The sequence below is a fragment of the Panthera pardus genome, unplaced genomic scaffold, assembly GCF_024362965.1.
Source record: "Panthera pardus isolate Hobbes unplaced genomic scaffold, ASM2436296v1 HiC_scaffold_6, whole genome shotgun sequence".
In the NCBI taxonomy this organism is placed as follows: domain Eukaryota; kingdom Metazoa; phylum Chordata; class Mammalia; order Carnivora; family Felidae; genus Panthera; species Panthera pardus.
This window is the reverse complement of record NW_026526991.1, coordinates 2,298-71,081: the sequence shown is the minus strand read 5'-3', so window position 1 is coordinate 71,081 and position 68,784 is coordinate 2,298. Positions and strand designations below refer to the sequence as shown.

The 68,784-nt window shown below is 54.8% G+C and overlaps 3 protein-coding genes and 1 long non-coding RNA gene across 6 annotated transcripts in view; 2 read left to right on the top strand and 2 right to left on the bottom strand.

The window, feature by feature from the left end:
• Window positions 1–5,133, bottom strand: part of GGA1 (golgi associated, gamma adaptin ear containing, ARF binding protein 1) — a 19,474-nt gene extending 14,341 nt beyond the window's left edge. The window contains exons 1-2 of one of the 3 annotated variants that reach the window (XM_053894870.1): window positions 4,981–5,133; window positions 890–974 (exon numbers count right to left, since the gene is read on the bottom strand). Coding sequence is in view for 1 of the 3 variants with exons in the window: in XM_053894869.1 (XP_053750844.1) it covers window positions 890–974; window positions 4,702–4,744 (128 nt within the window). In the remaining 2 variants the exon portion in view is untranslated. Of the gene's footprint in view, window positions 1–889; window positions 975–1,683; window positions 1,703–4,701; window positions 4,931–4,980 lie in introns of those variants that run through there. The other 2 variants (XM_053894869.1, XM_053894871.1) reach the window with 2 other exon arrangements.
• A 19,600-nt stretch (window positions 5,134–24,733) lies between these two features.
• Window positions 24,734–29,843, top strand: LGALS2 (galectin 2). The gene is made up of 4 exons (XM_019446832.2): window positions 24,734–24,862; window positions 28,095–28,177; window positions 29,338–29,494; window positions 29,668–29,843. Exons 1-4 carry the CDS (start codon window positions 24,857–24,859, stop codon window positions 29,812–29,814), a joined length of 393 nt encoding a protein of 130 aa, XP_019302377.1. The 5' UTR covers window positions 24,734–24,856; the 3' UTR covers window positions 29,815–29,843.
• Window positions 29,844–30,469: 626 nt separating this feature from the next.
• On the bottom strand, window positions 30,470–38,429 carry CDC42EP1 (CDC42 effector protein 1). The gene is made up of 3 exons (XM_053894996.1): window positions 38,303–38,429; window positions 33,036–33,764; window positions 30,470–31,724 (listed from the first exon to the last, which is right to left on the bottom strand). The coding sequence occupies exons 2-3, from the start codon at window positions 33,496–33,498 to the stop codon at window positions 31,084–31,086; spliced, it is 1,104 nt and encodes a 367-aa protein (XP_053750971.1). The 5' UTR covers window positions 33,499–33,764; window positions 38,303–38,429; the 3' UTR covers window positions 30,470–31,083.
• On the top strand, window positions 36,737–62,773 carry LOC109265230 (uncharacterized). The gene is made up of 3 exons (XR_008419499.1): window positions 36,737–36,907; window positions 52,475–52,603; window positions 62,614–62,773. It is a non-coding gene; the product is annotated as an uncharacterized LOC109265230 (long non-coding RNA).
• Window positions 62,774–68,784: the final 6,011 nt, after the last annotated feature.

Below are 68,784 nucleotides of genomic sequence, written 5' to 3'. Positions count from 1 at the left end.
GAAGGAAGGGCGGACACGGCTCCCTGGGAATTTGAGGGGGCACAGGACGTTCTGCCAGGAGAAATCAGAGCACCTTCGCGGTGAAGCTGGTGACATCGTCTGCTGGATCGTAAAAGGCCTGTCACCGGTGACGGCGACAACTAACACGGAGTGCTTATGACGTACGAGGTGCCTCACGTGCATTTTCGTGCCCGACCTTCATTCCGGCCCTCCAAAGCGGGCCGGACTATCGCCCCCACGTGACAGGAGAAGGCACGGAGGCTCGCCCAGCTGACCCAGCCAACGGAGGGGCGGGATTCGCACCCGGGCGGCTGCACTCTGGATCACACGTGTCGCACCGTATGCGTGGCCTCCCGGAGCGGAGCGCCCGCACTGGTGGCGGTGCGGTGGAGGGAAAGCCGCGCTCCTCAAACTTCACCACCTGGGGAGCCTGCCAGCAAACCTACCCCAAGCCCCCCGCCAGTCTAGTCCCCGTCTGCGCACAGCCCCCAAAGGGGCGTTCTTGACAAGTAATTCTAACGCAGGCGGTTCTCGTTCTTCCTGGAGCAAAGGGCCTACTGGCTTCCTCCCAGCTGGGGAGCACGTCCCAACAAAGCTTTGGCCGGGGCTCAGGGAGGTGTGGGCTTAAGCCCAGGACTACCGTTTTCTTTGTGGGGAACCCGAGTCCCCTGGGCCTCAGCTTCTTCACCTGTAAAATGGGTTCGGTTAGCGGGTGGCCCACAGGTGGTACAGAAGGGCCACTACCATCGTTAATTTGTGAGCACATCAGGAACGGAAGCGGAGTCTGGACCCACTGAGGTCTCTGCCCCGGGGGCCAGGGTCTGGCGTGGGCGCGGCAGGTGCGGGGTGGATTCTGTTGCGTAGGTGAGCAAAAGAGGAGGCCACCTACCCCTCAAAGTCCTCGTTGAGCTGTTCGCAGAAGCCGTTGATGCTGGCCCAATTCAGCTCCTTGTTCAGGGGGTTTGTGGCTCTGTCTGTAGGAGAGAGGACCGTCGTGGCCTGGGGGAGGCGTCCCTGCCTCTCCCACTTCCTCCTCTGGCAAGACAGTTGGTCAATAGGGAATAGAGGGGATGACCGAACAGGCAAAAAGAGTCCCCTTGACCTCCTGCTCCGATAGCTTCAAGACCTGAGTGATGATGTTTCAGCGGCGTCAACGGACAGATGAGCTCCCGTCCACGGGCTTTTCCTTGCAGCCTCTCCCTGAATAGCCCCACTTTTAGAGATGGTGCTCAGGGGCTGTTCCCCTACTCCCTAGTGCCCCCGCCTCTGCAGCTGCACTTCTGTCTGCCTACCTGACCGCACCTCCTCTAGTTCTGCTCCTGAAAAGTATTCCCACAATTCTCAGGGAATTTACACTCAGATCCAGAGGTTGGGGCGGAGGGGGGGGGGGGGGGCGGTGAAGCCACAGTTTCGCTCTCAAGGAGCCATGTGGCTGGGAAGTGAGCCAAGGGAAGCTAGGTTCGCAATACAGCGTGACAGAGGGAGGCAAAGGAGCCACTTGCAGGGGACTTGGTTGGGCTCGGGGCCAGGGAGGCTGCCCGGAAGAGGCAACACTCAAGCGGGAGCTAACCAGGCTGGGGGGATGGCATGCCTCGGAACAGCAAGGGGCCGTGTGTGAGGAGGAGAGATGCGGATCACTGAGCACAGGGCAGAGCACTGAGCACAGGGCAGAGCGTGAAGGACCTTGGAAGGAGTGCGGCTCAGGTATCACCTCCTCCAAGAAGTCTTCCCTAACCCTGGCTCCTGCCCAGGGCGGCCCTGCTGGATCAGCTCTCTCTTCTTTGTCCCCCAGCTCTGACCTTCATCGTGGGCCCAAGCCTGCTGTCGCACCGCATCCCAGCCTCTTGTGCACACGCCCATTTCCCCTTGGCAAACAAATGAAGGAAGGAGGGCTCAGCGGCCGCCGGCACAGGTTGTGGGGGAGTCTGAGTCCAGGGGTGGGTAGTGGCCGGGAAAGGGCAAACGGCTCGACAGGAGGGGGCGACACACAAGCCCAGTCGCCTCCCTGACACCCAATGCCGGTTAAAAAACAATCAAGTAGGTCACGTAACTTCCCTGAACCTCTGTTTCCCCATCTGTAAAGCTGGAGCGAAAGGTGGACCGATTTAGATGACAAAATACTTTACGCAAGGTGAGAGCTGGATCTTCACCACCTACCTCCCCGGAGTCGGTCTCTAAGCTTCACCCTATCTGGCCTGTTCTGCCTCAAGCCTGATACTGAGCAGGGGGTGTGGTGGAAACACAGCCTAGGAGGTGGGACGGAGAAGGATCTGTGGCCAGAAGGAGGCTGGGACCCAACATGTGGTGCCTGCCCGCTTGGGTCCTATGCTGTGGTGGGAGGTCGAGTTCTGGGATCCCGGCGCCTGGCAGTATTCATTCACTTTGTATTTATTCATAAATATTTTGAGTGCTGGGGCCACAGGAGTGAACAAGGCAAAATCCCTGCCCTCCTGGAGCTGGCAGCCCAGCAAGAGAAACACCAACTACTCACATAAACAAACACATAACACTGTATACTCTTGTGAAGTACCATAAAGAAACTCAAAGCAAGGAGAAGGTATAGAAAGTGTTTTTTTTTGGGGGGGGGGGGCGCTTCTCTCTCTGGGAGAGCTCTCAGAGGAGGTACAGCTGAGCAGAGATGTGAATGACGCATTTTCTCTCTGGATAGAAACCTCTGTTCCAGGAGCCTTGCAAAGCCCTCTAGTCCCTCGGAGAAAGAAAACCCCTGTTGACCACCCAGGAATAACCATCACCCCCCCACCAAGGGAAAGTGTGGCGGTCTACTCTGTCTCCCGGCCCCCCCAACATGGCCAGAGGCTGGGGAACACCAGTCTGGATTTAGAAAGATAGAATGGGGTTAGAGCTGGCCCTCTCAATGACATCTGCCTGGGGGACCCTAAAACAGGAAGTCTTTTAAAAATGGCAGACACATGAGTCTGAGTGAGGACAGAGAAGCTAGTTCTAGAAACTGTCCTGAGTCAGAAGCCAGTGAGGAAAAAGCGGTGGCATCATGAGACATCAGCTTTCTCCCTTGCATCTGGCTCCGAGTAAGAGCCGCTGGGTCCAAGGAGAGCTGACCAACCTCGCTGGCCTGAGCCCCAAATCCCCAGCAGGCAGTAAGGGAGAACACCCAGGGAGGGCAAGGGGGAAGTGTTTCACAACAGAGCATGACTGTCCCCTGTCTCTACACAGCGGTGACAATATCGTCGTTTACCTACCAGAAGCTACTCTTTACCTCCAACCACTGCAAGGGAAGAGCTTGCAATTTTGCTAGTGCAGAAAGGGGAAGAAAAAGAGAAAACAATCTTGGCCTCAGTCTATTAGAGTCCAGCCCTACGGCCAAACCCAGGGGTCCTGGCTCCTGTTTCTCAGATCGGACTCTTTCTGGACTCTCGGAAAATCCCGTTCTTTGCTAAACATGAGACAGTTCTGCATCACCCTCAAGTCCTGAGATATGTCAGATCTGTCAGCCAGGGCCCTGCCCGTCCTCCCAAGTTGCTGCTGACACCTGGGCATTCTGGAACAGTCTCCATGGCCTCCGAGTGCCTCCTCTCCACGCCCTCCCCCTCCACTGGCCAGACGGGACTCTGAAACACGCCTGGAAATGTTGTTGTTCTGGGGCCAACCTCAGAGTTCAATTCTGCTCGAGACTGGCTCAAAAAGGGCTGGCCATGACCCCAAACCACCCTGTGCAGCTCCCTGGTGTGCTGGGGGCCGAGGAGCTGAGCTGAAGGTAGACCGAGCTCTCCCTGAGGCCCTGGCAGAGACGTAGCCCAAGGAGAGGAAAGACTTGGGAGGGAGCGGTCACTAGCCTAGGGAGAGAGAGTCCAGTAGGAAAGCTGTGAGAGCCGAGGAGCTCCATCAGCAGTGTGGGATAGGGAGGTCAGATGCTTATGGAGATTCAGAAGCCTGAGTAATAGGAACCCGCGCCTGAGAAGCCACAGAGAAAGGGGTTCAGGGGCCTCTGGAGGAAGGTCAGCAAGAGCTGGGAAGAGTCTTGGGTGGAGGTACAGAATCTGAGGGGCTGGGCCGAGGCTAGTGATACAGAGCTTGATATTACTTCTGGAGTCTCAAACGGGACCCCGTCCAGCCTATAGGGTTTGAAGGTTTCTCATTGTACGGCCAGAGCTTGGAGGATCAGATGGGCCAGTGAGTCCTCCCCTCCTGGGCGAGGAAGCGAGCAAATCTGAGAGGAGCTGCAGACTCAAGGAACGGCTAGGAGGGAATCACGCCATGCAGAGCCAGAGTGGACGATCTGGGGCCCGCGGAGAGTAGGAGCCCTCCCGCCCGGGTCTGAGTTGCAGCCTTGGGGGCCGCTGGCTTGCTCCCTCCCGGGCCCAAGAGAATGGCTCGGAGGGCCCGCTCTTCAGGGGAGAAGTGTGGGCCTCGGGGCTTTGGGGACTACAGTCTCCGTCCTGGGGGTTCTACGGACAGAGCCGGGCGCAGCTCACTGCTCCCCGAGGGTCCCGGCCCGAGGATCGGATAGGTGGGCGGCGCCCGCTCCCAGCGACGGTCCACGCAGCTGCCGGGGGTCTTCCTTCGCCCCAGGGTCGGAGGGACCGGCTCGGGGCACCGCCTCTCCTGGGCCGGAGGCGGAGCGTGGGGAGGGGGCGCCGCGTACCCCGCCCCCGCCGGGAAGGGGCCCGCCTCGTGCCCCCGGTTCCGGTTCCGGTCCGGCCCGCGCCCCTCCCGGACACTCACTGATTCGCGCCTCCAGAGTCTCCGGCTCCATCGCGGGCTCCATCCGCCACAGGCCCCCAGCCTCGGCACCGCCCCCCGCCCCCCGCCGCTCTCGCGGGACCTCCTCGGCACCGCCCTCCGCCGATTAAAGGGGCAACGTCCGCCCGGACTCGCGGGAGCGGCGCACAGGAGCGCTCGGCACCATAGAGACTCGTACGAGCTCGCCTAGAGCGTCACCTGCTCTCCCACCCCCTCCCCCCCCCCGTGGTGTCTACGTCGCGGGCGGGACCCGACGCCCGCCTTCCCGTTCCCGGCGCTCAGGCGGGAGAGGAAGCGGAGAGAATGGGGGCTGAGAGCTGCACCATGGTAACCCCACGGGACGCTCTAACTCGTTCTGCGTCACGAAGATGCCCGTGACGGCTTCCGGAAGAATGCTCTGCGGCCATGTTTCTGAGGGGCTCTAAGGTCACTTCCGGAACCCTCACTGCGTACTTCCGCTTGTATGGAAAGTGGGAGGGTCCCTTAAAAGGGCAATGACGGACGTTGGCCGCTGGGAAAAGAAGTCAAAGTTTGTTGAGTGCTTACAATGTTCCAGGCATTTTCTAAGCACTTTTTATGCATTAGTGTATTTACCCCCCCCCCCAACAAACCCACGAGCCAGATAGTGTGAGGTCACACGAATGGCAGAGCCTAAACCCCGTGCTATCTCTGCTTTGATTCTGCGATCGTTTAATGAACACTACGTTTGCTTTGCTCTGTGACGGGCGCTGGAGGAGAAAGGCAAGGCCGGATATTCATTACAGTGTGATAGGGGAAGCCTATACGGTGGTGGCAACTCAGAAGGGGCTCCGACTCCAAACTGAAGTTGAGGGGTAGAGGGGATGAGGGAGGGGCTCTTGTCTGGGAAGATGTCCCAGAGGTGACATGTAGCTGAAAGACAGACGTAGTTCTCCGTAAACCTGGTGCGAACAGTATTTCAGGTGGAGTGAACCATAGGTTTCAGGGTTCAAAGGGTAGAGAGAATGTGATGAATTTAGAGAACTGAAAGTATTTCAATAGGGCTCCAGGGGACGTTGACCTGTAATTAGGCCGCGGCAAGATCATGCAGGTCTGTGTTTAGATTTTTTTTTCTGTAAGCTATGTTGATGTCCTTAACAGTGTGTCATGGGTGGCGACAGTCAGGCTTTTGTTTTAGAGCTGTCCAGGCGGCAACAGTGGGAATCCGAAATCAGGGAAGGCCGAATGGACCGACGTCCTAGCCTCGGTGTCTTTTCTCTTGCCGTTTCTCCCTTCATCAGAAATCTCCCTCATCTGACTTTCGCATCCGCGGCCCGGGATCGCCAGATGACGTCACTCCCAGTGGGAGTCGGTCCCCGGCTCACCTAGGTCGGTTGCAGTCTATCGCCCCCTGGCGGTCCTGTGGGGAACCAGTCTATAGCGCCCTCTGGAGCCACCAAGTGCCCCGTACTGTTAAAGCGACAAAGACAGGGGAATCTGGTGTAGCCGGTTCGGCTTGGTGATCGCCTTGGTGAACGACCTCGAGTCACCTTGCCCAACTGCAGTGACCTCATCTGGGGGGGATGAGGGGTTTGTGCTGAGTCAGTTTTTTCCCTAAACTCATCATTCAGCCGACTGAGATGCTTTTCTAAAATTCTCTCCCGCAGGCCATTAAAATTATACAGGAAAATGATATGTGTGTTTATTGCATTCCTCAATAAAAGCTGTAACGTAATGTGTACTTAGATCTCTTCTGTTTGTTTATTACTGAAAGAATTGTCCCAGAAATAAAAGGCAACTATTTACCGCACCGATTCAGAGGCATATACATTGTCAGGAATCACTTTTTAAAGATACCATGGGTTTGACCTAGATTCAAATTCTGACTTCACTGCTTTTCAAACTGCGTGACCTTGGACAAATCACCTAGCTTCTCTAGATCTCAGGCTTCTCCACTGAAACGTGCTTGTGAGAATTCAAAGAAATTGTGTCTGCCAAGTGAACCCCCCAACACATGCTCCCCACCCAACCACTTTCCTTGCTGAATGTTTCTATTATATTTTTTATTATATATTTTCTTTTTTTTTTTCAGTGTATGTGTGTGTGTGTGTGTGTGTGTCTTCCCCCACCAGAATGTAAGCTCCAGGAGAGCAAGGAATTTCATCTGTTTGGTTCACCGATGTATCTCCAAAGCTTAAAAGAATTGTGGCACATATCCACACAGATATGGATTGAAGAAATGAATGAGTAGGAACTATTATTCATAAGTTTCATGGATGGGGGGGGTGCAGGAATGTGTCCCACATTGCAAAGTACATGTGTGGGGGGCTGGGGCGAGTCAGGCTGTGCTCTTAAGGAAAGCTCTAGGCTGTACCGCAGTGGGTCCCAAAGAATAGGGCTTGGTGAGGGAGACCCAGGAGCTGTGGCCACTGCAGGTAGGATCTGGCTGAGCCTGGAGGTCATAGTAGGAGGTGCAGGAGGAAGAAAGCCTGAGGATGGTGAAAAGAAGGGGGGCCAGCACAGGAGACAGGGAATGCAGGAATTTGGCCTTTGAAAGCAGTTTCCATTTCCATGCCTTGCTCTGGGTGCCTTGGGAACCCTGGGCTCAGGGGTGGGGGAGAGGAGATGACAAGTAAAGCAGGGCTCTCCCTGAAGCACCTGTAATGAACCAACCCATGCTGACCTCCAAAGGCTTCATGCCTCATCTCCTTCCCAGGAAAACCCCTTCCAACCCTGGAAAGCCTGGTGAGGATGGGTGGGGCAGGGAAGAAAGAGGAAATGGGAGAGACCTTGGAGGGCAAGTAGGAGGGCACCCAATCGTTTCTTGGGGGAACTGTAGGAGGTCCAGGAACAAGCTGAGACATGGCCTTGTTTCTAGCCCTTGTGACTCCAGCCAGATCCGGGATCACATCCGTCTCCCTTCCTGGCTGACCTCTGGGGGCGGAGGCACAAAGAACCGCAGGTGTCATTGTGTCCTGTAATCCTCACACAGACCTCAGGCCTGGGGATTTTTATCCCTCTTTTACAGATGAGATTTCTGAGGCCCCGTGTATGGACGTGACTGGCCAACATGCCCACACAGCCTCCATCACAAGAGCCTACGTAAGACCAAGCCCTTGCCTTCAAAGGACAGAAAACACAAAAGCAAACAGAATATGGTGCATTAATTATAAAAGTACTGAAATGAGCTGATGTGAGGAGTGGAGACCGTGTATGGAGAGGCCAGGCTGACCTTTCTGATGAGTTCATGTTTTAGCTGAGAAGGACCTAGCTGTAGGAAGGGTGTCCAAGAGAACAGCAAGTGCAAAGGTCCTGAGGTCTTCCAGCTAAGCACAGCAGAGTCAGAATTTGAATGGAAGCTTGAGTCTCTGCGCCCAAAGTCTGTGCTTGGCTCCAGGAATCACGATTCCAGGTTCTACTGCTGACTGAGGAGAAAGCAGGAATCAGAAAGCTGATAGGGTACAGGCAACATATAGCATTCAACCTCTTATGTATGTGAAAATGACAAGGGATAGGGGCTCATATTTCCTGAATCAGTACTAGGCCATGTGGTATAAGGAAGATGATTGGACTGATGTATGAATTTACACCAGTGAAAAGCCTCATAAAGTATTAAAATTCAGCCCTGTTTCCCTGTACGTTTAGTGAATTATCTTTATGAAAAAGAATGACCTTTTAGCTGGAAGGAAAGATAAATTCGGTGCAAATATAAAGCCTATATTATGGAAAATGATCTAATTGGCTGTTTGCGATTAAAGCTTTCCCAGAAAATCTGGATTGCCTGAAACAGTAGGTCAGTAAACATAAGATGTGGTTCATGGGGGACTGGGTCATTTCTAGTGTGTAGAGGGAGAGGCCTGAGGCCACCAGGGCAAGGAACTTGTTCATTGAACTTTTCCATGTCCTGGTGGGGTTGGCCAGCGGATGAGCATCTCCCGTGTGACAGTTTGTTTCACTCTCTTTGCTTTGATTCCGTGACAAAGATAATTTGCTACTAGTCATCGACTCACCTCTTGTGTGCCCTGACTTTTACATGTCTATATATCTTTGAGGTGGGGATTAGTCTCCCCATTTTACAGAGGAGGAAACTGAGGTCCAGAGAGGTTAAAGAAAATCTTGACTGAGGCCGCAAGTTAATGGGGTGCTGCCACCAACTTCTGTTTGATTCCTTTTTTTTTATGTTTATTTATTTTTGAGAGAGAGAAAGAAAGAGAGCCAGCAGGGGAGGGGCAGAGCGAGAGATATAGACACAGAATCCAAAGCAGGCTCCAGGCTCTGAGCTGTCATCACAGAGCCCAACACCGGGCTCGAACTCACAAACCGCCAGATCATAACCTGAGCCGAAGGCGGATGCTTAACCCACTGAGCCACCCAGGCGCCTCTCTGCTGATTTTCTCTGAGGTGACTACTGTATCAAAATCCCCCAGGGAGCTGATTAAGAACACAGGCTTCTGGACAACCTCGTATTCAGCTTGGACTCGCTGGGGGTGGGGGGTGGCCCAGGAATTTGCAGCCCATACCCTGAGCTTTACTCTGTGTACAGTCCACCCCGTGCTCCCTGAGCCTTCCTGCACCTGCCCGATCTAGATCCCCAAGGATCCCCAGATCCGAGATGGTGTTACACACTCACCCCAAAGGTCTGACCCCACGATGTGGCCGATCTCTGCAGCATAGTAGGACCCTGGTTCCTGGCCTCCCTCTGCCCCAGCTCGTTGTAACATCAACCTTTCCCCGCTCTGGTTCTTAGATGTACCAAGTGAAGTCACCCTTTCCAGTGACGAGATTGTGTGCCAACCCCAGGGGTAGGGAGGAAGGAAAGGCTGGGGAATGAAGGGTCGTTCCCCCACCCCCACCCGCACCCTTTTCCAGTGGGTAGGAAGAGCTGGTTTACAGGAAGTGTGGCCACAGATGCCGACCCTCTGACCCTCACCCTACTGGCTGGGAGGAAACTAGAAACAACGGGATTCACCAATCGGAAGGCAATATGCAAATATAGCCCTTTGTTAATTGCTGATGGACGGATGCGTAGCGTTCATTCATGCCCCCTGGTGGAATTTACATTCTACTAAACTGATAAACCCAGAAAAGAACAATAGAATTTCAAGCGGGGTGAGGCCAAGAGGACAATGCACCAGGGAGCTGTGAGCCCGCACTATCAACATCCTCTGGGGGTATATTCTAAGTGCTGCAGGGGAGGGCGAGACCAATTATCCTGGTGGTGAACTGAGGGGTGAGAGAGAGGAGGTGCCCGTGAACAGGAAACCAAAGTAGGAGCAGGAATTTCCTCCCCAAGAGAAGACAGTTATGTGGGAAGTAGGACTTGGCTGGAGGGAAGGGTGTGCAGGGCAGAGAGAGCAGAGCCGGGCGACTTCGGGCAAGTCACTTCACCTCAAGTCCTGGCTGGCGGAGGATTAGAGATTACATGTACCACACCTAACGTACCGTAGGCACTCAATAAATGCTAAATTAAAGAAAGCTCTAAATGGTAACTATTGCTGTTATATGGGGAGAGGCTGTTATATCAGTTCTCTACGTTTACGGTTGGTCCTATCCGTTTGTCCTTTCCTTCCCCCCAAAGCTTGGACCTTCAAGGTATCTGTCTTCACCTCTCCCTCCGGAGCTCTGCACACCCGTGCTTTTGTCTCCCTGCCGGAAATGGACTCCAAGTACAGCAGGAAAGACTCGGATAAGCTCCAAGACAGGACTTCCTTGTCTTTCTGTTGGAGTCGCAGCTGTTGGGAGGAGGGGGGCAGGGCACATTTCCCACAGAGAGAATTCTGGAGCTGGAAGAAGTCTCTGAGGTCATTTATCTAATCCAGGCTTTTTCTTTTTCTTTTTTCTTTTCTTTTCTCTTCTCTTCTCTTTCTTTTCTTTTCTTTTCTTTTCTTTTCTTTTCTTTTCTTTTCTTTTCTTTTCTTCCTTTCTTTCTTTCTTTCTGGGACAGATACCCAAAGTAAGCAATGCATGTTACATCAGGACAGGGTGAACTCGAGTTTTATGGAGCCTGAAGTTTATAAAAATTTGGAGACCTCATTAAAATAAAAGAACATAAAATTAGGTATTCATTGAGACTGAAAAAACACATTCTTATAAATGACAAACTTTAAAAAGCTGACAAATACCATAATCGTAAAGCCAGAGCAATAAGCCATTTTTTCTTAACTGCCTGACATTCCATGTAATACTTTTTTTTCTTTTTCTTTTCTACAATTTGGGCTGCATCCTCTTCAGAGAGCAGTAACTTTATTATATTTTCTATAAGGAGAAAGTAAGGTCAGGCTTCCAGCATGTTTGATCGAAAAGAAGTTTTTCATTTTATTATGTTAGAAAAGTTTTTCTCAGGGCGCCTGGGTGGCTCAGTCGGTTAAGCGTCTGACTCCCGCTTGGGCCATGATCTCATGGTTTGTGGGTCAAGCCCCGCGTCAGGCTCTGTGCTGACAGCTCAGAGCCCGGAGCCTGCTTCGGATTCTGTGTCTCCCTCTCTCTCTGCCCCTCCCTGGCAGCTCGCACTCTGTCTCTCTGAAAAATAAATAAACGTTAAAGAAATTTAAAGAAAGATTTCCCAGCTTTATAATCTGTTACTGGTAATGTCACATAAATCTCAAAATTTTTTTAAATTAAAAAAATTTTTAATGTTAATTTTTGAGAGAGAGTGCAAGCAGGGGAGGGGCAGAGAGGGGGGACAGAGGATCCGAAGGGCTCTGTGCTGACAGCAGCGAGCCCAAGGTGGGGCTCGAACCCACGAACCCCGAGATCATGACCTGAGCTGAAGTCAGACACTCAACCGACTGAGCCACCCAGGTGTCCCAAAAGAGTTTTTAAAAAAGGAATCTCTACACCCAATGTGGGGCTCCGACTTACAACTCCTAGATCAAGAGTCATATGCTCTGCCGACTAAGCCAGCCAGCGCCCCCCCCAACCTTCAAGTCTTAAATTTTTAATATTGTCACATTTGGGGAGGCCAAATTTTCTGTGCTGTTTCATCGGGAGCTGCAAAATTTTGTCAGAACAAAATGTGTCCTGCTATAGAAAACGTCTGGCATGACACACAGACGCTCGCTGTTTGCGCTGCTACGGGCGTGTGTCCTACGACAGAGGTGTTCTGATCCATTCTGTTCCGCGGGATTCCCAGCAAAGAAGAAAATCGTGCGTGGCACATTTACAGTTACATATGCTGTGTGGTCGACTGTCCTCCCAATGGTGCCGAGGTCTCTTGTAACCAGGCATCGGCGGGAACTGAATCCACCCCCCCCCTTGTGATTCCACCCATCTGAAAATTGGAAGAGTTTCCCATACACTCGCTTCTGGCTCTGCACAATGCAGACCTGGATTCTCCTCCATTGTCCACCTTCTTCCCACATTGGGTGCCAAGGGTTCATATCGTGGTGATGTGGTGATAGGACCTCTTTCCCTGCCCCTTTGTGTCAGGACACCAGCTGAATCTGGAGCGTGGGTATGGGTGATAGGAGTGTTTCTGGAAACCGTTGTCTATAGTAGGACAGCTAGCAATCACCTAACTCTTCCTAGAAGTGACTGTGAGCATAATTATAACCCACTAGGGGCGCCCGGGTGGCTCAGTCCGTTGGGCGGCCAACTTCGGCTCAGGTCATGATCTCACGGTCCGTGAGTTTGAGCCCCGCGTTGGGCTCTGTGCTGATGGCTCAGAGCCTGGAGCCTGCTTCAGATTCTGTGTCTCCCTCTCTCTCTGCCCGTCCCCTGCTTGCTCTCTCTCTCTCTCTCTCTCTCTCTCTCTCAAAAATAAATAAACATCGAAAAAAATTAAAAAGAAAAAAGAATTTTAGTTACACGGAACAATCTCCAAGATATATTGTTAAGAGAATAAAACCAAAGTGTGGGACAGTATGTATGGCAGGCTTTCACCTGAGAGGCATGGAACATATTTCCGGAAGGAAGTAGGAGAATGGTATCCTCCTCTGGGTGGTTGTGGGAACTTGGGTAGGAGGAAGACTCACTTTTCCCTGCACAACCCTCTCAAGCTCTATGAAGTATTTTATTTATTTATTTTTATTTTTGAGAGAGAGAGAAAACGCACGAGTCGGGGGAGGGACAGAGGGCGAGGGAGAGAGAGACTCTTAAGCGGGTTTCACCCTGAGCACAGACCCTAACTCGGGGCTCAATGTCAAGACCGAAATCAAGAGTCAGATGCTTAAGGGACCGAGCTACCTGGGCGCCCCTATGAAGTGTTTTTTCAATCACACGTATGTCTTAATTTTTCATTTTTCTGAGATAGACGCTTAACAATTGACAAGCTATTTTTCTTGGTAATTAAAAAAATTTTTTTTAACGTTTATTTTTGAGAGAGAGAGAGAGAAAGCATGAATGGGGAAGGGGGGGGGGGGTGGGACACAAAATCCGAAGCAGGCTCCAGGCTCTGAGCTGTCATCGTAGGGCCCGACCTGGGGCTCAAACCCACAAACTGCGAGATCGTGACCTGAGTCAAAATTGGACATTCAACTGACAGGAGGCAAATTCTTTCTCTCCTGGAGAGAGGTTACCCCTCCCTTCCACAACCTCCTAAAAACACAGTGGCTGTGCCCTGTGGCTGGAGCTCAGACTCCAGGTGGGGCCTTAGGAGGCAAATAAATTAAATAAGTTGCCATTATGAAGTCCAGGGAAGCTCTGATTTTAAAATAACTCAATTGTGGGGCACTCTGCTGGCTCGGTTCGTGGAGCATGTGACTCTTGATCTCGGGGTCGTGAGTTTGAGCCCCACGTTGGATGTAGAGGTTACTTAAAAATAAAATCTTAAAAAAAATAGCTCTATCGATATATAATTCACATACCTTATGACTCAGCCATTTAAAATGTACAGTTCAAGGGGCGCCTGGGTGGCTCAGTTGGTTGAGTGTCCCATTCTTTTTTAAAAAAAAAAATTTTTTTTAACGTTTATTTATTTTTGAGACAGAGAGACAGAGCATGAACGGGGGAGGGGCAGAGAGAGAGGGAGACACAGAATCCGAAGCAGGCTCCAGGCTCTGAGCCGTCAGCCCAGAGCCCGACGAGGGGCTCGAACTCACAGACCTCGAAATCGTGACCTGAGCTGAAGTCAGATGCTCAATCGACTGAGCCACCCAGGCGCCCCGAGTGTCCCAGTCTTGATGTCAGCTCAGGTCACAATCCCAGGGTTGTGGGATCGAGCTCGGTGTTGGGCCCCGTGCTGCATGTGGGGCCTGCTTAAGATTCTCTCTCTTCCTCTCTCCTTCTGCCCTTCTCCCCCACTCTCATGCTCTGTCTCTAAGATTAAAAAAAAGTGTACGGTTCAATGTTTTTTGGTATATTATTAATTTTTATTTATTTATTTTTTTAATGTTTATTTATTTTTGAGACAGAGACAGAGCATGAACGGGGGAGGGTCAGAGAGAGGGAGACACAGAATCTGAAACAGGCTCCAGGCTCTGAGCCGTCAGCACAGAGCCCGACGCGGGGCTCGAACTCACAGACTGTGAGATCATGACCTGAGCCGAAGTCGGCCGCTTAACTGACTGAGCCACCCAGGCGCCCCAGTATATTATTAATTTTTAAAAGTTGTACCAACTCATGTATAACATAAAATTTCCATTGTAGCCATTTAAACATTTTTTTTAAGTTTATTTATTTATTTTGAGAGAGAGCAAGCATGAACGGGCAAGGGGCAGAGAGAGAGGGAGAGAGAGAATCCCAAGCAGGCTCTGCACTGTCAGCATGAGACTGACGGGGCGGGGGGGGGGGGGGGGGGGGGGGCTCACATTCACAAACCGTGAGATCACGACCTGAGCCCAAATCGAGAGTCAGACGCTTAACCTACTGAGCCACCCAGGTGCCCCGAAATCTGGATATTGAAAACTAGTGGGTTGGTTGTCTGCCTTTTGCCAGGAAACGGACAGACTCTGGTGAGCAATCCCTTATCCTCTTTGCAAATCAACTCCTGGGGGCTGGGCTGACCGTGACCTGGGGCCTGAAGGCTGGGGAGGGCGGGGCTGGGGGGGCTCTAGATATCTGCAGGGGAGAAGGGCATGTGAGTCTACAGGCAGGCCCCTGGAACCTCCAGCTGACAGGTGGGTGGCCAGGGCAGGGAGGAGCAGCAGAGGGAGAAACCAAGACCCAGAGATCTCTGGACATTGAGCTGGAAGGCCATGGCTCCCAGCCCCTCCTGCCGCAGCTGGGGACACCGAGGTTGGGGGCTGTCCTGTGCTCACTGGAGAGGAGGGTTGTCTGCGGAGCTTCTGCCCTGTGAAGGCCCCTGAACACCTCACAGTGAATCTAATGATGTAGGTGAGGGGCCTCGCAATGGCCTGAAGCATGGAGAACACTCAGTGAAATGCCAGCCATTAGCTATTAATTACAGAATCCTAATAGCCGAGCTCCTCTGATGTGCCAGAGTCTGTATGTGAAGCCCACCCCATATGTCCTCTCGTTTAGCCCCGTGGCAATCCTGTGAAGTAGAAATCTTTAAAACGACTTCTTAGGAGCGCCCGGGTGGCTCAGTTGGTCTGAGTCCGACTCTTGGTTCCGGCTCAGGCCATCATCTCACGATTCGTGGGGTCGAGACCCGTGTTGGGTTCTGCACTGACAGCACGGAGTCAGATTGGGATTCTCTCTCTCCCTCTCTCTCTCTCTCTTTGCCCCTTCCCTGCTCATGCTCTCTCTCTTTCTCTCAAAATAAATAGATAAACTTAAATAAAATAAAATAAAATAACTTTCTAGGTGAGGAAGCCGAGGCCACCTGGCCAGCCCAAGATCACACCGTAAGAGGCAGGGTCAGGACTGGAGGGTGATGTCATCCCACTGAGGCCCCAGGGCAGGGCAGCTGTTCTGGACTTGGGGCCACCGTCCCCGCTGGTGTCCCCAAGTGGTCTCCTCTAGCACCGTGCTGGCAGCTAGTGGTCCCCTGAGAGGCCTCTGGGAGTTGCACGAGGGCCCACGACTGCTCTGGGTTGTGCCTCTCTGAATTGTGAAGTTGACCGTAGAAGTAGGATGGGGCCCAGGTTCTATACTCCTTCTGTCCCCCTGGGAGGCAGAGCATAGTGCCCGGGTGCCCAAGGGTCTCCATGGATTCTGACTAAGGGATGGGCACAGAGCCGAGCTCTCTGTCAAAGTAAATAAACATTAAAAAAAATTTTAATACAAAAAAAAAAAAAAAAGAAAAGAGCAGCGGTGGAAGTAAGGGCTGCTCCCCCTGGAGAGAAGCAGCCGGGGTGCCCCAGGCGTCCTGGAAGGACGGGCATTGTTAGGGTGGTTGAGCAGGTGTTCCGCATGGCCCGGGGAAGATCTGGGGCCAGCTGGGCATGGGGAGGAGATTGTCCCCGGGGAAGATGTTGACTCCACAGGAGGGAGGTCTGTCTAGCGGCTTCGTGGGTTCAAGGTGGACTGCAGGCCTTGGGAGGGGGTGAGCCTGCTCTGGTGGGGGGGCTTCCTCTGCCATTTACCACATCAGGGCAGATAAATGCCTGTCCCCCTTCCCTTACAGACACAAAGACTGCCCATCTGCCCTGAGGCAGATATCATCCTGCCCTAGAGTTTGCCAGCAGCTCTGGAGCAGGCTGGGAATGCCAGGTTGGGGGTTATGATCCAGATGTTTCTGTCCCCCAGGGAGCTGCCCCATCAGCTGTGACCAGGAATCAGAGCGGACCAGACTCCATTGTCCACAGGAAGATTGAGTGGCCCCGGGGAAGAGGGGGGATGGGGCACAGGGCTGGGGTCTCCTCTCCCCCAGGAAGAGCCCTGCAGGACCACCCCAGGAACAGAAACAGTTTGATTTACTTGTTTAATTTCTAGAGAGACTTTCTGTATGGAAAATGTCCCTCTCGCTGCTTATACGAAGCCAAACACAGAACATTATGGCCTCTTCTGTAAATCCTTCCAGCCCCGTGTGTGCATAGGTGGGTGTGAGCCTGAGAAGGAGCCTCCCTGGTCCAAAGGGCCTGGGTAGTATTCTGGGTGTGTGTTGGGGGGGGGGGGGAGGGGAGGGAGGAGGTGATGGGGCCGTGCGCCACGAGATTGGAGCCCTTGCAAATACCCATCTGCTGATGATCCGCCATCCAGCCACCCAACCACCCAGCACCCCCCTCCCCACCTTTGAGCTGAGATGGACACGTTAAGGCCCATCCAAAAACTGGGGAGGAGTTCTAGGTGGAGGAAAAAGGCAAGGACAAACGCTTGAGGCTGGAATGAGCTTGGTGAATTCAACGGTCAGCCTGGCCAGGGGACGTGGGGGGTGACTCAAGGCAGCAAGGTGGACAGGACCAGGTCAGGTGGGCCTCATCGGCCAAGAGGCGAATTTGGATTTTGTTCTAAATGCCGGAAGAAGCCGCTGGAGGGTTTAGAGCAGGAGAGTGGGGGTGTTTTCACTTCCATTTGTAAAGATCGCAGGGGATGGGGAAAGGGTTGTGGGGCCGGAGTGGAGGACGGGGGGTGGGCGGGAGGGGTAGTTAAGTGGCTGCAGCCCATCCCCCACTTCGCCAAACTCCTTCCTCCTTCAAGGTCCCTCCCCAATTCCAGGTGAGGCAGGGATGATCCAAGGGCTCCAGTGGACCTAGGTGATCCCGGAGGGACGCCAGCCGGGCGTGTGGCCAGGAACAGCCAGCAGCTGGGGCTCAGAGTGGAGCCAGAGAAACTGGTGGTCAGGTTGAATAAAGAAGATCTCTGAGCCAGAGGAGGCAAGAGCTCTGTGGAAGTTTCTTGAAGGACAGACGGTCAGCTGGTCAGAAGTGGAGAATCAAGACTGGACATCCACTGGGGCAGAGCCCGAACACCCCAGCAGGCCTAAAAACTAATATTTAATAACAGCAAACGCTTACTCAGCTCTGAACGTGGCTCAGGACTGCGTTTAGCACTTTGCGTACATTCTCCCTTAAGGTTCATGTATGCCCCGTGAGGTGTGACAGTTCCCATACTACGGATGGACAAACGGAAGCCCAGAGAGGTTACGGGACTTGCCCAAGGTCACACAGCTCGAGAAAAGCTTCCCTGTGCCTGAGGCTAACACATCCGAAGGAAGACTGATGGGGCACCCGGGTGGCTCAGTCGGTTGAGCGTCTGACTTCGGCTCAGGTCATGATCTCACGGTCCGTGGGTTCGAGCCCCGCGTCGGGCTCTGTGCTGACAGCTCAGAGCCTGGAGCCTGTTTCAGATTCTGTGTCTCCGTCTGTCTCTGTCCCTCCCCCACTCACACTTTGTCTGTCTCTCTCTCACAAATAAATAAAAATTAAAAAAAAAAAGAAAGAAAAAGACTGAGGCTAGGAGGGCTTTGATCTATATGGAGACCAGAAAGCATACATCATGAGCCCCCAGCTCCGTCCGGGAGATGGAACCCCTAACCTGGTGACGTGAGCTCCTGGCCACCTGGTGGTGGTACATCGGGCTGTCACCAGCATCTTTCCCCTCACCCGCCACATGTTTCTGTCCAAGCTTCCCAGGCTCTGGGAGAAGGGACACTGGCTTCCCAGGGAGGGCTGTCCTCCCAGAATCTGAAGCAGGCTCCAGGCTCCGAGCTGTCAGCACAGAGCCCGACGCGGGGCTCGAACCCACGGACCGTGAGATCATGACCTGAGCCGAGGTCGGACGCTCAACCGACTGAACCACCCAGGCGCCCCAGCATAGGATAAGTTTTTCAATTAAATTAAAAACACTTTCACGGTCACCCTGAGAAGAAGGTGCTATCAGCTCCCTTTCACAGATTAAGAAACTGCAGTTGAGGGTGATTTGCCATGGCGACTCAGCTTGTAGGTGACACAGCCAGGACACTTACCCATCTGATACCGGTGCCTCTGTGCCCCCACCCTGTTCTCTCTGCCATCCGAAGGAAGATGTTGGGGAGGGGGTAAGCAGGGAGGGAAGCAGGATGTGTTGGGCTGTTTGTTCTTTAGGAGGAGAAGGACAGGACAGGAGACAGACAGGGATCCCCACAGGCCTCGGGATCAAAGTCTCCCAACGGCAGAAGGGCCAGTGGGCAACAGTCACCAGAAACCGGGGGCTGACTCCCCACCAGGCACCCAACGCATTCCAGAGGCTCACCGAGAGGTTTTGATTTCTTCTGAAATCGGAAGAAAATGAACTTTCGGGTAGAAAAAAGTGTGGGGCTTTTTGCTTTTGTTTTTGATTGAGGTATAATGGACGTGTCATATCATGTTAGTTTCAGGCATGCAACGTAACGATTTGATACTTGCGTATGTCGGGAAATGCCCACCATGGTTAAGTCCAGTGACCATCCAGCACTGTGCAGAGTCGCGCAATTTGTTTTTCTTTCTCTTTTCTTGCATGAGGACTTTAAAGATCTACTCTGTTAGCAGCTCTCAAATATGCAAGAGTATTATTAAATATAGTTACCATGCTGTACCTCCCATAATTTATTTATTTTATAAGTGAAAGTTCATACCTTTTTTAATTAAAAATTTTTTTTTGTTTATTTTTGAGAGAGAGAGAGAGAGAGAGAGTGTGAACAGGGGAGGAGCAGGGAGACAGGGAGACACAGAGTCAGAAGCAGGCTCCAGGCTCCAAGCCGTCAGCACAGAGCCTGACGAAGGGCTCCAACTCACAAACTGTGAGATCATGACCTGAGCTGAAGTGCGACGCTCAACTGACTGAGCCACCCAGGTGCCCCTGAAAGTTCATACCTTTTGACCCCTTCACCCATCTCACCCACCCCTGAGAAAAAATGTTTAATATATAACATTTTTTAAAAGTTCCATTATAGCTAACATGCAGTGTTATGGTAGTTTCAGGTATATTAATATATAATGTATAATTTATTATATAGGTAATATATAATATACAATATATTATACCTATATAATATATAACTTAAATATAATAATTATAATAGAATTTACATATTATTATAAATTAAATATAACATATTACATATTATACATGATATATAGGTATAATATATTACATATTATATATAGGTACATTGATAGATTCATTCAGTGCAGTTGTAAAATATAATTATATATGTGTATATAAAAATATATGTGCATATATATATATATATATATATATATATTAATGTAAGAAGGGGCCCAGGAAGGCAGAAGTGCCTTGAACCCGCAAAAGTCATAATGGGGCCCTGGAGGGTTGCCAGAACATTCCCACAGGCCTGGGGACTCAGATGCACCTGCCGGGTAGGGGCAAGCCACCTTCCTCACAGCCAACACAGGTGGGGCACTGGGCTCCTGGTCATAATAATAAATAATATCTGTTAACTATTAACAAAGCTCCAGGCTCTATCTCCCTTAATCCTTATAACACGTATGGTCTCATTTTACAGAGGAAGAGATCGATCTGAGAGGTTAAATAACTGCTCCCGAGGTCACATAGCTGGGAAGTGATGGCACCCAGATTCCAGTTCCAAATGATATCCGAGGACCTCTTCCTGCCCCAGGATCCTGGAACTTTCTGCAGCCTTTCATTGGTGGGGGTGGGGGGTGGTTTGTAATTAATCGTGTTTTGGTTGTTTCCCGTGCTCAAGCTCGTCTCCCCTCTTAGGCTTGGTCTCTTTAAGGCCTGGCTGTGTTTCTACTTTTCTTCTTGGAAGCTCTCAATCCCATGCATTGCACAAAGTCCTACGTACCCTGTGTGGCCAGCTCGGCGATGTCCTTCTTGGCACCCTGGAGGGGCGCACGCTGGCAGTTTTGCTGTGGCTGCTCCTCGCTGCTGCCTCTCACGGCAGCCTGATGGCCTCCTGCACAATTCAGGGAGGGCAGCTCTGTAAGGCCCATCGCGTAGCCTGGGAACCTGCTTCCGTCGCCACTTTATTCACTTAACGCTGTACCACGAGCCACGGTGGTACATGGCCACCGTGGCCATGGAGGGTCTCCAAAAAGTGTGATTTAGAAACATTTTTTTTAAGTTCATTTATTTGTATTGAGAGACGCAGAGAGAGCATGTGAGCAGGGGAGGGGCAGAGAGAGAGAGAGAGAGAGAGAGAGAAGGAGAGAGAGAGAATCCCAAGCCGCCTCCATGCTGTTAGCGCAGAGCCCGGTGTGGGGCTTGAACTCACAAACTGTGAGATCATGACCTGAGCAGAAATCAAGAGTCAGACGCTTCACTGACTGAGCCACCCAGGCACCCCCAAAAATGTGATTAAAAATTAAAAAAAAATGTTTTTTAATGTTTATTTATTTTTGAGACAGAGAGAGACAGAACATGAATGGGGGAGGGTTAGAGAAAGGGAGACACAGAATCTGAAGAAGGCTCCAGGCTCTGAGCTGTCAGCACAGAGCCCGATGCGGGGCTCAAACCCACAAACTGTGAGATCATGACCTGAGCCGAAGTGGGATGCTTAACCGACTGAGCCACCCAGGCGCCCCCAAAATGCGATTTTTTTAAACTTTCTTTCTTTCTTTATTTTCAGAGAGAGAGACAGAGCACAAGTGGGGGAGAGTCAGAGGGAGAGGGAGACACAGAATCCAAAGCAGGCTCCAGGCTCTGAGCTGTCAGCATGGAGCCTGATGTGGGGCTCGAACTCACAAACCGTGAGATCATAACCTGAGCCAAAGTGGGACGCTGAACTGCCTAAGCCACCCAGGTGCCCTGGAAGGTAAGCAATTTTATTTTTTTAACATTTATTGATTTTTGAGAGACAGAGAGAGACAGAGAACGAGCAGGGGAGGAACAGAGAGAGAGGGAGACAGAATCTGAGGCAGGCTCCACGCTCTGAGCTGTCAGCATGGAGACCGACACGGGGCTCGAACCCACGAACTGTGAGATCATGACTTGAGCCAAAGTCAGTTGCTTAACCGACTGAGTTACCCAGGCGCCCCAGGAAGGTAAGCGGTTTTTAAGAGAACCGGGCTGGAGATACAAATGTGGGTGATTTTGATTTTTTGTTTCTTTTCTTTCTTTCCTTCTTTCCTCCCTCCCTCCCTTCCTTCCTCCCCGCCCCCCTTACTTTCCTTCTTTCTTTCTTTTAAAATACCTTTCACTCATATCACACACATACGCAGAAAAGAGTCCGATTCAGAATGTGGTTGTGTTCCCCCGCCTTTAAACATTCTCCCAAAACAAGTGAACGTGTCCGTTCTTTCTACTTTGTGCATTCTTCTGAAACCTTCCACAGTGAGCCCGGATGACCATTATAATCAGAAAAATCCCACCTTTACAAGGGGTAGTTTCTGTTGATTAGGGAGTTTCCGTTTCCAAAGCACTTGGAGACTCCTTATCTCGCTTGGGCTTTTTACCGCAGCCCCGGGAGAAAAGCGAGAAGGGATTGATTTCCTCGTGGCTTAAGAGGAGGAAATCACCCTCCTCCGGGGGCGGGGAGGGGACTGGAGGTGGCGTCCCATCAGCTCCTGGCACCAGAGGGTTCTGAGCAGGGCTCGCCTCCCCCCCACCCCTTCCAGAGTGGCCATTGCCAGCTCCGATGGAAACCGCTCTGGCTTGGCCAAACCAGGGCTCTAGAAAAATCCCGCTTCTGGGAATCCACCCTCAATAAGTTGTCAGGAGGCAGTCAGATTTTATACGCAAATAGATTTAATGCAGCAGGACTTTTAATGGCATCCGTTGAGAATTAATGTAAGTGTTCAGCGGGAGGAAATTGGGCCAATAAATTGAGTCATTGAAAAGTGGCATATTTCACTGCCATTAAAATCTAGTTCTGAAATATAGATTTGTGGGTTTAATGTTTCCTGAACGCAGCAGCATAAACAATTGCCCAGACAGAGGGATAAAAATCCACAGAAAACCGTGAGGAGTGAAGTGTGCCATAAACAGAACAGGTGCCCTCCGGGCGGTAAGGTTATGAATGTCTGCTTCTTTTTTTTTTTTTTTTTTTAATTTTTAAAATGTTTTTAAATTTATTTTTTGACAGAGAGAGACAGAGCATGAGTGGGGGAGGGGCAGAGAAGAGGGAGACAGAATCTGAAGCAGGCTCCAGGCTCCGAGCCGTCGGTGCAGAGCCCGACGCGGGGCTCGAACCCACAGACCGTGAGATCATGACCTGAGCTGAAGTCAGACGCTCAAGCGACTAAGCCACCCAGGTGCTCCTAAAAGAAATTTTTTTAATGCCTATTTAATCTTGAGAAAGAGAGACAGAGTGTAATTGGGGGAGGGGCAGAGAGAGACAGAGACACAGAATCGGAAGCAGGCTCCCGGCTCCCAGCTGTCAGCACAGAGCCCGATGCGGGGCTCGAACGCATGAACAGTGAGATCATGACCGCAGCTGAAGTCAGATGCTTAACTGACTGAGACACCCAGGCGCCCGTATTTTTTTTTTTTTAAGTTTATTTATTTATTTTTGAGGGAAAGAGAGAGAGGCAGAGAGAAAGGGAGAGAATCTCAAGCAGAGCCCGTGCTGTCAGCACAGAGCCCGACTCGGGGCTCAATCTCACAAATTGTGAGATCAAAACCTGAGCCGAAATCAAGAGTTGGACCCTTAACCGACGAAGCCCCCCAGGGGCCCCAACCGTGTACCGTTTTTATTTTTATTTCAGTTTTATTTTTTCACACCTTTTAATGTTTATTTTTGAGAGAGAGAGAGAGAGAGAGAGAGAGAGAGAGAGAGAGAGAACAGTTGGGGGAGGGGCAGAGAGAGAGGGAGACACAGAATCTGAAGCGGCTCCAGGCTCTGAGCTGTCAACACAGAGCCCGAAGCGGGGCTCAAAGTCACAAACTGTGAGAACATGACCCGAGCTGAAGTCGGACGCTTAACCGACTGAGCCACCCAGGCACCCCTATTTTATTTTATTTTTTAAAATATTTTTATTTTTGAGACAGAGACAGACAGAGCATGAGCAGGGGAGGGGCAGAAAAGGAGACACAGACTCCCAAGCAGGCTCCTGGCTCTGAGCTGTCAGCACAGAGCCCGACGTGGGGCTTGAACTCATGGACCGAGCCGTGAGATCATGACCTGAGCCGAAGTCGGACGCCCAACCGACTGAGCCTCCCAGGCACCCCAACTGTGTATCGTTTTTAAGACTTACACGTACAATCAGAAAAACCATCGGGTGACGGGAGATGACAAAACAGAAGTCTCTCAAAACGAGTCTCGACATCGCAGAGAACGAGAAGCTTTGAGCTTTTTAAAAAAATTTTTAATTATTGTTATTTTTTAAAAATTTATTTTATTTATTACTTATTATTATTTATTTATTTTTAAGATTTTATTTTTTTAAAGCTTCCAGCTTTTTAAAATTTTTAATTATTATTGTTATTTTAAAATTTATTTTATTGGTGCGCCTCGGTGGCGCAGTCGGTTAAGCATCCGACTTCAGCCAGGTCACGATCTCGCGGTCCGTGAGTTCGAGCCCCGCGTCAGGCTCTGGGCTGATGGCTCAGAGCCTGGAGCCTGTTTCCGATTCTGTGTCTCCCTCTCTCTCTGCCCCTCCCCCGTTCATGCTCTGTCTCTCTCTGTCCCAAAAATAAATAAAAAACGTTGAAAAAAAAATTAAAAAAAATTTATTTTATTTATTACTTATTATTATTTTATTTATTTATTTATGTATTTTTAAGATTTTATTTTTTTAAAAGCTTTGAGCTTTTGTAAAATTTTTAAATATTATTATTTTAAAATTTATTTTATTTATTACTTATTATTATTTTATTTATTTATTTATGTATTTTTAAGATTTTATTTTTTAAAAGCTTTGAGTTTTTGTAAAATTTTTAAATATTATCATTTTAAAATTTATTTTATTTACTTATTAATTAATTAATTAATTTTTAAGGTTTTACTTTTTTTAAAAGCTTTGAGCTTTTGTAAAATTTTTAATTATTATTGTTATTTTAACATTTATTTTATTTATTACTTATTATTTTATTTATTTATTTACTTGTTTGTTTGTTTTTAAGATTTTATTTTTTTTTTTAAAGCTTCGAGCTTTTCGCACAGCAAGTCTCCCTGTTCCAGGATGAGGAAGTGGGGCTCAGGACCTTGGGTGGCTTGCCAAGCTCACCTGCTGGTTGTGCTGGCTTGCGATGCCCGGCTGGGCGCTGGTCCTGTGCTGGGCCGGGCACGGGGCAGGAGGCTCCGGGCTGGGCTGGGTGTGCCCGGACGAAGAGCGTCTCATCCGTCCTGGGAGATGTGAGGGGGGCAGACACCTGGGCAGGAGGGACCAAAGTCCTCATGTACGGCCTTGGGGGAGTTAATGTGTAATATTCTAGAATATAAACTGGGCTGTGAGGCGTGATCTTGAGCCCAGACCTCCAGGAGTCGCCGGGAGCCACACCGGGAGCTGCCACCATGTCGGTGAGGATGCCGGCTTGCCCACTGCCCACCTCCTCCATTTCCCACATCTGTGCTTCAGTGGGGCAGCTGGCGGGGGGCGGGGGGAGCGCAGCTGGAGGAAAGCCACTGCCCCTCTCCGGGCCTCGGTTTCCCTGTCCGTAGACCGACCAAGTCGGACAGACGGTGTCCACAGCCCTCTAGGGTAGATGTTCTCCGCTCCCTCCACCACCACCCTGCTGGGGGAGCCGGAACCTACCTCTTCCCCTCTCTAGACTCCGTATCTCGTCCGTAATAATAACTGCCAACATCTACTGGGCTTTAACTTTTTTTTTTTTAAACGTTTATTTGTTTTTGAGAGACAGAGAATGAACAGGGGAGGGCCAGAGAGAGAGGGAGACACAGAATCTGAAGGAGGCTCCAGGCTCTGAGCTGTCAGCACAGAGCCCGACGCGGGGCTCGAACTCACGGACCGTGAGATCATGACCGGAGCCGAAGTCAAGAGTTGGACGCTCAACGGACTGAGCCACCCAGGGGCCCCTCTCTTCCCTTTTCTTATGAGGATACCAGTCACATTGGATTGAAGGCCCACCCTAAACAAATCTTAAGTTGATTACATCTGCAAAGACCCTGTTTCCAGATGGGTCGCATCCGTAAGTTTCAGGTGGACGTGACTTTTCGGGAGACGCTGTTCAAGCCAGTACCTGTAAGGTGCAGGATGTGACCGTGACTGGAGGGGTCAGTGTGGCAGGGATGATGCACTCCTCACCCCCTGCCTCCCAAGGGCAACTTTGTGGCCGAGAGACCTTCCCGTCTTTCCCCTTCTCTGGTCGTCCCATCCCTGCCCTCTCTTTCCTCCTTCTCCAGAGATCACCTAGTCCAAATATCCTACATTAATGATGGGAGAACCGAGGCCCAGAAAGGGAGGCAGCTGGCCCCAGGTCACTCAGCCAACCAGGGGCAGGGTCGGGACTCGATCCCTGACCACCGACTCCTGCCCCACTCCCCAAACTGGCTTTGCCCCCCGTTGTCTCTCTCAGACTTTGCTGAGTGAGGACAGGGATCCCGGGTCTGCACGCTCCCATCGGCACCCTTCTCTGTCCAGAGGCACCTGCCCCTGGCCTTTCTGGTGCTCCCGTCCCGTAGCAACCCCCACCTCTATCCTTGGGGGCTTTGCTCCTTCTGTTTCAGCCAGGCAGCTCCCAGGAGGTGGTAAGGGAATGGGGGTGCTCTTCCCTACACGGGCCCCAGCCTGACTGGTCCAGGGTCCGGGGGGGGGGTGGGTGGGCAACTGAGGGGAGACGAGAAGACTCAGCCCGCTCACGATGTCTGCTTGTAGCCGTGTGTGCGTCTCAGAGCGCCCATCTGTGACAGCTTGCTTTGTGGCAGGACATCTATGTTTCTGGTAACGTCTGAACATCTTTGGGAGGGACCGGATAACCTTGTCTCTGAGCAGCAAACTTGTCTATCTGTGAGACGCTGGAGGAGAATTTTAACCCAGCCTGTCTGGTTCTCAAGACGGCAATCCAGCTGTCACACCAAGCGTCCCTCTGACGGGTGAGGCTCTCCTGCCTCTAACCCCCCGTTTTCTCAACGGCGGGGAGATTTTTCCCACCGGGGGGCATTTGGCCACATCTGGGGACATTTGTGCTTGTCACAACTGGCGGGGAGGGTGCTTCTGGCATCTGGTGGATACAGACTGCCAGTTCCACACCCTCGGATGCACGGGCCATCCCCACGACAAAGAGTCATCCCGCCTCACCGGTGTCGGGGCTGCTGGCTCCACTCTCCTGGGCTGCGCACAGCCTCTTTTCAGACCTGCCTTTTGAAATGTCCCGCCCCTGGGACAGCCGGGCAAGCCCGCCGTGTGTGTGCACACTGGATCGCCTTCCCCCTTGGTAAAAAGAAGGCAGCTGCCAGTGGGGGAGCATTGACTATCCTCCCAAGGACGCTGCCCTTGGCTGTCAGCAAAGCGCCCCAGCCTGTGAGTTTCAGGCGTGCGGGCTCCAGGAAAAAACCCAAAATCTGTGAACAGAAATCGCACAATGTAAACGTGTTCTCCCACGGGATGTTTGAGATCTTCGGTACCTGCTGCGTGTGTCCTCTCCCCCCCACCCCCAACCACACGCCTTCCGAGCATGGATATGGAAAAAGGGACATTTTGTAAGTGTTGGGTAATGAGCTTTGAAAATAGCTTCAAGGGGCGCCTGGGTGGCTCCGTCGGTTGGGTGTCTGACGCCTGCTCAGGTCGAGATCTCACGGTCTGTGGGTCTGAGCAGACCCACCCCGCCCCCCTTCCCCGGGCTCTGCGCTGACAGCTCAGAGCCTGGAGCCTGCTTCGGATTCTGTGTCTCCCTCTCTGTCTCTCTCAAAAATAAATAAATAAGCATTTAAAAAAATAGCCATCCTCCCTCCCCATTAAAAAAAAAAAAAGAGAGAGATAGCTTCAAGACCCTTCCTTTAACCACAGAGCAGCTGTGGGAAACTTGTGCTATATAGAAATCTAGGTGCTGTTAAGGTCCTATGGAAAAAGGAGTGAGTTGATCATAACAGCAAGTAATCATAATGGTATCCGTCCCTCGATTTGCCTGTAGTTCATGCCAGCCTCTATGTCTGGGGCTCTGCAAACGTGACCTTGCCCCTCCCAACGGCCTGAAGGTGGGTGCTACTAACCTCAGGGCCCCCGGCAGTGTCTGTCACAGAGGGGGCGGCTTAGCACTGGTTGTGAATGGATAAATCAAATGAGCCCATTTTATAGATGAGGAAAGTAAGGTCTGGAGAGGGACTTTGATAGGACATGTCAAGACATGTGACTTACAGAGCTTTATAGTTCCTGGTTTTGGATGGGCCAAGCCCTGCACGCCTCTGTTACAATCACTTTCTGTTAGTAAAATGGCTCCAAGGTTTTGCAGAAGCTGAACACATCCTCATTTGGGGGGTTCTGCTAAGGGTGCCTTCATCACCTGAACCTATTTGGGAACTGTAAGGTCAGCACAGACCACAGTACCCACTTCACAGATGGGCATACTGAGGATCCCCCAGCTGGGCCCCATGTGTCCACATTCAGCTGTTCTCATCAGGCTGGGTGGATGAGAGTGAAGCAAAGCAGGGAAGAGGGAGTTCTAGAAGGCTCTGACCAGCGCACTCTAGCTTTTTCCCTTCCCAGCTCAGTGCCCCGTGAGAAGGTGCCTGTGAATGGGGGCCGCCAGCAGAAGGGCTCTGGGCATGTGCGTGACGTGCTTCTCCGTTGGCACAGGGAAATTTTGAGATCGTGAACATGGACATGAAGTTGGGCTCAACCCTGAAGATCAAGGGCAAGATCGCCAGTGACGCCGTTGGGTGAGCAAGGGGAGAGGCCGGGTGGGCCCGACCCGGGGAGGGGGGCTGTCCACAGGCCTGGAAGGTGGGGGCAGGCAGGGCAGCCTTGTGAGATGGTCACAGGGGAGAGCGACCTCAGGGGCCTTTTTTTTTTTTTAAATCCTTTGCTCGTGCTCACATCCCTGCCATGCCCCCGGCTGGCTCCCCTCCTGTTAGGGGCCTGCCTTCACCTCCGAGGCTAGGTTTGGGGACCCCCAGAATTTCACAACTCGTGCTATTTGCTCAACTCCGTGGCCCCCAAAGACACTGAAGGGGGTAGGCAGAGAAGCCCCTAGAGATCTGCCCAGCCCCCTGTGGGTCAGGTGTCTCTAGGGAAAGCCAATTCCACCCCCCCGCCCTCCACCGCCCTCCTCACCCAGCTGAATGGGCAGAGGCCAGCCTTTCACACACGTTACACCAGAGAGAGCCACCAGGGGGCGCCAAGTGGTCTCTTTTGTATCCTCTCCCTTAGAACTAGCCGCACTTCTAATTCCGTTGTTAACAGCTCGGCACTCGGGCTCTCCCGTGGGCAGAACACGGTTACAGAATTTCTTGGGACTGATCCGCAACCGCTTTTGGTTGAGGAGAGGCGGGCAGAGGCGTAGGGTAGGAGCCAAGAGGAAAATGGCTCCTTTCTCCTACTTGGGTTCCCTAAGTATACGGTCATGGTCTGAGACCTCCCAGTGAAGGCACCCTATTCATGACTCAGAATGTTCTACTCTCAGGGACCTTGGCGGTCTGACCCAGGCTGTAGGGATCCTGTCAACAGGTCACACGGCCCCCTGATCGAATACCTGGAATGACAGGGAGCTCGCCACTTGAGGTTAGCCGTTCATGGCCACACTCAGCGGATCTTCAGATACCTAAGGACAATGCTCTCCCCCAAGGACAGGTACCCCGAACTCCTGAGATTGTCACTATCAGTCCCCCTCCTATCGAGAGCCTTAGTCCCTGTGCCAAATGGAATGACGCTCCAGTGCTGAGTCCCGAGCAGGTTGTCACCTCCTTTGTTTTAAGGCACAGGCCTCTGTTAACGCTTTTCTTTTGGGATTTCTTTCAGCTTGTGGTCAACCAAGACCCCACGACCCAAGCAGCTTTACCCAGGGCCGGCCCCTAATCCTTGTCACCCCCTTTCCCTGCAGATTTGCCCTTAATCTGGGCCAGGGGTCATCTAAAGTCGACCTGCATTTCAACCCACGCTTCAGTGAATCCGTCATTGTCTGCAACTCACTGGATGGCACCTGGGGGGAGGAGCAGAAGGATGGTCACATGTGCTTCAGCCCAGGGTCAGAGGTCAAGGTGAGGTCAGAGAGGAGAGGCGCCCGAGGAGGATGTCAAAGAGAGAGCCCAGGTGGGGGCGGGGGGCACCCTGGCCTAGACCTGGGTTTGGCACTGTTGAGGCCAACCCCGGGGCTGCCGTGGCCCGTTTTCCAGGGCCGCCGGCCTCCCTGACACCCTCCCTCCTGCCGCAGTTCACCGTGACCTTTGACAATGACGGATTCAAAGTGAAGTTGTCAGACGGGCACCAGTTGACCTTCCCCAACAGAATGGGCCACAGCCACCTGAGCTACCTGAGCATACAGGGTGGGTTGAGCATCACCTCCTTCAAGATCGACTGAGCGGAGAGCACCTCACCGGAGTCAAAGACCCCACTGCGGATTCCCGATCCTGAGCTCCCGCTCCGTCACAGATCAGCGGCCGCTGAGTCCCGGCTGCTGGCCAGCAGTTCCTGCCCCTGGGACCCTACTTCCCTCCCCTGAGCCTGAGACCAGACAAAAGAAGCCGCCTTTACCTAGCCTTCCTGCGTCAGTGCTTGTGGTCATTCCCATAGCGCTCCCAGCAGCCTCGTGCGACAGGGAAGGAAACTGAGGCATAAGGTCGGAGCGCTGCGAGGTGGGGGTTGGGACATTCTCCCAAACACCTCTAAGCACCCGCTGCAGCCTCTCGGTCCCCAGTTATCACCGGGGCAAGTGATTAGTGATTACGGAGGGGGGGTTACGGAGCAGGCCCCGGTTCCAGGCACCTGGGCCAGGGGCTGTTCCAGGAACTGTAGATAAGGGCTCCCACCTGGGCCTCTTATCGCTGGAACATTCATTCCAGCCTGGTTACTCATTACCCCCTGCTTTGGCCCCTCCCCTCGCTGGGGGCCCTGGGGGTGTGGGTTTGGGGGGGGGGGAAGAGATTCTTTGGTTTTCCAAACCCGATGCTGAAGGTATTTTAAGCAGGTGGAGCTGACTTTGTTCTCCCAAGTCCCCAAGCATCTTGCAGGACGCCTTTTATCAAAAAGCCTTTTTTAATCAGGACCCCGAAGCAGGTCTGGGGTGCACAGGAAGGTGGGATTCCTCCCCTGTGAGGTCGCACCTGACTTTTCTCTGGGGTTGGAATGTTGGGGAAGCAGCCTTAGCAAGGGCTGGGGCTCTGACGGGTGCAGGAGGAACCCTGCTGGGGGCAGCTCCGGGATGAGCTGGGGCAGGACGTCCCTTAGGGAGAGGAGACAAAGGCCCTGTGTGGTATGCTCCCCGTCCCCCCCCCCCCCCCCAGCAAGGACAGCTTTTCCAGCACAAAGGCTATACTGTGAGGTTGGGCTCTCCAGCCAGTGGGGGTGGCAGAGGGTGGGGGGTGAGCCTAAGGAACGGCCCTGGGTCCAGAGTGGCAAGGGGCTAGGTAATGCAGCCCAGCAGGGCCCACGGGAACACCCAGGTCCCAGAACAAGCCTGGTCTCCTCCGGCCTCCCTCCCATGTCTGTCCTGCAGAGGCGTGGAGGGGCTTGGGGGCAACTGGGTTCTCCCATCTATCGTGGACAGGACGTAGCTATTCGGTGCTGGCTCTGCACTGTTCATGGGCAGTGCCCTGAGCCCTGGCAGGGTCCTGAGCCCACGGCCAGCTGGTCACACCTTGACTTCATCGTCCTCCTCAGCATCAGCAAACTCAAAGGTGTTTGCTTGCACCGTGCTGGGCACGGGGGCCCTGCTGCCCGCCTGGGGTGCCCCCCACTCTTCGTCCAGGCTCTCCCAAGAAGCCCGAGCCTGGGGCAGGACCCCCGCTAGCTCTCGCCGGGCATCGATCTCAGTATAGCGGTGGCTACCCTGGCTGCCCCCCCAGCCTGCTCCCCAGTGCCTGCTAGGGGCCGTGTCAGCAGGTATACGGGGACACTCTCCCACCACACTGGCCCTCACCTCAGCCAGAGGGCTCAACCCGGCAGTCACCCCATTGGGGCAGTGTCCACGTGGTTGGGGGTTTGAGGCAGGGGCTGGGGGTCTTGCGGCAGGGGCTGGGGAACTTGAAGCAGGGGCTGGGGAACTTGAAGCAGGGGCTGGGGTCGTCTCAGCTGCAGAGGCTTCTGAAAGGCTCATGACCCCCAGCAGCTCGCTGAGGAGAGATGGCCCCAGGTCGAGGTCCAGGCGGAAGGACAGGAGGGAGTCAGAGCGGCGAAGCTCGGGCTCGGAGGGGAAGGCACTATCACGTTCTCGGTCACGAGGCTTTTCCGGGCGAGGCAGGCGGGAGATAGTGCAGAACCCGGAGTCCGGGCCTAGAAGAATGGGGAGAAGGGTCATAGCTGGGGTCCCTAACCAGGAATCGGGGCGGGGAGGGCCAGGACCAACCCTAGCTTGCTGTGTGGCCTCTAACACGTCACTCTCTCATCCGGCCTCAGATTCTCCCATCTTTCCAATATAGCGAACCCTGAAGTTTCTCACGGGATCTTTCTATCAACCCAGAAGTTGAAAATGGACACAATTCTCATTCCCACTTTGCAGACGTAGAAAGGGAAGGCTCAGTCTGGGACAAGGGGAGAGGCTTGCCCAGGGTCATAGGGTCTGAAGGGGGCAGAGGCAAGCCTGGAGCTCAAAACGTCCTGACTCGCAGTCCCAACTGATGGCCACGGTCCTCTTGCATGACAGTGGCCGATGGCTGCCGGCGAACCCATAGCACGTGGACGGGTTTGTGGGCACGGGGACGGAACTAGCAAGCTGGGGTCTGACTGCACAGAAATCACAGACTCAAAGGACAGGCGGATGCCCTGCGAAGGACCTCTGGTCCAGCCTCTGGCTCCAAAACTACCATGCCCGAGGCACAGTGTGGTCACTGTGGACCAGCCCTCAGCGGAGTTTTGAGCTGCGTTGCTGGGGGCGGAGCACCCGAGGAAGCCCCTGGCAGTGGGGCAAAGCCACAGGGCAGAGAACGGCCACCAGGTGGCAGCAGGGGCCCTGCTTCCCAAGGCGAGCTGTCCAGCGGAGCTAAGGTTGCACCTGCCAGTCCCCCACCACGGCCGGGAGGGCCCCCTGGCTTCTGTCCGCGTGAGTGGTTTTTCCAAATTTGTCAGGTTCTGTGCAAATAACAAAAACACAGCAACAGCCCCGATGTCCTGTCGCTGAGTCTTAGCAATGACCCTAATGGACCCATTACACATACAGGCCAGGATTGAGCCTGCAGAGGTCAGCCGGCGTGCTGGACACCGGGTAGAACCAGGATTCTAATCCAGAGCCCAGACTCTCAGTCTCGCCACCGTGTCATTCTGACACGAGGGGGCTGCTTCCGTGGAAGGGGACGGGCTGGTTCAGCCATGGGCCCGGACACAGGGAGGCGAGTTAGAGTCGGGGAGAGCTGGACCGCCCTCCCCTCCCCTCTCAACCTCAGCGCGCTTTGCGGAGTGAGCTGGTTTGCGACCCTTGTCCCCGCCCCACCCCCCCACCAACCCCTTCCATGGTCTGGGGTTCGGGCCTGACCTCCACGGTGGGACCAAACTAACGCGGGGCAAAGAGCTCACTTGGTGGCTCGGCCGTCCCACCGAACACCCTGGGCCTCGGCACCTGACGAACGAGTGGCCAGCCCAGGCCCTCACCGTAACCGGAGTGGCCGTCTGTGGAGCTGGCAGGGTTGCGGTCGAAGGTGAGTTTGCTGACCACGAGGCTGTCGTAGGCGGCCTGGTTGAGCTGGGGCAGGGAGATGGCGTTCTTGATGATGGGGGACACGGCGGGCGGAGCAGGCGAGGGTGCGGGCGGGGAAGCCATCCGCCGGGGCGGTGCCCCTACCCTCCGCACCTGCTGTAGCTTCTTGGCCAGGAAGCTGCGGGGTGAGCGGTGAGTGCTCCCCGAGCTGCCACCGTGGTTGCTGAGGAAGGACGTGTCGCCGAAGACGTCCCCGCCGCGGCCCACGTGCATGGTGTGGCGGAAGTCGCCGAGTGGGGGGCTGATCATGTCTGCCGTCAGCCGCCTCTTCCCCTGTGAGCCGGACACCCAGCCAACCGGCGAGAGCTTGCCCAGGCTCATGGCAGGGGCTCCTCCGGCCCCCTGGGGGCCTGGCATCAGCTCCCGCTCTTCACGGTGGATGGTCCGGGCCCCCCCCTCCCTGGGGCCGGGGCTCAGGATCCACTTCTCAGCTCCTTCCTTCCCAGAGGAAGGGGGGTGGACGGAGGCTGCTCCTGTGCGCTCCTGAGGTGCTGCCCCCTCGCGTGTCCCTGAGGCCTGGCTCTCGGCCCCGTGGAAACCGCTACGGATGCCTGTCCCGACACGGAGAAGGTACCAGATGCGCCTCAAGCGCCAGCTGCCCCTCTCTGCCCGGCGGTGGAGACCTGAAAGAAAGACAACGATGGTAGGCCCCGTTGGGGATCCTGGGTCACACAGCGAAAGGGAACAAGTGATTATACCCACCAACCCCGATGGGGGATACCGCCCACGTGCTGAGCGGGCGCGCAGATGACAGGCCGGACAATTCCGGGAGGAGGACGACGCTTAGGACCAGGCAAAGCAAACAATAGTGACCCAGTAGGAATTGTGGTTGTTGCCTGTGAACAGGTATGGACCGGAGGGGGGCACGAAACAATTCATCGGGCTGCACGCTTGAGACGTCTCTCTGTAAAAAGCATGAATGGTCCTTGTACGGAGGCCGTTTATGAAGCACCTACTAAGTGCCAAGAAATGACCTGTTACTCGTGTCATTCACACGACACCCCGGAGGGAGGCGCTATTTTATTTTGTATTCTTTCATTTTTTAAAGTTAACTTATTTTGAGAGCGAGCGAGCAGCGAGGAACAGAGAGAGAGAGAGAGAGAGAGAGAGAGAAAATCCCAAGCAGGCTCCACACCATCAGTGCAGAGCCCGATGCGGGGCTGAAACTCACAAACCGCAAGATCGTGACCGGAGCCGGTGTCGGGCGCTTAACCGACTGAGCTACCCAGCCGCCCCGGGAGGCACTATTTTAGGGAGGAGAAACTGAGGCACAGAGAAGTGAAGTGACTTGCTTGAGGCTACATAGTAAAAATGGTGAGGCAGAGCCCTCCCGACCCAGAGTCCTCGAGCCCCAAGCTACATTCTCTTCTGCGGGCGCGTTGAGCAAATCACCTCCCTTCTCTGTGGGTGAAATTGTCTTTCACTCGGAGAGGCCAGGAGGGAGGAGGTGCCTTGCCACAGGCTTTGTGCACTGCTGTGTAAACAGCCTGCGCAGAGGTTCCTTAGAACCCTCCGCCTTCAAGGTGCTTCCTGGAAAAAGGATCCTGTGGTCAAAAGTGGCTTTTTCCAGCTGCCTACTGCATGCCTGAGCATATTCAAGGCTCTGAGAAGGCCCGCAGGAAAGACCTTTACCATTAATTTTTCAAATTGACGTAGGAGCCTTGTTGTCAGGGAACAAGTTTTGGAAAGAGCTCAGCAGGTGCCAAAAGCGATTCCTTCCCCACTCCGTCCCCTCCTGATCTCCCCCACCTCCTCCCCAGCCCCAACCTTCTCTAAGCTTCTTCTGGTCTGATCCCATCCCTTCTAGCATCATAGAAAGTGCAGTCTGGAAAGTGCAGACACCTATGAGCCTACGGTCTGACCTCTGGTTTTCCTGTGGCCCACAAAGGGTCCAAGTTTGCTCCAGGTCCTATCAAGAGAGCTAGTTGAGACTTGAACTCAGAGCCTCTGACTCATGGCCCTCTGATCGGCTCCTGGAGCCCCGTCTTGTCTCCCTAGATTGGCAACACACTCTGAAGGTGGGGCGGCTGCCTGGATTTTCCTGCCTTCCTCCCTCCCAGCACCCAGCCTGGGCTCCGCACCAGCCAGGTGCCAAATCAACAGGGGTTCAATCACAAGAGATCTTAGTGATGACCTTCACACCAAAGGATCACCCTTTGCCACCTTCCAAGTGAGGGTAGGTGGGGGATTCAAAGGCCTCGCAGGGTGACCTTGAGCAAGTCACTTACCTCCACAGGTGTGGGGCCTCAGCTGATAAAAGTTGATAAGACCTAGATGTGTGCCTCAACTTTTTTTTTTCCGCTTGTTTTTAAATACCGCTGCCACCTCCAACATACAAAATCTCAATACTGCCCTTTGAATGTTATTTGAAATTCAAAATCGGTTAAATAACAAGATAAAAAACAAAGAAAGCAATAAAACAAAGCTAGCTTTGTTCTCGGACTGCATTCTGGTCCCTTCCCACCATCTGATCCACCCCCCAGCCCTAACTCCTCCCCCTTGGAGGGGGGGGTGTCTGAATCATCCCTTTCCCTGGCACCCCCAGCACCAAGAAGTCCTCGTGGAATGTTTGCTGAAGTTAGGAAGCACTCTGCAGCTGGCCACCCATTACATGATGTCATCCGACTCCAAAGGCCCCGCTGTTGAGGTCATGAGGGTGAGCCCATTTTTACAAGCAGAGCCGAGGTTCCGAGGGAAGGGACTTGGCCAAGGTCACCTGGCAGGTGCATGGCACGGGCCAGGTTTCCTAGCTCTGCAGAGACGACGGATGAATCTCTGGGCGGGAAAGGAACGGGCCGGGGGCGGGGGCGTCACTCTGAATGCCACGTGAGGGGCCACTGTGTCTGCCGTGTGGCTCCACCCACCTCTCTCCCAGCGTCCACCTTGAAGGAGCCACTCTTCCCTCCACCGAGAGGACTCTGGCCCCCACCTAATCCCCATGACCGCCTTAACTCTCGAGACCAGCTTCTGCTCCAGTCTTGCGACGCTCCCACCTCCCCAGTGCCCCTGGGCACCTCTGAAAGGTCTCTCCTTACCTCTCCACCTTGCCCGCTGCGACAGAGAGACACTGCCGGGTGGTGGGGCCAAGGACAGGGCAGTGCTACTGGGGACCCGTTTTCCCACGTGGGAAACAATAACAGCATCGAAATCTGGTTTTTTTCCAAAAGGAGCGGGAAGAGCGGAAGGTGCTGTAATTAAACCCCCAGGTCCCGGAGTCAGGTGGCCCTGGTTCAAATCCAACATATGAACACGAACATCTCTGACTCTGGGCGTCCTTGGTGGGAGCTATTTGGCACCTGACACTGACTTCAGGGTATCGCTGGCAATCAGGTGTGTCCCATCTGGCCCTGGAGGAAGAAGGGCTCCAGGCGTCCTGGTGCAAAGCCTACCTCCCTGTTGATGCGCATGACACCCATTTTACAGGTGAAAACAATGAGGCGTAGAAAAGGGGACCGACTTGCCCCGAGTCACAGAGCAAGAAAAAAAAAAAGTGGTGTGGCTGGCAGCCTCCCCAGGATTCTGTCACCATCACTAGTAAATGCCAGGGGAGGGATAGGACCACAGCGGCGGGGCGAGGGGCGGGGGAACAGCTGTGGCAGGAGGCAATGCCCAGCTGCCGAGCTCCAGAAGGGCAGGCCTGGGAAGCAGGAGGCTGAGCTGTGCGGCTTTGGTGCCGGTGACCAGGCAAGAGTGGTCACCAAGCGGCCTGGGAGTCCTAGCAGTCCTCATATTTACCCTACAGAAGACAGTCAGGCAGGGGCACTTGGTAAGAGGTTACTCAATGGTGGTAATGACGCAAGGACAGGGTTTGAGGCTGAGGGCAGGGACCGCACGTTAGGAGAGGCCGACAGGGGCCGCTGTGGAGGCACCTGTGGTTCAGAGGAGGCTGGGGGCTGTCTGACATTGGGGGAGGGGGCAGAGGCTGGGGCGGCTGCACCCCTGCGCTCACCTGGGGGTCACCCCAGGTACTGGTGCCTGCCAGCTCACCACCTGTCATCCAGGAGGCCACTCACACGCACACAGCCCCTTCCCCACCAGTGTCCAGCTGGTTAACATCCCAGACCGCTGGACAGCATGACGGTGCCTGGATGAGGGCTGCTATGGCCCTGGAATAAAACGTCAAGTCCCTGGGGCCTCTCATACCCCTGGAAGGCACACCCCATCCCCCAACCCGGTCAAGGTGGAGACAGGAGCAAAGTGAGGCCAGAAAGGGGCAGCAAGCTGTTTGCAGGGGCAGCGCGGACCCTGGGACAGGACTCTGAGGGGTTAGATGGGAGCACCAGGGGCCATGGGGGAGTAAGAGGAAAGCAGGTTAGAGCCCAAGCCCTCCACTCGGTGAGGCGGGAGGGCCGCGGCCCAAGTGTCGCACAGTCCTGGGTTCCAGCCCCCCCCCCCCCAACGCGTTTGCTGCGGCCTCGGGGGGTAGTCCCACCGCCTCTCTAGGCCTCAGTTTCCCGGGCTAGCAAATGGGCTTCAAGCTGGGCGGACCTTGCGTGGTCGAGGCAAGAACAGAACAATGTCGAGGCCGGTCGAGATTGGAAGTCCGGGAAAGACTTTGGCCAGAAAACGTTCCCTCTGGGAGGCAAGGAGTTCGGATGGGGAGGGTCGCTCCACGGGGGAGGGGAGAAGGGACAGCCGGCTGTCGTGGCCCGAGGGGAACCGGACGGGATGACCTCATCCCTGCTCGGCCTGGAATGCGGCGGTTGGGGAGGGGGCAGGGTGCCTGGTCCATCTCCCCTGCGGTCCCTCCCGCCCCCCACTTCCCGCTCTCCGCGCCGGCCTCGCCAAGGGGCCCGACATTCCGGCACTTTCGCCCCCTCCCCGTTCCTTCCCTTCCTTTCCCAGGGCAGGAAGGAGCGTAGACGGCCCTCCGCGCGCCCCCTCCTCCCGCAGCCGGCTTTACCGCTCGCCCGCTCCAGTGCTCTGCGCCCCTCCGCTCGCCCGGGACCTTGCAAAACCACCCCCAAACTCGGAGGGTCCCCGCGCCCTGCGCGACGGGCCTTCCTGTTGGCACCCGGGGCGCCTTGGGCAGGCTGGCCTCCTCCCTCCCTCCCCCCCCCCCCCTCCCCGGTCCGGTCCCCGGGAGCCTAAGAGGGTGCCGGGTCCCCCCCCACCGTCCCGCCGGCGTCCACGCCCACCCGGGGGAGGGGGGCGCTGTTACCTTCGCTCCGCGAGCCCCGGGGGCCCGGGGCCGGGGGCCGAGGGGCGGGCGCGTCGGCCCGGGCGGCGGCGGCGCGTCCCGGCGCGCAGCCCGGGCGAGTGGCTGGGCCGGTCTGCGCCGCCCTGGCCGCGGGCTCCGCGGGCTGGCTCCGGGGGCGGGGGCGGGGTGTGGGCGCGCTCCCTCCCCGCGCCTCGCCCCTCCCGCCTGCGGGCGGGGCCGGGCCCCCTCCGGGGCACCGATCGGGCCGCCCCGAGTGGCGGCGGGAGCTGGAGGGGGGCGGCGGGGGCGCCGGGCTGGCGGGGCGGGGAGCCGCCGAACGTGCGGGGAAGCCCCGGCGAGGCGACTCGGGTCGTGTGCGGCCACCCCTCCCCCTACCGGCGCCCCGCGTGGCCTTGGGGCTCCGTGACCTGACAACTCCGGCTCCTGCGCTCTCCAGCCGCTCCCTGTGGGAGTTTGGGAGAACCCAGAAGCCCGCCCGGGGCCTTGAATGCCGGAAAGACTCGCCTGGACCCTGAGCTCTCCACGCTGGGATGCCCGCTGTCTTTCTCCCGGTCCACCTGGCTCTCAATCCTCTACAGGCCGCAGGGGCGTCGGGGGCGCAGACCACAGCAGGCTACTTGCGGAGTGGTGGGTGGTGTGGTGGTCAAGGACGGGGGGCCCTAGAACCCCACAGCCTGGTTTCCCAGCCTGCCCTAGCCCCTGCTTAGCCTTGCTGTGCCTCGGTTTCCCATCTGTAAAATAAGATAATAACAGTAGGCATCGGAGGTCACGTTCTTAAGTGCTCTCTGCTCTGTCAGCACCTAGGAGGCTTGCGGAACAGGTAGATGAGATCACACCTCAGATGGATGGGTTTAGAAAGCATTATTGCGCACCCCCCTCCCCGAAACCCTACCCAGGAGGGGCAGGGGCAGCTATGCACGGGCACCTGTGTCACCCTCAAGGAGGGGAGACAGGGCTCTGATCCCTGCCTCATGTTTTTTTTTTTTTTTTGCCCTCCTCGGATACTCCCCTCAGACTGTGAGCTCCCTGGGGACAGGCAGAAAATCCTGGGGGCTGTCCTTGCCCGGAGACACCCCTAACAGCCTGCAGGGGAGTGGAGGGGCCCGACAAGTTTTCCCAGAGAAGGTGATACCTGACTTAAGTTGTAAAGGACACATAGGCAGGGGGAGGGCCGTAGGAGTGCACACGCCTGTGTCGTATGGGGAGCCAACCCAAGCAAAGATTCAGAGCTAAGGATCCACATGGAGGAGGCAGGCGCGGCTGGCGGAAAGCCTCTGAATGCTGTCCTGGCTGGAGACGAGGGCCATATTGACACACAGGGGGAGGAGACAAGGTTTGGCTGCTCACGGAGCGCTGGGCCTCTTTCAGCGGTTCCCTGAATGCTCCTGCCACCCAGGGACGGGGTTATTTCCCCAGCTGGAGAGATGGACGGGTGGGGAAACTGAGGCACAAAGAATTCCGGCACTTGTTCAAGTGGCACAGCTGTGGGACTGAGACGCCCGTCGGTCAGAGCTCAGGCTTGGAGGGGCTTTGTCCTGGAGAGAATTGGGGATGGTCTCAGGGGTGCTGCAGAGCATGGGTGAGGAAGAAGGGCAGGGATGGTGGGGAGCACAGTCAAGGGCTAGGAGAGAACTGGGCCAGGTGTTGGGGGCTTAACCTTGGGCTAGGTGTTCAGCCTCGCCCCAGCCGGGATGGGGAAGCCAGCAGGTGGCATGAGTCAGATGTGTATTTTTGTTTTTTGTTTTTTAACATTTATTTTTGAGAGAGCGAGACAGAGCGCGAGTGGGGGAGCGGCAGAGAGAGGTGGGGGGAGACACAGAATCCGAAGCAGGCTCCGGGCTCCGAGCTGTCAGCACAGCGCCCGACGCGGGGCTCGAACTCACAGACCGCGAGATCGTGACCCGAGCCGAAGTCGGTCGCTTAACCGACTGAGCCACCCAGGCGCCCCTCAGATGTGTACTTGGACGGTCTTACTCTTAGCCAAGAATGGACTGGAAGGGCAGTGATGGAGCCAGAGACCAGTGGCCACTGTCACTAACAGCGTTAGTAATAACCTGCCTTTATTGAACATCGAATGAACCCCGGGCCTTCCAGTCTCTTACCGGCACTGTGACATTTAGTCGTCGTGAGAGCCCCATAGCGACAATCCCGCCCTCGTGTCCGCTTTGCAGAGAAGTGTAATGACTTGCCCAAAGCCTCCCGCTGTGGCAGGATGGCCATACTTCCCTGTTTGCCCAGGTCGGTCCCAGCATAATTATTAACAAGTCTTTCACTCTCGAAGGTGACCTGGTTAGACGATACATTACTTGGTGGTTCTAGTCAGAGGGTCCCCAGAACGGCTGGCCTTCAAGGAAGCAGTTTAGTGCCGTGGCAAAGGCCCTGACCTCAGATCTTGGCCCGGCGGCTTCCCAGGCATCGTGTGACTGTGGGCGAGTCACTTGGCTTCTCTGAGCCTCAAGTTTCTTCTGTCTGTAGAATGGGTATAATGCCAGCACGGGCATCTGCTAGTTGCTGCCAGCCCGGAGATGGCTGAGAAAGCAGTCTGAGCGGAAACGGTTACCACCCACCGCACGCTGGCTCCGTCCTCTCCAACTCCCAGCCAGGGGCGGGGGACCAGTGCCTGAGAACCTTCCCGCAAGGTGCCAGGCACTCTGTCTCCACTAACTCACGGTGGAGCAATCCATGAGTCAGGACTTCTTTGCCCCATTTTACAGACGGGTAAATTGACGCTATGAGCAGCTCTCCCTTTGTTCAAAGCCTCTCTCCAGACTGAAATACCCTCTCCACGGAGACTGATCCAGCTCAGTGTGCCCCTCTGGAGAATGGGAGGAGTGGAGGGGTCTTGGCACCCTTGTGAAGGCTGCAGGGATGGGCAGTCCCCCATTTCCCGTGCTTTGGTCCTCCACTGATTTCTCGTGGTCCCTTTCCCTTCCCTGTGGAGGGGCGGTGGCCAGGAGCGCAGGGGTTAACCCTGGGGAGCCATAATAACCGTGTAAAATGCAGAACAAATGTCTCCCAGCGAGTTACTGGGAGCCCCTAGCTCCTCCTCTGTCCTAGAGGAACCGGGCCCCTTCCTTCGGCCTAATCACAGAGCTCAGCTGCCCCCTCCACTCACCCCTGCAGACCGGGTGGGCTGAGGCTTAGGGCTTATGGGAAGGAGGCAGTTTCTGGGCAGGGAGACCTCTGTGGAGCTAGAGCAGGACACAGCTAGAGCGGGGCACTTCCCCCTTGGGGACTCAAGTAATGCTACCGGCTGTCCACCCGGCTCCAGGGAGGTCTGGAGTGGGATCCTGGAGCTGAGTGAGTTGGCTTGGCCGTACCCGTCAGCCCTCATCCCGGCCTCTCCCTGGGGAGCGGAGCAGGTACCCTTTCCCTCCCGACGTCTGGGTGGGGGTCTGGGCAGTTTGAGCCGATGCTCACTGGCCCATTGATTGGTCTTCCCCGTCTTCTCTCTCCTGAGTGTTCAGGGGTCCGTCCGCCCATGGATGCAATTACCAACCCGTCTTTCCACACACTGCCCACACTCCTACTTCTGCGTCTAACTCCCCCTCTACCCATCTATTTACCTACCCATTCGTTGACCTCCTACCCACGCCCATCCAATCACCTAACTACTTCTTACTTCCGTTGACCCACTGCCTACACCCCCGTCCGTTCATTCATCCACCCCTCCACCCGTCTGTCCTCACCCATGCATCCTTCCACCCCCATCCATTTATACGCCTGTGTGTCTACCCACCCATTCTTTCCATCCAGCATCCTTTGACCCACACCCATTGGCTCACCCACCTGTCCCTTCATGCATTCACCCGTTCTTTTCCCCGTCCTTCCGATGAAGCGCCGGCCTTGACTCCCACCTGGCCTCTGTTGACCTTCACGGGTCTCTGGGCACGTCTTCCTTTCTCTCGCACTTACAGACCTCACTCACCTGCTTCAGCGGGTCACCCTTGGGCAAAACATCCTTAAAGGCTCCTTTGAAATGTCCCCTCCTCCTGGAGATCCTCCTTCAGAGGAGATCCTCTCCTCTACACCTGCTCCATCCTCCATATTGGTATCTGTGAATCTTCCCACGAGATGGTGATGTCTGTACTCCTGGCGCGTTTGGGGAACGAATGGTCACGGCGTAGGAGAGGAGTCCTTGTCTAGGATTGCCGCCACCATCAGGGCAGGTGCCCTCCTCCTGGGACCACTCTAGGGAGAGTCCCTGTGGGCTAGACCCCTGGCAGGGGCTCGGACACACACAGGCATTGCAGGGGGAGGCGACAGCATTGGGTTCTCGAGGGAGTTTGTATGGCAGACCGGCAATGGGGCCAAGGAGACTGTCGCCCACGCGATACCTGTAAGTTACACAAACTGAGTCCAAATCCCGGCTTTGCCTCTCCCCAGCAGAGTGACCTTGGACAGGCCACTTTGCCCGGGCCTCATCTGTGTCGTCTCTGATGAGCCGTAAGTCTCACTGCCTGACCTGTAACTAATGGTCAGGAAAGGGTAGCGAGATCACTATTGTTAACCATCCTCCTTTCCCCTGGAGGTGATTTCATTGAACACGTATGAAGTAAATTCCCTCTGTGGGTCAGGCCCTAGGTTGAGGTACCTTGTGAGGAGGCAGCAGTGAGTAAGGAGTGTAGTTCCTACTCTCCAGAGACTTCTGGTCTGGGAGGGAAGATATAGGCCAGGATCCTGGTGGGGATGAAGGGCCAAAACAGTGGTAGAAGGGGCCAGGGAGCCAGAGGACTAATGGAGGAGGTCTAGGGAGGCTTCCTGGAGGAGGTGCTATTTGAGCTGGGCTTTGTATCTTGGGGTAAGATTGCCCGCAGGTAAGCTGGGGAGAGGACAGGGCTCAGGAGGGTAGGGGATGAGCTGGGAAGGGTCTACTATGGAGGATGGGAGAGAGGCCTTGAACGCCGGGCCCTCTGTAGTGTGGCCTGGGCTAGCCCGGGCCACTGCTCTGCCCCCCCGTGATGGCTGCCCTCAGGAGTGGGGTGCCTTGGGATCCCTGTTGGGGTTTCCTCATTAACAGACTAGATTGCAACCTAGCCCCAAGTTTTTCTCCCCTGGTTGACCTTGAGGACAGGAATGTGGTCTGAGGGAGCCAGGGGATGGAGACCCTTCTGGAAGGAAACTGCAGCCCTCCCATTCCTTCCTCTTTACAGCAGAGCCCCAAGAGTCAACACTGGTTGTGGAGTGTCAGGGCCTCAGAGGGCTGTGGAGACACTGAGGCCCAGAGAGGGCAGGCCTTGTCACAGGGCTGCACAGCCGGTCCGCCGGAGAGCTGGCAGTCCCCGCAGCCACACACCCCGTGGCCGCCTTCAGTGTGGGTGAGCATCTGTGGAGTACCTACTGTGTGCCAGCTCCCAGCCCGATATGATGAAACAGACAGGCTCACAGACAGACAAGGCTCAGACCGAGCACGGACCTGGCAGGGCTTCCAGGAAGGCTCCCTGGAAGAGGCGGACGGACGCGTGCAGCTGTGCGAAGCCGAAGGCAGGAGAGCCAGGCTGGGTGTGTGTGCCCCACGGGGAGTCAGCTGGAGTGACAGCTGAGTAATGAGGGGAATCGGGGCCCGGCCCGCGGCTGGCGTGGGGCCGGAGGACAAGGTGATGGCAGATTAGTCCCTGGCCGCCCGGCCCCGGCTGTTTTCTGGAGGTGATGCCTGGGCGTGAGTGGGTTGTTGGGAGCAGTGGGGTCAGGATGGCAGTTAATCCCAAGGGTATTTTGGAGGGTGTGGCCGTGAGGCCCAGAGGGAGAGCGTGGCTCCCGGAGGCAGGCAGCTGTCAGGGCCGGAAACGCCTCTGGGGACGGGGCTGGCCGTATGGAACAGTTTTCTCAGCTGGACCCTTCCAGGCCAACTCAGCTCTGATTCCTTGTTCACTGCTCTACAGGGAAATGGGGGCGGGGAAGGGCCTCCCCGCCCCCCCGGCCCCCCCAGCCCCCCGCCCCCAGGCACGAGGCTCCCTTTCTCTGGGAGAACAGGACAAGAAGTTGCTTCGGGGACTAGGAAGGATGTAGGGTCAGTTCCTCCAGCCCCACCCCTGAGGAGGACAGTCAGGTGGATGGATGGAGGCGAGGGTGGGGGGGGTCTGAGGCGTCTGTCGTTGCAGGAGGCGGGGAGGGACAGGGTCAGGGCCAGGTGACCCTGTCGTCCCAGGGGTGATGGAGCCAGGTTCTCCAGAGCTGGGCCAGGCGTCCAGGAGCCTGGATGGAAAGGCAGTGAGGAGGGGTCCTCCCGGAGACCTTTGTTCTCGATGTTGGGGGCTGGGTGTGGAGAGAGGAGGGGCCAGGGGGACAGGAAAAGTATTTGAGGAGCAGAGACAATAGCCCATTCTCTGCCGTCCAGCCTGGCCCGAGAGATAGGCGAGATAGGCCCGTGGGCTGGAGGCCAGTGCTGCCTTGGCCTGACCATCTCCAGCATCCCCCCCCACCACCCCCGGCCTAGCCCGGCCCTTGGGGCTTCGTGTGGCCCTGTCTGGATGGGGCTGGGGGCTCCTTCCTCACCCTAGAGGCTCATTCCTGGGTGCGTGGGTCCATCTATTTTCTTCTAGCAAAAGCTGGCCGCCTTTGGTTGATGAAGGGCATTCACATCCGCGGTCTACAGAGGAGAGACAGGCAACTCGTTCGTGGCACCTGCCTGTTCCCACGGAGCTGGGAATCGAACCCGGCGGTCCTGGCTCTGAGTCTTGGGTTCACCCAATGATTCTCCTCCCTGCCGCTGCTTCTTAGCTCCTGGTTTCTTCCTGCCTCTCCTGGATGGATGGCCAGAGGGCGATCATCAGAAGCCAGGGGAATATTAATTAAGCACCTCCTAAACGTCAGACTCGAGTTGGAGCTCCGGGCTTGGTGCTTGTGTTTGCTGTGGTCCGCGCAGCACCATTCCGCAGGCGAGGGAACAGGCCGAGGAGGTAAAGTTACTTCCTCAACCTCTCACAGCTTGGAAGTGTTCCCACTGGATTCGAGCCCATGCCCGCAGTGTCCCCAGTGCCCTGCTGCCTCGAGGGCAAAGGCTCTGAGCCCCCCAGGAGACCCTGTTCCGTCAGTCTCAGTATGTGGGAAGGAACCTCACGTGCCACACACGCACCCTCGTGGGGCTGGACATGCTCAGAAGCATCCCTGACTGATGGGTCGTACCCACTACTTTTCTGGTCCCTGGGAGCTCACCCCAAGAGGACAGCTCTGCCGGTCAAGAACTTCTCTCTGAAACGGAACAGAAATCAACTCTCTGTAACCCCTGCTCACCGTTCCTCCTTCCACCTCCTGGTGCTATACCCAGATGCCCCCAGAGGTTCCCCCTTTCCAAATGTCTGCCTGGGAGTCAGAAGGCCTGGTTCCAATTTGTCCCAAGCTGCGGATCTTGGGCCAGTTCCTTGGCTTCCCCAGGCCTCAGTTTTCTCCTCTGTGAAATGGGAATAATAATGCCCGTGATCAAAGAAGATGCCTAGGGAAGGAGCTTTGCAAACACAGGCCGGGGGAGGGGGGGTGTCATGACGATCACAGATGTTTAGGCTTCTCGTACTTTCCTGAGTCATTCCACGGACTCAGTGGTCACATCACAGCAAGTACTTATTAAGCACCTGCTTGTTGGCCCTGGCAATGGGGCGCCACTCTCGCCTTTGAACCCAGGAATCCCTCCTCCAGCTCGCAGAGGAGAGACACAGTGGCTGGTACACTTTTATGTGCAGAATGACCTTTATTCATTCATAAAGATTCCAACAACATCCTCAGGGGTAAGCAGAGGATCTCACGGGTGAGGCCACTGGCCCAGAGAGGTGGAGTGACCTACCTGAGGTCCCACAGCACCTCCCTGCAGGGTGACCGATCAATTGATTCTTTTTAAGCTTTTTTTTTTTTTTAATGTTTATTTATTTTTGAGCCAGAGGGAGACAGAGCACGAGTGGGGGAGGGGCAGGGAGAGAGGGAGACGCAGAATCCGAAGCAGGCTCCAGGCTCCGAGCGGTCAGCACAGAGCCCGATGCGGGGCTCGAACCCGCACACCGTGAGATCGTGACCTGAGCCGAAGTCGGAATCTTCGCCGACTGAGCCACCCAGGCGCCCCGATGGATTCTTACCACCAGGCCGTTCCTCTGTCAGGCCTGCAGGGGTTAACTGGGCTGGCTGGTGCCCAGACCAGGAGCAGGGCGGGTGGCATGGAGAGCGAGGGATGGGGTATGGGGTATGGGTATGTAGGTCTCTGACTCCACCTCGGTGGGCAGCTTGAGCCCCTGCCAACCTCTTGTTGACTCAGCCCGCCTCTCCTCTGCCAAGGCCTCTGGCCAGAGCTCCCACGGGGAGGGTCAGGCTGCATTCTTCTCTGGCTAGAGCCTGGGGGTGGGGGGGGGGGAGGCTGGTACCTCCTGGTGGAGTCTGTGTGCCGCTCTGTGGGTGCCGGAATAGATGCTGGGGGGGGGGGGGAGGTAAGGAGATGGGGGAGGTGGTCAAGGTGGGGGACCCCAGGAGCCACTGCAGGGTGAATAGACTAGCCCGGGGACCAGGCTACTTGGGCGCATGGCTCAGGTTTGCCATTAATGAGCTAGGTGATCTCAGCAAGCCACCACCACCGTCCTGGGCCCACCCCCTGTCTCAATTTCCCCATCCATCAAATGGATACAGGGATAATAAACCCTGCCTGCCCTACCTCATAGCTGTTGGGAGGCTCAAAGGGGAAAACGAGTTGGGCCAGAGTGAACGCCCTTTGTAGTCCAAGGGCCCACGCACATGGCCAGCCTGCCATTCTCTAGGTGGAGGAAGCCAAGGGGAAGGGATTCAGGGACAGCTATCAGCCTTGGCCTGAGTCTGCCTGACATTCCTGTCTCCTCCCCATACTTGACATAATGACAATAACAATACCACTCGGAAGGCCAAGTGCACAGCCCTGGAGAGTCTGCAAAGTCCTTCCCTACCCATTATCTCAGGTCATTCCCGCCCCAGGGCCTTTGCACCGCTATTCCTTCGGCCCAGAACCCTCTTCCCCAAGATGAGTGAAAATTTGCCTCCTTCTCAGCCCCCAGTCACCTCTTCCAAAGCCTACAAGACCGCTCCTCTAAATTCACTTCTGCCCCCGCCCCTGATCCCACCAGCACCCTCCTTTCTGTGCCTCTGCGTCATGTCTTGAGTGACTGCCGTGACCTTGTTCATACAGGGGCCCCCCTCTGCCTCCTTCCCTCCCCCCCCCCCCCCCCCGCCCCAGGACATTAAGCTCCATGAGGACAGGTCCCATGACTGTCTTGGTGCGTGTGAGATGGCCCACAGCCTTTTGTGGTATCTATCATTGTCCCATCTTACGGGGGAGGAGCCTGATCTCAGAGAGGCTGAATAACTTGCCCAAGGCCACACAGCCTGGAGGGAGCTGGGGACTTCTTCCACAACTGCTTCACAACTGGCCCACCTGTCACCCCCACAAGGTCGAGCCTGTGCCTCCTTCCTGACGCACAGTAGGTGCGGCACACACACACGTTTTTGGTGGAATTTGGGGAGACAAGATACGCTGTCTAGAAGAGCATGCCCCTGGGCTTAACACACAAATCTGGTGGCTGCCCTAGGGGGCCTCTGGGCTGACACCTTGGGCCCAGGGTGGGGGCATCCCAGGGGCCTCCTTACTCTGCCCGGCAGGCTGGCTGGCCTAGAAGTCCTCCCGGAATTGCCTCGGCAGCTGCGGGGTGGCCGGATGCCCCACCCCCAGCGCCTCTGGGCCCTGAGCCCAGGCCGCAGGCGGATCTGTGGCTGGCACGGCTCCTTCGGTTTGGGGTGGGAACACCGCAGGGATTTTAAAAATAAAGGGCCTTGAGACAGTGGCCTGGCCCAGCCAGCGATGGGGTGGGGTGGGGGCCAGACAGGGACAATGGGATGCTGAGTCTTGGGGGCTGTCCACCCACAGGGCGCAGCCGGGCCGGGGGAGCCCCTTTGTCCCCTTCCCCCAGTAGTGCTGTCCCCCAAGAGCACCCCCTCCCTGCCTATCCGAAACATAGGTGTCACATACTTTCTGTGCACCTACTATGTGCTAGGCTTCAGTGAGGGCCGGGGTGGGAAGGTCCAGCCTCTCTCTAACTGTGCTGTTTTCCCCGGGGGCGGGGGGTCCCTCTCCTCCCTATCCAACCGCAGCCCAGGGCATGTTACTTCTCGAGTGCCTACTATGTGCTCTGACCCTTCAGCCTCACTGTGCTCCTCTCTGCTCTCACACTCCCTCAGGCCTCTCCCCATCTCAGGCCATTTCTGTCTCCCTCTCTCTCCTCTGGCCCAGCTAACAGGAAGCAGCCGGAGAGGTCAAGGGCCGCTGGGCCTTCAGAGCCCGGCCACGGTACACACAGGGGCCTGTCTGCGAGGGTGGGGGGGGGGACTTCCTGTTTATGAGAATCATAAGGACCCCTGGGGCGGTGCCGGGGACAGGACTCCCGGGCAGCAGCCCCTCTAGCCCAGACCTCAGTCCCTCCCCCGAGAGGCCCCACGCTGCTAGCTCAGACCCAGGCCATTGCCCTCCCCCTACACTGGGGAAGGCGAGAAGGGAGGAGGAGTGAGGAGTCTTTGGAATGGCCAGGAATGTGGGAGTCCGACGTCCCGAACGTCCGCAGGAAGCATCCGTGGCTCCAGGGCACAGCCCCCTCCAAGTCTGGACGACACGCCCCATTCTCTTCCCCCAACCGTAGGGCCCTCCCTTTGCTTGGATAGGGGAGGGCTGTGGGAGCCGGGAGGGAGGAGGCCAGACCCCATCCTGCCCCGCGGGGGCCACAAGACTTAAGCTCTGGCTTGACCAGCCTCTGGCAGCCACAGTCTCTCATCTGTGGGCAAGGGCCACGGGCCAGCAACTCCGTCAGCCTTCTTTTTCCTTCACCGTCTCCGGAGGGTGGGGCGGGGGCTGCCTGGAGGCTCAGGACCACTGGAGAGACCTCAGACCAAGACAAGTCTTCAACACCTCACAGAATCCCTCCACGTTCCAAGTCCCAGGTCCGAGCAGAGCACAGGTGCCGCCGGGGGTCAGGTGGAGGGGAGGAGCTGGCCAAAGTTGCCCCTCAGGAAGCAAACAGCCCCGCCCTCCTCCCCCACCAGTCAGCCTCTCCCAATCTGTCCTTTGGTTGCCCAACAGGTATTGACCCAGGGCCTGGAGGTCACGGCCAGGGGAAGAGGCAGGGCAGGGAGACTGGCCCTGTCCCTCTTGCCCTCCCTCCCTAACCCAGAAGGAGGTGAGCGACACCTGTCCTCTGTCTCTGCCAGACGCCCCCTTCCCGGCCAGCTTAGAGTACCTGGAGATATGGATCCTTCAGCCACAAGGTCATGACTATTTGAGGCAGTCATCCTCTAGACAGTGGTGGGGGCACGGAGAAGCCAGCTAACCCAGAGCCGGCAGTCAGGAAGGGCTTCCTGGAGGAGGCCGCCTCTCAACATGGAAGTCTACCATCAGGCAGGAAACGGTGTGCCTGACCCAGGAACCAGCCTGGTCAAAGGCACTGCCCTTCTAGAGAGGTGCTAGCGACATGATGGGGCTGGAGAAAGCAGGTGAGGGAGTGAGGGGAGATCGTGTGGGGTGGGGGGTGCCTCAAAGCCTGGACTTTCCTTGGCTCTGGAGCACCCGCTTTTGCCCTCGTCCAGGAGGCGGAGGGGAGTCCGGTAAAGGAACCAGCAGGATTCGGTGTGGGTACGTGGCCATGGTGAAGAGAAGGTCCTGGAGACTGGGACTGAGACCTTGGCCTCTAGCTCTGTGCAGCCACCCAGAGAGGCCACAGGCTCCCGAGAGAATTGCCCCGGGGCATCTAGGCACCTTCTCAGAGGACCTGGGGCTATTGGCACGGGCCACACTGTGGCGGCGAATAGAGCCCTGGCTCTTCCAAGTTCCAGCTCTATGACCTTGGGACCTAGGTCTCTGGCCTCAGTGTCCGCCTCTGTAAAATGGGGCTAAAGAGAGAACCGGCCTCAGAAGGCCGTTGGTGGGTAGAATTAATTTAGCAAAGCACCTGGCCCGAGGGAGGGCTTAGACCAGTTTACGAATAGTGGTATTACTAATTGGGAACAAGAGAAAGTTGGTTTTCCCCCAAGGACAGGGTGACAGGTGGGAGGAAGGTGTGTTAACCAGAAGCATCTTCAAAAAGTGACTTGAATTCTCAACTCTTTTGGGATCCCAGACTTGGCTGATTCAAGGAACCCCTGGGGCCCTTATTAAAGATATCAGCTTCCCGCCCCCGGACTCTGACCTGGCGGGGGGTGGGGGGGGGACGGGGGACAAGTCTCAGGATTTATAAGGAGGCCCCAGGCCTGAGCTTCTCCCTGACAGGTGTGGGGAGCATTCCTCTCTGATGACAAGGATTCACTCCACATGCTCCTTCTTGGGAAGGGAGTCCTTCAAAAGACCCTTTAAAAAAACAGCTACAGGGGCGCCTGGGTGGCTTGGTCGGTTAAGCGTCCGACTTTGGCTCAGGCCATGATCTCACGGTCCGTGAGTTCGAGCCCCGCGTCCGGCTCTGTGCTGACAGCTCAGAGCCTGGAGCCTGTTTCAGATTCTGTGTCTCCCTCTCTCTCTGCCCCTCCCCTGCTCACATTCTGTCTCTCTCTCTCTCTCCCTCTCAAAAAAATAAAGATTAAAAAATTTAAAAAAAATAATAAAAAAACAGCTACAGTTTGGAGAGTATTGCATCACCGGCTCTAAACCCTTTCTATGTTATTCATAGGAGTCTCACAACAATCCTGTGAGATGTAGGTAATTAGAATCGCTCCCATCTTATTGACCTGCCTCCAGCCCCTGGAACACTTGACAAGCGGCTTCTAGACTCTTGGGGCAGGAGCTGGGAACCCCTACTTTGTCCTTTTAAGAGTAGGACCTTTGAATCAAGAAATGGCTGGTCTTGCTTTAAACCCCTCTGGCAGGCGGAGAGCTGGAATGCAGCTTCCCGTGTCCTCCTTACCTCCTGTGGGTGCTCAGGAGTTCCTTCTCCCTGAGGTGGGTTCCCTACCTCTCAAATGGGGGTGCTGCACCTCCCTGGGTGTCCTCAGTGAGTCGCCAGCCCCGGGATGGGAAACGGGTTTGCAAGCGTTCTGGTTGTAGGTTCACTGGAACCTGGGAGTGGCCGAGTGGGGGTGAGGAGCGGGGACAGTCTAGGAACTAACTGCTCAAAGTCACCTGCACCCAGGGCTAGGCCCTTTCCACCTGGTGTCGCCCAGGCTACAGAGGCTCAGGAGGTCACTCGCACGGTGATGACGGGGCTGGGGGTGGCAGGGGTAGGATGAGGGGAGGTGGATGGGGCACCTGGTTTCTCCCTTCCTGCCCGACACCCCAACAGGCCCTGGCTGGTGACTGTTAGTGATTCACCAGCTTTAAGCTCTAGTTTCGTCTGTGATCAGGAAACGGGCCACTAGAGAGCCTGGGGCGTTTTCTGGAGAGCCCAGCGCCCTCCCAGAAACCAGGGGAGGGGGGTTGGAGGAGGGAGAGTGGGAGGGAGAAGGCAAAAGTTCTGGCTCCAGAGATGTGCATAATTTATTCTTGTCTTTGAGGAGGCTGAAAAAATTCCCAGGACCTGGAAACCATTTAGTGCTTCACTCCTCCCTTCTGGTTTATTGAAGCCCTTACCCCGCACCGGTTACCGCGGGCCTAGGGAAGCAAAGAAGGTTTTTGGGTGCTTCCTGGTGGGGTGACCACCGCGTCATCGGGTCCCTCCCGCTCAGTGCAGTGAGGGGTGTGCGCACAGAGTCCAGAAGCCACGGAGGGGACAGCGATTAGTCTGGGGTGGGGGGCCGCGGGGTGAATAAGGGGAGGCTTCAACAGTGTGTTCAACAGCTCTGAGGCCCCCACCGGGAGGAATGACAGCGCAGACCTCTGCCATTTCTGATCTCTTCTTCCGTCTGGGCCTCAGTTTTCCCACCTGTGACGTGGACACAGTAATGGTGCTTTTTCTCCCGGGGTTGTTATGAGAACTCCAAGGGTCCACACGTAGAAAGCACTTAGATGGGCACCTGGTGGGTGGTCAGTCAGTCCGAAGATGTTTTTAGCTGTCGTCGCTGCAGACTGGTGGGTATTGCTATTGCAGAGAACGTGGGTCAGAGCGTGCCTGTTATACAGGGAGGGGGCCTCCCAGGGCACTGCTTATGCCAAGGCGCAGAGGCATTGTAGCACATGGGCATGTTAGACATCGCCGGGGTGGGGTGCGAGGTGGGGAGAGGCACGTGAGGTACCTTTTTCCCTTTGGACATCATCCTTAGGGCAGCGGGGAGCTATGGAAGGCTTTTGAGCAGCGGAGTGACAAGATAGGTCGAAGCACCAAGAGCGTTGATAGACTGGAGGACCCGCTTGGGGCAGGAAGACCAGCGAGGAGGTGGCACAAGGGTCTGGTAAGAGATGGGGAGGCCTGAGCTAGGGCAGTAGGTGGGAGGGGGGGTTGGAGAAGGCAGGAGATGAAGGTGGGGGACCCAGAGCTGACCTGGCTGTGATGATACATGGGTGAGTAAGCACAGTGGCTGAGGGGAATGGAGGGGAGCCCAGCTGTGCTGGGAGTCAGGATACACGAATATACTTAGGAGAGGATGTTTGGGGAGGGCTTTGAAGGGTGTATAGGAGTTCTACAGGGGACCCATAGGGAAGGGCACCCTAGACAGAGCACCAGCGAAAGCAAAAGTGTAGAGGTATGAAAGAGCCCATGTTTGGAAAGCAGTAGGTAGGTTGGAGTTGGGATCTGGGGAGCAAATAGTGGGGTCAGGAGGTGGGGGGCTCGGGTACCACCCTGTAGGCTACTGGGGGTGGGATCCGCAGGCCGAGCAGCAGGGGGGGATTTTATTTATTTATTTTCTTTAAATTTTTTTTTTTTTTAACGTTTATTTATTTTTGAGACAGAGAGAGACAGAGCATGAACGGGGGAGGAGCAGAGAGAGAGGGAGACACAGAAGGAAGCAGGCTCCAGGCTCTGAGCCGTCAGCCCAGAGCCCGACGCGGGGCTCGAACTCACGGACCGCGAGATCGTGACCTGTGCTGAAGTCGGACGCTTAACCGACTGAGCCACCCAGGCGCCCCAAATGGGGGGGGGGGGGATTTTAAACATCCGTGTTAATTTCCTGGGGCTGTTATAACAAATGGCCACAAACGAGGGTGGCTTGAAACAGAAATGAACCCTCTCACAGTTCTGGAGGCCAGAAGTCTAAAATCAAAATGCCGGCCGGGCTGTGCTCCCTCCGAAGGCGCCAGGGGAGAGTCCTTCCTTGCTTCTTCCAGCTCTGGCGGCCTCCTTGGCTAGTGGCCGCACCCCTGCAATTTCTGTTCCCATACGGTCGGTGTCTGCTCTCGCAAGGACGCTTGTCATTGGTTTTGGACAGTCCAAGATAATCTCATCTCTAGATCCTTATCTTGATAACATCTGCCAAGATTCTTTCTCTAAGTGAGGTCACAGTCACAGGTTCCAGGCGGGACCTATCTTTTCGGGGGCCACCACTCAACCCGCGGGCAAAATCCTAAACAAGATCCAGATGGATCGTCTTTCCCCTTCTCCCTCCTTCCGGGGAGGCCAACCCCTCCCGCCCTGCCTCCTTGAGCAGAGCCACCCTCCGTCGCTCCCCCCTTCCACCCCCAGGGCCCAGAAGTGCGCGATCGCGTGAGTCCACGCGGATTTCCCCCCCCCACCCCCCCCCTGCTCTCCGTCCCTGCAGGAGCCAACGCCCTAGAGGCTGGGACCTCGCGGGACGCGCGGGGGGAGGGCGCCACCTTGTGCCCCTTTCGGAGCAGTGCGGACGGAGGCTCCGGCCGGGTCCCCGCCCCGCCGTCGGCTAGTGGCGGCCACTTACAGAGCTCCTGCTGTCCGCGGCCGCTCCGCCCCCGTCCATCGGTTCTGCCCGCATCAGTAGGAAGTGGGGGTTGTTACCGCCACTTTTCAGGCTAGCGGACCCCGGCCCAGAGGTCACACAACCTTCCACCCCCGTCTGACTCCAAAGCCGCAGCCGCTATCCACAAGCGGAAGCTAAACCTGTGCTCGGGATGGGGGCGGGCGGGGCCGAGCTGGGCTGCCGCCTTCTCCTTGGGTCTCTGTTTCTCCATCGGCAAAGGGGGTCCGGGTGCACGTGTGAGCCCCCCACCCCCCTCGGGCCTCAGGCGGCCCCCTGCAGTTCTCTGATCCCGACCGAATCCCCCCCCCCCCGCCCCCCCAAAACTCAGAGCTCAGCCTTTCCCTGAGGCACCCTTTTGGGCTTTTGAACATTTTTCTTTTTTTTTTAGGTGTCCATTTTTTTTTTTTTTTCTGTAAATACTTCCAAGTGTGTGCGAACTAGCTTACTAGTTTTGAAAATACACTTGAGCAAACTTCACGCAGGCCTCCAGCCCCCCCCCCCCCCCGGAAAGGCAGTCCGCCAACGGCAGCTTCTTCCACACCCTTCGGGGGATTATAGACGTGCACGTAGACACGCCCACGCGCGTATATTCGCCGCCGCCCCTCCTGCTCTAAACGCACGGTGGCATGCAATATACCTTGTGCATTTACTTTTGTCCCTTAATTACATGTCTGCATTTGATCCATACTACTAGGTAAAATCTGCTGTTTGGGGTACAATTTCCTTTTTTTTTTTTTTTTTTTTTTTTTTTTTGCTTTTAAGTTTATTTTGAGAGAGAGAGAGTTGGCGAGCAAGGGAGGGGCAGAGAGAGAGGAAGAGAGAATCCCAAGCGGGCTCTGCGCTGTCGGCAGGGAGCCCGAGGTGGGGCTCGATCCCACCAACCGTGAGATCAGGACCTGAGCTGAAATCAAGGGTTGGACGCTCGGCCAGCTGAGCTCCCTCCCACTCCCTCCCCCCCCCCCCCCCCCCAGGCGCCCACTGGGTGTAATTTTCTTTTTTTTTTTTTAATTTTTTTTTTTCAACATTTTTTTATTTATTTTTGGGACAGAGAGAGACAGAGCATGAACGGGGGAGGGGCAGAGAGAGGGAGACACAGAATCGGAAACAGGCTCCAGGCTCCGAGCCATCAGCCAGCCCAGATGCCCGACGCGGGGCTCGAACTCACAGACCGCGAGATCGTGACCTGGCTGAAGTCGGACGCTTAACCGACTGCGCCACCCAGGCGCCCCTGTAATTTTCTATTGAAATGTAACTACCCACACGCATATATCTTGTAAGCGCATATAGACAGAACACAAAATGCAGCCAGCGCCCGGATACAGCCATGGAACCCAAAGCCTCATGAACCCTCCCTGGGCCTCCTTCCCACTCCCCACAAAGGGAACCACGGTCTCGACCTGTCAAATGTTGATCTATTTTTGTTCCCTGTGTAAATGGGATCATACCCTCTTTCGTCTGCAGCGTCTTTTGCTCGACATCCTGTTTGTGGGACCCCACGTTGTTGCCTGCAGTTGTACATTAATTTACTCTCATCGCTGTGTGATCCTTCAGTGTGGGCATACACCACACTTTATTTCTACTCTTGATATTCTACTCTTGATAGACACTTGGGTAGTTTACGGGTTTTTGCCTGTTACAAATAGTGTTGTTGTTTTTTTAAGTTTTTTAAAAATGTTTTTATTTATTTTTGAGACAGAGAGAGACAGAGCATGAGCCAGGGAGGAGCAGAGAGAGAGAGAGAGAGAGAGAGAATCTGAAGCAGGCTCCAGGCTCTGAGCTGTCAGCACAGAGCTTGATGTGGGGCTTGAACTCACGAACTGTGAGATCATGACCTGAGCTGAAGTCGACGCTTAGCCGACTGAGCCACCCAGGCGCCCCACAAGTAGAAACTTTTTACTGTATATGTGGATTGCAAATATCCTCTCCCACTTTGTGGGTTGTCTTTTAACTCTTCTAAAGTATATTTTTTTATTGAACATATTTCTTCACTTTAATATAGTCTATATATCTATATTTAAATTTTTTGTTTTTTTAATGTTTTTTTTTATTTATTTTTGAGCGAGAGAGACAGAATACGAGTGGGGGAGGGGCAGAGAGGAGACACAGAATCCATGAAGCAAGCTCCCAGCTGTCAGCACAGAGCCTGACGTGGGTCTCGAACCCATGAACCACGAGATCAAATGGCTCGAACCCATGAACCACGAGATCAAATGGCTCGAACCCATGAACCACGAGATCATGACCTGAGCCAAAGTTGGATGTTAAACTGACTGAGCCACCCAGGTGCCCCTATATATATCTATATATTTTAATGGTTAGTGCTTTTGTGTTCGGTTTAAGAAACCTTTGCCTGTTCTAAGATCGTGAAGATGTTCTCTTGTATTTTCTTCTAAGGCTTTATTGTTTGAATCTTTCTCACTTAGGTGTAGACTTTATTTCTGTTTATGGTGTGAGGTAGGGGTTGTGGTAGGCTTAAAAGTGGGCTCCCAAAGACGTGCACATCCTAACCCCTGCAACCTATTACCTTATATGACAAAGTGTTTGCAGACACGATTAAGTTAAGGATTTTGAGATAGGGAGATTATCCTGGATTATGTAGTGGGGCCCTAAATACAACCACATGTATCCTTATAAGAGGAGGGCAGAGGGAGATTTCACACACACACACACACACACACACACACACACACACACACAGTCACGTTTTCCCCAATTCTGTCCAGTTGACCCAGCACTGTTTACTGAAAAGATCATCTTTCTGCACTGCAGTGACATTTTGTCATAGATCAAGTGTGTGTTGTTTCTGGACTCTGTTCTGTTCCACTAGTCTGTTTGTTTGTTCTTGTACCAACACCACACGGCCTGAGTTTCTATACTTTTAATAGTTCTTGTTATCTGGTATAGTAAGTTCTTCAGTTTTGTCCTTTCTTTTTTTTTTTTTTTCTTTTTTAGAGAAAGAGAGAGCAACAGGGGAGAAGGGCAGAGGGAGAGAGAGAGAGAGAGAAAGAGAGGGAGAGGGAGAATCTCAAGCAGGCTTCTTGCTCAGCATGGAGCCCACTGTGGGGCTCGATCCCATGACCGCAAGATCATGACCTGAGCTGGAAGAGTTGGCTGCTTAACTGAGTGAGCCATCCAGGTGTCCCTTGTTCTTTATTTTTGTATTTTAGGGAAAACACTTTTGCTTTGCATCTCCATATAAGTTTTGGAATCAGCTTGTTAATTTCAGGGGGGAACTGCTTGGGATTTTGATTGGGATTTCGTTGAAACTGTAATTTGAAAAGAATCAATATGTTTACAATATTGAGTCTTCTCGTCCATAAAAATGATATATCCCTCAATTTATTCAGGTCTTATTTTTTTTTTTAACTTTAATGTTTATTTATTTTTGAGAGAGAGAGATAGAGAGAGAGAGAGAGGGAGAGAGAGAGAGAGAGCGTGATCAGGGGCGGGGCAGAGAGAGAGGGAGACACAGAATCCGAAGCAGGCTCCAGGCTCTGAGCTGTCAGCACAGAGCCCGACGCGGGGCTCGAACCCACGAACCGCGAGATCATGACCTGAGCCGAAGTCAGATGCTTAACTAACTGAGCCACCCAGGTGCCCCTATTTAGGTCTTATTTAATTCCGGTTCGTTTAGATCTTATGTAACGACACAAAATTGTTCTTTAAAAATGAGAAATTGAGATATAATTCACATACCATAAAACTCGCCATTTTCAAGTGTACAATTTTTAGTACATTTACGAAGTTATAAAGTCATCACCACCAATTCTCGAATATTACTAACACTCCCCAGAGAAACTCCATACCCAGTAATGGTCATTCCTTATTGTCCCCATCCCCCGCATTTGACAACCACTGGAACCTTCTGTCTCTATGGCTTTGCTTCTTCTGGACGTTTTGTATACACGGAACCAAACAACGAATGACCTTTTGCGTCTGGTTTCTTTCACTTAGCATAACGTCTTCAAGGTTCATTCACGCGGTAGCGTGCGTCAGGACTTCATTCCTTTTGGTGGCTGAATAATATTTAATTGTACGAATATACACATTTTGTTCATTCGCGAATCAGTTGATGGGCATTTAGGTTGTTTCCACTTTGGGGCGATTATAAATAGCGCCGCGGTGAACATCACGTGTAAACCTGTGTGTGGGCAGATCTTTTCAATTCTCCTGGGTATTGGATACCTGGGAGTGAAAATTCTTGGGTCATGTGGTAACTCTACCTTAAATTTTAACTCTACCTTTAAATACCTGCTAAACTCTTTTCCACCGTGGCTGCCCCTTTTTGCCTTCAGCAGTGTGAGGGAGGGGGTTCTAATTTGTCCGCATCCTGGCCAGCCCTTAGTACCGTTTGTCATTTTGATTACCGCTATCCTAGTGGCCGTGAAATGGAATCTCACTGTGGTTTTTTTTTTTTTTTTTTTTTTTAGCATTCCACGGTGGTTTTTCAAGGGGCCGTCACAGAGGCCGCACGCTCCCTAGGCAGCAAGAGGGGCCCCGCCAAGCTCCTGCCCCGAGAACCCCACTCAGCCTCAAGCCGCCGGAGCTTTGAACTGTGTCTGCAAATCGACGCTTGGTCTGGATTTATTTGGTGCGTCTATTAGCAAGATGTGTCCTAAGGTATCAGCAAAGCCTAAGAGAGGTGGTTTTTTGGGCCTGGGAATGCTAAAACATGTTTCCATATAAACGAAGGGTAACTGTTGTTCGCTTTATAGCATTTCAGCTTACAAAAGTTTCATAGGAACACTTGCGGATGGCAGGCACCTGTATTTCTAGGAAGGTGATGTTTTTGACGCTCCCATAGATGGTTTGGTTTAATTCTCTAACATAGATTTTATTTTCCGTAGAGCGGTTTCAGGCTCACAGCAAAACTGAGTGGAAAGTTCAGAGAGTTTCCACGTGTTTCTTACATGCGGAGCTCCCCCCACTGTCAACATCCCGGTTTATCGAGCAACTTGACACATTGTTACCCAAAGTCCGCGGTTTACATTAGGGTTTGCTCATGGTGTTGAACGGTCTATGGGCTTGGACGAATGTGAGATGATATGTGTCCGCTATCACGTACCCCACAGAACAGTCCTCACTGTCCTAAAAATCCTCTGTGCTCGTCTATTCACCCCTCCTTCCCCTGCCCCCATCCCAGGAAACCACGGATCTTTTTGCCGTCCCCACAGTTTTGCTTTTTTTCCAGAATGCCGTAGACTTAGAATCCTATAGTATGTAGTCTTTGGTTTCTTTCATCTAGTAATATACATTCGTGTTTTTCATGGCTCGATGGCTCGTCTGTGTTTGGCATTGAACAATATTCCATTGTGTGGCTATGCCACGGTTTATTTACTCATTGACTTACCGAAGGGCGTTTTGGTTGCTTCCAAGTTTTGGCAACGGTGAATGGAGCTGCCGCAGACGTCCATGCTCAGGTTTTCGTGTGGACTCACATTTTCAACTCCTCTCGGTAAATACCCAGGAGTGCGCCCGCTGGGTCTTATGGGAAAATTGTGTTTCATTTTCTTAGAAACGGCCAAACTGTGTTCCCAAGTAGCTGTAGCGTTTCCGCATTCCCACCAACCAACCGCGAAAGAGCGTTCCTGTTGCTCTACGTTCTCATCAACGTTTGGTGTTGTCAGTGTTTTGGATTTTGGCCCTTCTTCTTTTTTTTTTTTTTAATTTTTTTTTTCAACGTTTTTTATTTATTTTTGGGACAGAGAGAGACAGAGCATGAACGGGGGAGGGGCAGAGAGAGAGGGAGACACAGAATCGGAAACAGGCTCCAGGCTCCGAGCCATCAGCCCAGAGCCTGACGCGGGGCTCGAACTCACGGACCGCGAGATCGTGACCTGGCTGAAGTCGGACGCTTAACCGACTGCGCCACCCAGGCGCCCCTCATTATTGTTTTAATGTGCCGTTCCGTGCTATATGCTGAGCATCTTTTAAAAAAATTTTTTTTAACGTTTATTTATTTTTGAGAGACAGAAAGAGATTGAGAGCAGGGGAGGGGACAGAGAGAGAGAGGGAGACACAGAATCGGAAGCGGGCTCCAGGCTCCGAGCTGCTGGGGCAGAGCCCGACGTGGGGCTCGAACTCATGGACCGTGAGATCATGATCTGAGCTGAAGTTGGACGCTCAACCGACTGAGCCACCCAGGCGCCCTGATGCGCATCTTTTAAAAAAAAATAGTTTTACTTCTTGTTTGTTTTTAAATATCTTGGAGTAATTAATATCCGTATTAATTAATTAATATCATATTAATCCATATCCACATCCATATTAATTAATTAAGCAATTAATAGCCAACATCAGTATATATAGCTCTACTCCACCTTTATTTTTTTTAAATGTTTATTTATTATTTAAAAAATTATTTTGAGTTTATGTATTTATTTTGAGAGAGAGAGAGAGAGAGAGAGAGCACGAGTGGGGTAGGGGCTGAGAAAGAGGGAGAGAGAATCCCAAGCAGGCTCTGCACCGTCAGCAGAGATCCTGATGTGGGGCTCGAACTCACCAACCATGAGATCATGACCCCAGCCACAGTTGGACATTCAGCTGACTGAGCCATGCAGGTGCCCCAAGTTTATTTATTTACTTAAATATTTATTTATTTATTTTGAGAGAGAGAGAGAGAGGGCGCGTGAGCAGGGGGAGGGGCAGAGAGAGAGGGAGAGAGAGAGAGAGAGAATCCCAAGCAGGCTCCGTGTCAGCGCTAAGCCTGATGTGGGGCTCGATCTCGTGAACCGTGAGATCATGACCTGAGCTGAAATCAAGGGTCAGACGCTTAACCGATTGAGCCACCCAGATACCCCAAGTTAATTAATTTTTTTTTTGAGATCATGACCTGAGCTGAAATCAAGGGTCAGACGCTTAACCGATTGAGCCACCCAGATACCCCAAGTTAATTAATTTTTTTTTTTTTTAGTAACCTCTACACCCCACCTGGGGCTCGAACTCATGACCTAGAGATCAGTGTCTGTGTCTGTTCAGATCTTTTGTCCCTCCTACCCCCCTCTTTTTTTTTTTTAGTTTTCATTTGAATAATCTCTACACCCAACGTGGGGCTGTAACTCGTGACCCCAAGATCAAGAGTCCACCGACCGAGCTGACCAGGTGTCCCTGCCCCCCCTTTTAAGCTGGGCTGTCTGTTTTCTTTTTGTTGAGTTTTAAGAGTTTTGTATAGTTTGGATACCAGACTTTTATCGGATATGCCTTTAGGACTATTTTCTCCCAGTTTGTGGCTTGTCTTCTGATTCTCTTGAGGTTGTCTTTTGCAGAACACACGTTTTAAATTTTAACGAAGTAACACCTTGGAGTAATCACTTCTCTCATGGATTGTACCTTTGGTGTTGTATCTAAAAAGTCATCACCGAACCCAAGGCTGTCTAGATTTTCTCCTATCCTATCCTCTGGGCGTCTAATGGCTTCAGTTTAAAAATGTTTTATATTTGTGGCAAGTGGACAGAAATGTAAGGTGATTTTGTATACTGACCCCATATTAGTGACTTTGCTAAATTCACATAAAGTTGTTGAGAGATGTGTTGAAGTCTCTTTCCATGACTGTAGTTCGTCTGGTCCTCCTGTTAGTGCCATTAAGGTTTTTTTTCTTTCTCTTTTTGAGTTGGTTTTTTATTTTGAGAGAGGGAGAGAGAGAGAGAGAGAGAGAGCGAGAGAGCGAGTGTAGCGGGGGAGGGGCAGAGAGAGAGAGGGAGAGAGAGAATCTCAAGCGGACTCTGCATTGTCAGCACAGAGCCAGACGCAGGGCTCGATCCCACAAACCGTGAGATCATGACCTGAGCCGCAGTCGGACGCTCAACCGACTGAGCCACCCAGGGGCCCCTGTGTTCTTATGTTTAAATCGTATTTATTGTAAGTATGTATGTATGTCCTTATTTATAGCGCGAGCAGGGGAGGGGCAGAGACAGACAGGGAGAGAGAGAATCCCAAGCAGGCGCTGTGCTGTCCTTGCAGAGCCCAACGCGGGGCTCGATCCCCAAATCAAGAGCGGGACACTCAATAGGTTGAACCATCCAGGCGCCCTGAAATTGTGTCTCTTGTAAGCAGCATGTCTTTGGGTGGGTTATTTGTATCCAGTCGGCCATTCTCATTTCTCCCTTGGAATATTTGGAGTGATGGGGAAAAAAAAAAACAAAACTACATATTTCAATTTAATCAGAATGAACCGACTCTTTGAGGTGGAAGATGGAATGACCCTTGCCCTTGAACCCGCTCCCCTCCTTCCCGCTTCCCAGTTAATGTTGTTTATATTATTTTTGCTCTGTTGGCGTTTATAACACTTGAATTCTGCGTGTGTGTGTGTGTGTGTGTGTGTGTGTGTGTGTGTGTGTTTCCGCCGTAACCTCTTCCCTTGTTTAGTTTTAATTCTATACTGAAGTGCATTTCAGGCTGGCCCCAGTCCCCACAGCTTCTCCATTTCTGAGCTCATTTCTTTAGCGACGTCCCTGGGGTGGCTAGGGTCGCGATTGTCTGCAGCGTTTGCTTTCGCTTTACGTTCGCTTTACGTCCCCTTTCATTTGTCTTAGGAACTGGCTCGTGGTGAGACTTCACTCGAAAAAGTGGTTTCCACTTCACCTCCAGGGGGTTGGCTAGAATTCAACTTACTGCCGCCTGTGTTGGTGGGGATGTGGAACTCACTCGTGTGGCAAGACTGCCTGGCGGGTGGCCGGGGGCCGAACAGAGGCCCCCCCCCCCCCCCCCCCCCCCCCCGTGACCGAGCAAGCCCAACCTCGAGTAGGAATCCGGCAGAAGCGCCTGGATGCCTGTAGCGCGAGAAGTGGCCCCGAATGTCCACAGCAGCAGCCGTCGGACAGCGCCCCCAACGGGATCTACCGCGATGCGCGCTCGACGGTATAGTCCCCCGAGGGAATTCTCTTCCGGAGCAAGAACAATCTACAGGCGCACGTGCCCGCATGGAAGGTTCTCTCTGACACGCAGTGACTGAAAGACTCCAGGGACTAAAGAGCGGACGCCGGGTGCTTCCATTCGCGTGAAGGACAAAAATCGTTGGAACGAATCCCCGGAATTCGGGGGAACGACGGAAGAGTTGTTGCCTCTGGAGGTGGTCTTGACCGGGCCATTGGAAACGCTCCGTCTCTTGGTTTGGGTCGTGGTCACCTGGGTGAACACCTAAGGAAAAAATCGACTGAGCGTTTGCTCAGGATCTGTGCCCCTTAGTGTGTTTTATGCCTCAGTAAGTAATCTCTGCCTCCATCGTGGGCTTTGAACTCACAACCCTGGGACCAAGAGCCGGATGCTCCTCTGAATGTTACCAGTCCTTCGTCGAGAGGTGCAGTCCGTGCTCTGTGCCCGTCCCCCCCACCGCCCCGTACCTGGGTGAACTTACGACTGCTCTGACCAGCGGAGGGTGACCGAAGGGACACTGGCTGACTTCCAAGGCTAGGTCGTAACGTGTGATGGTTTCCCCTGACTCTCTTTAGACATGCGTCTTTGGAACCACCATGTAGGAAGCTGGCTGTCCCGAAGCCACCGTGCCGTGGAGACAGACTGTGCAGGGAGACCGCAGGTGGAGGCGCCCGAGGGGCCCCAGCCGTCCAGCCTCTACCACCCTTTCATGGGTCCCAGCTGATGCCACGTGAGCAGAGACCAGCTATAGGTTCGTCAACTAAACAAGCTGGCTGCTGTTTATGCGGGGGTGGGTTGATATGCGCCAATAGGCGACTGGAACACCCAGTGACTTCATTCCCCAGGGCTCCCTCCAGGCCCTCTCTGCTCCACTCATGCCAGCTGCACCCGGGCACACTCAGTTCCTTGCTGCGGGAGCCAGCTCCCCAGTCTGTGCGCACAAATCTGCTCCACTCTCCCAGGCTCAGCCTCTGCCCTGCCTCCTCCGGGAAGCCTTCCTCTCTGCAGCGTTGAAAAGCAAGCTGATGATAATGGGGGGAGGTGGGGGGTATATGGGAAATCTCCGTACCTTCCACTCAGTTAAAAATTTATTTTTCCTAATGTTTTATTTATTTTTGAGACAGACAGAGCATGAGCGGGGAGGGGGGCAGAGAGAGAGGGAGACACAGAATCCCAAGCGGGCTCCAGGCTCCGAGCCGTCGGTGCAGAGCCCGACGCGGGGCTCGAACCCGCAAACCGCGAGATCGTGACCTCAGCCGAAGCTTGACGCTTAACCGACCGAGCCACCCAGGTGCCCCAACCTTCCACTCAGTTTTACTGTGAACCTAAAACTGGTCTAAAAAACAAAATCCATTTTTTAAATGTTTATTTCTTTTTTTTTTGAGAGAGAGGGGGGAGTGAGGGAGAGAGAGAGAAAATCCCAAGCAGGCCCCACCCTCGGCACAGAGCCCAACATGGGGCTGGAGCTCATGACCGGGAGATCATGAGCCGAAATCAAGAGTCAGACACTCACCCGATTGAGCCACCCAGGCGCCCCTAAAACAAAGTCTATGAAAAAGAAACTCGGGGCGCCTGGGTGGCTCAGTCGGTTAAGCGTTCAACTTCGACTCAGGTCACGATCTCACGGTTTGTGGGTTCGAGCCCCGCGTCGGGCTCTGTGCCGACAGCTCGGAGCCTGGAGCCCGCTTCGGATTCTGTGTCTCCCTCTCTCTCTGCTCCTCCCCTGCTCGTACTCTGTCTGTCTCTCTCTCTCAAAAATAAATATTTAAAAAAATTAAAAAAAAAAAAAAAAAACCCAAGCCAACTCAAGCTGACTCCAGAACTAGACCGTGTCTAGGTTATATTCCCAGATCCCCTACTCCCAGTTGGGTGCCCTTAGGCAAGTTACTTAGCTTAGAGCCTCAGTTTCTCCATCCATCAAATGGGGTGGTAGGAGTGGCTTACTTCCCAGGTCAGTGGTGAGGGCTGATCTATGGAAAGCACTCAGAAGGACCCCAGCACGCAAGAAGCCTTCCACTATGTTGGTGAGTATGGGAGGCGGAGACAGAAAGATGACGGGCAGGGCCTCCTTTCCTCAGGGTGGACAGGGAAACCTCTCTGAGGAGGGAGCATGTGAGCAGAGAATTGAAGGGTATGGAGGAGAAGGGAGGGAGAGCGTTCCGGGCGGAGGAGGAGTACTCCAGAGAGACTAGCGCGGAAGTTTCTTTGGAGCTCAAGTGTGCGCGCACTGAAGCCAGGAGGGGCGTGTCGGTGGGGTGGCCGGGCGGGGGGCAGCATATCCGCTGGGGTCGCGGGTTTCCCCAGAAGACAGACCCTTGTGGATTGCAACAGCCGCTACTCTAGTGAACACCTGTTACGTGCAGGGCACGGGGTGTGTTAACTCATTGCACCCTCAGAATAGCCCTACTTGATAGGTACTATTATCCTGGCCGTTTCACGGGTAAGGAGCCTGAGGCACCGAGAAAGGGGTTCGAGGGGGGCCTGGCTGGCTCAGTCGGTGGAGTGGCCGGCTCTTGATCTTGGGGTCGTGAGTTTGAGCCTCACGTTGGGCATAGAGATTACTTTATTATTTTTTAAAAAATGTTTAAATATTTATTTTTGTTTATTTATTTTTGAGAGAGAGAGAGAGACAGAGCACGAGCAGGGGAGCGGCAGAGAGCGCGGGGGAGACACAGAACCGGAAGCAGGCTCCAGGCTCTGAGCTGTCCGCACAGAGCCCCGTGCGGGGCTCGAACCCACGAACCGTGAGATCGTGACCTGAGCCGAAGTCAGACGCTCAACCGACTGAGCCACCCAGGTGCCCCGAGATTCCTTTAAAGTAAAAAAAAGGGGGCTTTTGAAGGCAGGTAGTCAGCTTCCAGGGTCCGCGCCATGGGACGGGTTCCTTTTGTTCAGGCCGGCCCCACCGCATGGGTAGGGAAAATGAGGCCAGGAAAGGAGGTTCCAGCTCCCCGGAGCCCAGTAACGAATGAGGGGCAGAGCACGGGTTTCAGCTGGGTTTCCTCGTCCACACGGAGGCTGCTCCTTCTCCCCAGGGCGTGCTGACGTCATCGGTTTCCTGGTTGGGATGGGACAGTCTGCCCATAGCCTTACCTGAGCTCGGCTTCCTCATCCTGGGAGAGCGACAGGCCTCCCCTCTGGGTTTGCGTGAGATGGAATGAGTTCAGATCGCTGCACAGGGTCAGGGCTCCCTGGGTGAAGCCAGTGGGATGATTATTCACCAGCCTTCTGGGCAGGACCGCCCACTCACCTCATCTCTACCCCTGGGGGTTCTGAGTCACAGGGACTTTGGTGAGCAGGACCGATGGCTTGGAATGGCGCAAGTTGGAGCAAGCGAGGGGAACGAAGGGCCCTTGGGAACGTAAAGTGAGATTTCCCGCCCCTGGGCCTTTGCACCGGCTGTTCCTTCTGCACAACCGCCCTTTCTGGTCATGCCTCTTCCTCAGTTTTAGTTTTTCCCTATTCTTAGTGCTGCAAGCAATTTAATTTGCGGTGGTTAGCCCAGGGCACCGAACAGGGCTGCTTGCTCCAAGAGCCTGGGGAGGCACCTGTGCTGGCAGGTGGCGGGGTCTCCCGCAGGGCAGGGCAGACTCCCCCCCCTTCCCCCCAGGCTTCGCAGGGCACCACCGGGATCACCCGCGTGGCTCCCTATGTTTTCGCTGTTTCCTCACCTGGGAAATGGGGATAATAGGAGAAGCGACCTTGCGAGGTCGTTGATTTAAGGAGCTCGAGTCTGGAAAACGAGGGGACACAAATACGTTCCATACATAATAAGAGCTCAAAACCGTTTGCTCTTGTTGCCACTGAGTGCCAGCTTCGTGCCAAACACTTTACAAAAATTCTGTTATTCACTGGTTTATTACCTCTGCTTCTCAGTCCCGCCCGGGATGATGACTTCCCCGAAGGGTCAGGGTTGGGATTTGCCCCCTCCTGGTCTTCCCTCCCAGCAGGCACCACGGGCAATTTCTAATTCGTGGAGAGATGATGGCACATGTGTCAGTAGATATGGGTATCGACTTTATCTTGGTAAGTGACCATGAGTTTCCCAAGGCGGGAGGGGGGGAGGATGGCCGCAGTGTTTCTCAAATTTACTTGACTTTGACCGCAGAACCACTCCCAGGCGTTTCTGAATCCAGCCTCTGGAGGCACACCCTTTGGGAAACATGGGGCCCCTGGCCCCCCGTGTTCTTCGATGAGACTTCATGCCTGGGACGGGCGTTAGTAGTGGTGTCCTGAGAGTTCAGACTCCCATCTCTGAGGCGGCCTTGACCTCTGTCCTTTGGTGCCCACCCAGGGGCTGCCCTGCAGCTTGAGGGAAGGTGCCAGAGCTGGCAGTCTCTTTGGGGACACTGAGGTACAAGAGGGGAAGCGCTTGCCCGCTTGGGCAGGAGGCGGTCAGAGAGGGACCCTGGTGGGAACCAGGAGGGAGTGCTCCCAGGCGGTGCTCCGGCACCGAGGGCCTCGGTGGCCCCACTCTAGACCCGGGAGGGCTCTGGGGCTGGGGGGCGGGGTTCTGTCGGCCCGCGAGCCCTCGCCCCACGCTTCACGGCCATGGCCACGGAGCACACAGGGATTGGGACTGGGCGCGCGGCGTCCGGACGGACAGAGCGGGTGCGTGGTGGAGGCTGGGTGGGACCGTGGCGCCGTGGGAGCCCCGGGAGAGTATCCGCCGTGTGCGGGCGGGACGCGGGCCCGCGTGGCCGCGGTGCGGGCTGCGAGCCAGGGGCGGCCGGTGCGGCGCGCCGCGGGGAAGGTGTGTCGCGGCGTGGGCGGGGGGTGGGGGGGGGGGTGGTGAGCGTGCGACGCCCGCCCCCGCCCCGCCCGGAGGCCGGGCAGGTGTGGGCGGGCCGCCCGGACCCCGCCGAGCCGGGGCCGGGAGCGCCGGCGGGAAACAGGAAGCGGGGGGGAGGCGCGCGGCCGGAGGGCCGGGAGGCAGGGCGTGCGGGCGGACGTGCGGGTGGCTGGCGGGCCGGACGCTCGGGCCCGGGCCGGGGCGGCGATGTGGGGGGGCCCGGGCAGCCCCGGCGGCCGCGGGGACGGGGGCGGGGCCCGGGGCGCCGCGGACGCCGCCCCCCTGCGCCGGCGGAGCCGCCGCCCGAGCGCGGAGCCGGGAGCCCGAGGCGGCTGCGGCGTGCGGGGTGAGTCCCGGGGGCGCGGGGCGGGCGGGCCGGGCGCCGGCGACGCCCCCGAGGCGGGGATCGGCCGGCGCACCCCGGCCCGTGGGCGACCCTGCTGATCGGCCCCCTCGCGCCTCCGGCCCGCAGACCCCGAGGACGCGGCCATGCCGGGCGGGGCCGAGGCTGGCGAGGCGGAGGACGAGGCCGGGGCCGGCTCGGGGTCCGAGGCGGAGGAGGACGCTCTGTGGGAGCGGATCGAGGGCGTCCGGCACCGGCTGACCCGCGCCCTCAACCCGGCCAAGCTGACGCCGTATCTGCGCCAGTGCCGGGTCATCGACGAGCAGGACGAGGAGGAGGTGCTGAGCACCTACCGCTTCCCGTGCCGCGTCAACCGCACCGGTGAGCCGCGGGGGGCGCGTGGGGTCGGGCCTCTCCCCCGGGGCTGACTGTCCTCCGAGCGCGAGCGCGGCGCACGGAGCCTTGGAGCCGGAGGCCAGGGGTTCTGGTGCCTCCCCCCACCCCCCCATCCCGCCTCCGCCTGAACCACCATCACGACCCAGCGGATCTTGGTGCCCAGACGGGCATCTGGGTTTTGTCTGCCTTGCAGTTGCCTCCCGCTTCCTGGGCCCACTCTGGAGCAGGGAACTTGGATTGTGGTTGTCAGCCGCAGTCTCGATCTGGGACCTAGTGGATGGACGCGGCATCTTTCTTGTG

Bases quoted from the DNA above. Each gene is read 5' to 3' on its own strand.
- LGALS2 (XM_019446832.2), top strand. The intron at 28,178-29,337 runs GTGAGCAAGGGG...CTTTCCCTGCAG, and splicing joins ATCGCCAGTGACGCCGTTGG to ATTTGCCCTTAATCTGGGCC. The intron at 29,495-29,667 runs GTGAGGTCAGAG...CTCCTGCCGCAG, and splicing joins GCCCAGGGTCAGAGGTCAAG to TTCACCGTGACCTTTGACAA.
- CDC42EP1 (XM_053894996.1), bottom strand. From the start codon at position 33,498: ATGCCAGGCCCCCAGGGGGCCGGAGGAGCCCCTGCCATGAGCCTGGGC. The intron at 31,725-33,035 runs GTGAGGGCCTGG...CCATTCTTCTAG, and splicing joins AGACGGCCACTCCGGTTACG to GCCCGGACTCCGGGTTCTGC.